The 72,089-nt window shown below is 39.7% G+C and overlaps 3 protein-coding genes across 8 annotated transcripts; all 3 read left to right on the top strand.

Annotated features, from left to right (window-relative positions):
* The first annotated feature begins 37,377 nt into the window (after window positions 1-37,377).
* LOC115133691 (globoside alpha-1,3-N-acetylgalactosaminyltransferase 1-like) lies at window positions 37,378-45,920 on the top strand. The gene is made up of 4 exons (XM_029667178.2): window positions 37,378-37,436; window positions 37,571-37,603; window positions 37,767-37,901; window positions 40,997-45,920. Exons 1-4 carry the CDS (start codon window positions 37,420-37,422, stop codon window positions 41,697-41,699), a joined length of 888 nt encoding a protein of 295 aa, XP_029523038.1. The 5' UTR covers window positions 37,378-37,419; the 3' UTR covers window positions 41,700-45,920.
* A 3,528-nt stretch (window positions 45,921-49,448) lies between these two features.
* LOC115132947 (zinc finger protein ZFMSA12A-like) lies at window positions 49,449-61,710 on the top strand. 4 transcript variants are annotated; one of them, XR_010463552.1, is made up of 10 exons: window positions 49,709-49,865; window positions 50,505-50,707; window positions 51,116-51,175; window positions 51,370-51,465; window positions 55,662-55,772; window positions 55,883-56,006; window positions 56,314-56,563; window positions 56,703-56,752; window positions 59,025-59,457; window positions 59,785-61,710. XR_010463552.1 is itself a non-coding variant. In XM_065016534.1 (9 exons), exons 2-9 carry the CDS (start codon window positions 50,558-50,560, stop codon window positions 58,226-58,228), a joined length of 2,193 nt encoding a protein of 730 aa, XP_064872606.1. In that variant the 5' UTR covers window positions 49,449-49,626; window positions 50,505-50,557; the 3' UTR covers window positions 58,229-59,001. The 4 variants fall into 4 exon arrangements, 3 of the variants coding, with proteins under 3 accessions (XP_064872606.1, XP_029521546.1, XP_029521547.1); XM_065016534.1 differs by lacking the exons at window positions 49,709-49,865; window positions 59,025-59,457; window positions 59,785-61,710 and adding exons at window positions 49,449-49,626; window positions 56,877-59,001; XM_029665686.2 differs by lacking the exons at window positions 59,025-59,457; window positions 59,785-61,710 and adding an exon at window positions 56,877-59,001 and having other exon boundaries at window positions 49,713-49,865.
* Window positions 61,711-62,675: 965 nt separating this feature from the next.
* LOC115132949 (zinc finger protein ZFMSA12A-like) lies at window positions 62,676-70,689 on the top strand. 3 transcript variants are annotated; one of them, XM_029665689.2, is made up of 9 exons: window positions 62,676-62,813; window positions 63,654-63,856; window positions 63,962-64,051; window positions 64,270-64,365; window positions 64,824-64,934; window positions 65,045-65,168; window positions 66,669-66,879; window positions 68,555-68,604; window positions 68,717-70,689. In XM_029665689.2, exons 1-9 carry the CDS (start codon window positions 62,756-62,758, stop codon window positions 69,829-69,831), a joined length of 2,058 nt encoding a protein of 685 aa, XP_029521549.1. In that variant the 5' UTR covers window positions 62,676-62,755; the 3' UTR covers window positions 69,832-70,689. The 3 variants fall into 3 exon arrangements, with proteins under 3 accessions (XP_029521549.1, XP_029521553.1, XP_029521552.1); XM_029665693.2 differs by having other exon boundaries at window positions 62,677-62,813; window positions 63,728-63,856; XM_029665692.2 differs by lacking the exon at window positions 62,676-62,813 and adding an exon at window positions 62,821-63,340.
* The last annotated feature ends 1,400 nt before the right edge of the window (window positions 70,690-72,089 follow it).

Below are 72,089 nucleotides of genomic sequence, written 5' to 3'. Positions count from 1 at the left end.
TGTGCTCTTCTATAAATAAGTGGAGTTGCATTTTTCCGTTTCCTTTCCTGAGATGAATATTCTCTCTCCCTTCCTCCCGATGAATTCTTCAACCAGGTCGCAGACAACATCTTGTCCACATTGTCAATTCCTCAAATTCATGGCCTAAAGTCAAGTCTCGATGGACATGAAGGCATGAAAGGGAGCACAGAGGGGTGGAAGATCAGTGAGGAAGGAGGAGAGTTGCATTTTGAAAATAACTTGTAGGATGATGGAAGTGAAAGAAATGAAGACCCTGAGAGAGGATTGAAGGATGAGGATGATGCAAACTGGACTTCCCATCTGAGTGAACCAGAGGACTCGGATGGTAAGGAGATTCATAATGATAGTCCATTTCCACCATGTATTTTTAAGTGGTTTTATGAAAGCCTGACTTGTTACATTACCTAAAGATATTATTTGCGGTTTTAACGCTCCTTGACATTCAGGTGAAAAATCAGGAATTACTTCACACCACTGTCCGATTTTACACTTATGATAATGAATTAGAGTATCAGTTCCTACTTATTAAACCTTCAAATATAGAGTGGCTGTGTCTATTGTTTTGGAGAAGGACATTTTTGTGCTTTTGAGAGCACCACACTGAAGGCTGTGTCCAACAATGGCTGTCACCGATAGCGGATACCATTCATTTCAATGGGATGTTGGTTGGCGAGCGACTTTAACTGTAAGATGCTGAAACTTGCTAAATAATAAGCAAATGTACTTTAAAAAAATGTCTGGCTGAATGAACAATATAGCTCTCCCTAAATCGGGCACATTCAGCATGACTGCAGCGTGCTAGCTCATTTACAACTGGCAGAAATGTCCAAGTGATTCGCATTTGCTGCATCACAATACATGCTGTTCTGGTCCAAGATCTTGGACCCGCCACTCGGGCAGGTCCAAGATTCATTTGGGTCAGGCTTTGTTTGCCCTTCGCATATGTTTTGTAACGCGGATCATGGTACCAAGAACTCCAGGAACTGGGTCATAGAAGGATATGTATAAGCGTCTGAATGATTGTATGTCTACTTTCTGCCTACAGAACTGGCTAGTGGCATGCCCTCCGAGGTCTTCTCCTGCCCCCAGTGGTGAACCTTGATGAACCTTCAGCAGCACATCAGGAAGGAACATCTAACAGAGGACAGCAGGAGCCTGGACTCTGGAGGAGCTGAGAACTCACTGCCATCCAGTCAAACTGCCAAGAGCTCATCAGCCAAGAGAATGAATAAGAACACCTGCAAACAGTGTGAGAATGGTTTGAGATGCACATCTGACCTGAAACGACACCAAAGTGTTCACACCAGTGTGCACCCGTTCTGTTGAACCAGTGTGAGACGAGATTCAAATCGGAGAGATATCTACAACTGCACAAGAAAAGTCACGACGTAGAACCGATGCACAGGCCTATTTGCCAGCACTGTGGCAAGAGTTACACTAGTGCAGCTGTCCTCAAAATACCCATAAGCACCCACCGTAGAGCGGCCTTACTCCTGCTCAGTCTGTGGGAAGAAGTTCAATCAAAAGCACACATTAGTTAGACACCTCCGGATGCACAAAGGAGAGAGACCATACCTGTGTAGCTTATGCGGGAAGGCTTTCTTTGTTTCCGGGGAACTCTTAGTGCACATGCGTTTTCACACAGGGGAACGACCTTACCGCTCTAAACCGTGTGGAAAGGCTTTCAGCACGTCATGCGCTCTCACGTCGCATAAGCGATGGCACTCAAACGAGCGCCCGTTCACCTGCTCCCTGTGTTCAAAGGGCTTTGCAGAAACTGGTGGCCTTAAAAGACACATGTTTATTCATACCGAGAAGAAGCACCATTGCTGCCACGTGTGGGAAAGGATTTAGTCAGTTGAGCAACATGAGAATACATTTGAAAACTCATAGAAAATGTAATTGGATCTTTGTAAGACTAATGGAATTTGTACGCTATTGTAGTGTACGCTATTGTAGTGAGCTCAAAGCCAAAGTAAGAAAAATATGAAATTGCATTATAGGTAGTGTACATCGCCCTGAGAAGGTTTTCACATTGACTAAGTAGCCATTCTGTTATTTTCCCCTTGGAAAGGTGATCGGTTGTTAAGGAACTTTGGGCACAAGACTTCACAATGACACTGAGGTTTTACTTAGTGCACTGCCAACTGTACTGTACTCTGTGAGCACAGTAGGGTTAACATGATGTAAGCATGTTGTGTAGGCTGTTCTGTAAATGAAGAAGAAAAACAATGTTTTGACTGCAAACTATCAAGTTGTCCTTTTAATAATCGTTCATGTGTTTTGGGGCAAGCTCCTGATGTATGTTGGAACAGAGTCCTCCCTTTTCTCCTGCATAGTCACCTGTTCACGTGTCCTTGTCTGAGGAATGTTTATTTTCATTTTCAGTCCCTCAGTCAGGCACCTGATTCCCTTCTGGTTCTTGCTGGGCTTGAAGTGCAATTGGGTACACTTTGTTTTCCATTGTAGTCAGACCTGGGTTCAAATACTATTTCAAATACCTCAACATTCCCCTACATTGTCCAAGTAAGTATTCAGATATATTTTATTTCAGAAGACAAGTAGTTGAATATTTTAATGTATTTGAAAATACTAAAATACACTGACTCAAATACACTCCCATCCATTTTACCCAGGTATTTGAAAATAGTGTTGAAAAATACTCTTACTGTTTTTTTTTATTTACAAATAGCCATTCAAATAGAAGTACTTGTTTTGTTTTTGAAAATGCTCAAATACACTGAAAAATGTATTTGAAATACCAGATATTGAAATGCATATTTGAACCCAGGTCTGATTGTAATAAAAATCACTCATTAATTGTCTGTGGTGACTCTAATTAGTAAATGAACTAATACTACAGCATGTGCATGTATATTATGTACATGATGCTACATTTATTATCCGTCATACACTTAATAAAAACTTGTAAGTGTGGGAAAGGATTTACTCGGATGAGCAACATGAGAATATGTTTGAAAACTCGTAAGACAAACTCATTTGTCAGACTGAAGTGATTTTATTTTACACTCGTGTTAGGTGTTTGTATTTCCCCTTGAGCTCATTGTATTATAGGTAATGTGCAATGAACAAAAATAGAAACTCAACAAGTGTTGGTTTCATGAGCTGAAATAAAAGATCCCAGAAATCTTCCATATCCACAAAAGCCTATTTCTCTGAAATTTGGTGCACAAATGTGGTTACATCTCTGTTAGTGAGCATTTCTCTTTTAAAAAGATAATCCATCCACATTTAATTTATTTTTTTCCATTTATTTATACCGGTTTTTCTCAGTGAGATAACATCTCTTTTCTAAGAGAGACCTGGTCCAATAGCAGCAGGGGGAACAACGTTTCAGACAAAACAACTTACATAAACTAACACATCATTAAACAAAACTATAAACACACATACAATACAACAAAACATTTTACATTAAAAACTATTCTTGACTAAAAACAACTGGCCTAAAAACAATTACACTCTTCTATGATATAATCATCGATCAAGTGTTTAAACTCCACCAATGAAACTAGATCATCACATTTTTAAATGTTCAGGAGAGAATTCCAGGACCACGGTGCTAAGTAACTCAAACTATTTCTACCATGACCTGTTCTAATTTTTGGTACTGTTAGAAGCAAATGAAAATGGGACCGTAATTGATATTTATTTACCGACCTGACTAAAAAAGAACAGATTAAATGGCATTTTACCCAATATGGCCTTATAAGTCAGTGTATACCAATGTTTAAGCCTATGATGACCAGCCAACAGCGCTGTAGAGATCACAATGATGTGTTAGATGTTTTTGATTTATAATGAACCTGAGGGCTGCATGATACACTAAATCAAGTGATAGGTGTGACATATCAAAAAGCTGATTAAACAGCGTGATCATTATACAGGTGCACCTTGTGCTGGGGACACAAAATGGCCACTCTAAAATGTTTTGTCACACAACACAAGGATCTGTACACAAATGTCCCTGTTTTTCCATGGCCTGCATGCTCACCAGAAATGTCATCCATTGAGCATGTTTGGAATACTCTGGATTAATACGATACCGTGTTCCAATATACAGAAACATCACACCGCCATTGAAGAGGAGTGGGACAACATTCCACAGGTCACAATCAACTCCTTGCACAACTTTGTGCAAAGGAGATGTGTTGCGGTGCATGAGGCAAATGGTGGTCACACCAGATACTGGCTGGTTTTCTGATCTACGCCCCTACTTCTTTTTAAGGTATCTGTGACCAACAGATGCATATCTGTATTCCCAGTCATGAAATCCCTAGATTAGGGCCTAATTTATTCATTTCAATTAACTGATTTCCTTAACTCTGCAAAATCTTTGCTCAGAATACTTAACAATGAAAAGCTGAGATGTCTTGAGTCAATAAGTATTCAACCCCTTTTTTTTATGGCAGGCCTAAATGAATTCAGGAGTAAAAATGTGCTTAACAAGTTGCATGGACTGACTCTGTGTGTAATAAAAGTATATCATGTTATTTTTTAAAGATTAGCTAATTTCTATACCCCACACATACAGTGCCTTCCGAAAGTATTCGCCCCCCTTGAACTTTGTGACCTTTTGCCACATTTCAGGCTTCAAACATAAAGATATAAAACTGTATTTTTTTGTGAAGAATCAACAACAAGTGGGACACAATCATGAAGTGGAACGACATTTATTGGATATTTCAAACTTTTTTAACAAATCAAAAACTGAAAAATTGGGTGTGCAAAATTATTCTGCCCCTTTACTTTCAGTGCAGCAAACTCTCTCCAGAAGTTCAGTGAGGATCTCTGAATGATCCAATGTTGACCTAAATGACTAATGATGATAAATACAATCCACCTGTGTGTAATCAAGTCTCCGTATAAATGCACCTGCACTGTGATAGTCTCAGAGGTCCGTTAAAAGCGCAGAGAGCATCAAGAAGAACAAGGAACACACCAGGCAGGTCCGAGATACTGTTGTGAAGAAGTTTAAAGCCGGATTTGGATACAAAAAGATTTCCCAAGCTTTAAACATCCCAAGGAGCACTGTGCAAGCGATAATATTGAAATGGAAGGAGTATCAGACCACTGCAAATCTACCAAGACCTGGCCGTCCCTCTAAACTTTCAGCTCATACAAGGTGAAGACTGATCAGAGATGCAGCCAAGGGGCCCATGATCACTCTGGATGAACTGCAGAGATCTACAGCTGAGGTGGGAGACTCTGTCCATAGGACAACAATCAGTCGTATATTGCACAAATCTGGCCTTTATGGAAGAGTGGCAAGAAGAAAGCCATTTCTTAAAGATATCCATAAAAAGTGTTGTTTAAAGTTTTCCACAAGCCACCTGGGAGACACACCAAACATGTGGAAGAAGGTGCTCTGGTCAGATGAAACCAAAATTGAACTTTTTGGCAACAATGCAAAACGTTATGTTGGGCGTAAAAGCAACACAGCTCATCACCCTGAACACACCATTCCCACTGTCAAACATGGTGGTGGCAGCATCATGGTTTGGGCCTGCTTTTCTTCAGCAGGGACAGGGAAGATGGTTAAAATTGATGGGAAGATGGATGGAGCCAAATACAGGACCATTCTGGAAGAAAACCTGATGGAGTCTGCAAAAGACCTTGAGACTGGGACGGAGATTTGTCTTCCAACAAGACAATGATCCAAAACATAAAGCAAAATCTACAATGGAATGGTTCAAAAATAAACATATCCAGGTGTTAGAATGGCCAAGTCAAAGTCCAGACCTGAATCCAATCGAGAATCTGTGGAAAGAACTGAAAACTGCTGTTCACAAATGCTCTCCATCCAACCTCACTGAGCTCGAGCTGTTTTGCAAGGAGGAATGGGAAAAAATTTCAGTCTCTCGATGTGCAAAACTGATAGAGACATACCCCAAGCGACTTACAGCTGTAATCGCAGCAAAAGGTGACGCTACAAAGTATTAACTTAAGGGGGCTGAATAATTTTGCACGCCCAATTTTTCCGTTTTTGATTTGTTAAAAAAGTTTGAAATATCCAATAAATGTCGTTCCACTTCATGATTGTGTCCCACTTGTTGTTGATTCTTCACATAAAAATACAGTTTTATATCTTTATGTTTGAAGCCTGAAATGTGGCAAAAGGTCGCAAAGTTCAAGGGGGGCGAATACTTTCGCAAGGCACTGTAAAATGATCTGGAAGGTCCCTCCGTCGAGCAGTGAATTTCAACAACAGATTCAACCTCAAAGACCAGCGAGGTTTACCGGTGCCTCCTAAAGAAGGGCACCTATATTATTAGATGGTTAAAAATTAAATTAAATGTAGACAGTGAATAGCTCTTTGAGCATGGTGAAGTTATTAATTACACTTTGGATGGTGTATCAATCACTAAAAAGATACAGGCGTCCCACTCAGTTGCCGGAGAGGAAGAAAACCTAAGGATTTCGCCCAACGAGTCCAGTGGTGACTTCAAAACAGAGTATAATGGCTATGATAAGAGAAAACAACATTGTAGTTACTCCACAAAACTCATCTACTCGACAGAGTCAAAAGAAGGAAGCCTGTGCAGAATACAAATATTCCAAAACATGCATACTGTTTGCAACAAGGCACTGAAGTAATACTGCCAAAATATAAAGTGTTATGTTTAGGACAAGTCCAATACAACACATTACTCAGTACCCATCTCCTTATTTTCAAGCATACTGGTGGCTATATCATGTTATGTGTATGCTTGTAATTGTTAAGGACTGGGGAGTTTTTCAGGATAAAAAAGAAACAGAATGTAGCGAAGCAGTCAAAATCCTAGGGGGAAGCCTGTTTCAGTCTGCTTTCCACCACACTGGGAAATGAATTCACCTTTCAACAGGACAATAGCCTAAAACACGAGACCAAATCTACACTGAGGTGATTCTACAAAGTATTGAGCCAGGGGTGTGAATACTTATGTAAATGAGATATTTCTGTATTTCATTGTCAATACATTTGCAAAAATGTCTAAAAATAATTTGAATTCAGGCTGTAACACAACAAAATGTGGAATCAGTCAAGGGGTATTATTAGTTTCTGAAGGCACTGTTTGTTGAAATATGGGTGGTATTACCCTCCGTTTCATTTTTAGTCAAAGTTGTTTAAAGACTTCCCCCAGCTACGTCATCGGCCTCGACCCTTGCTTGAGGAACAATATAGAAACAATATAGAACAAAATACGTTTTGTTAAGTAAATCAGGTGACAGATCAGGTGAAAGGGAGACTGGAATAGCACTTTAACAAACAAAAAAAGTGCAAGATCTTGTGTTATCCCTGCCATTCAACGCCCTCCAACATAAAAAATGTGCTTAACCTGTTCCATGGCGTGTTTGTTGTTCTATAGATATATGCTGCTTTTCTTACCTTACACATGAGCATCGGTCACACCCATATTTACATGATCCACTGGCACTGGGTAGGCCTACATCCTTGCTGGTGAAACAGTAAAAGGCACAGATTCTACTGGCTTTGGGATACAGTCCTGCATTACTTCAAACACTCAAAGTTTGATTTAATAGAATTGCAAACTTTGGGAGGAACAATGCGTTTTTTCACAAAAATTCGTCCTTCCATCACTCTGCCACTTTTTGGAATCGTACTTTTGGGGTATGTTGCGTTTTCTGTGTTTTATTAAGTCAAATTAGTGATATCGGATCTTTGGAGAAACTTCATCATAGAATAACATCAGAATACAAGTGTTCTCGTTCTGAATTACATCAGAACAACATCAGAATACACTTGTAATGAAACAGGCTGTATGAGTGTTGTCATATTGATGGTTTCCACGATGATGATATTATCATTCATTATGTGAATCTATGATTTTTACGAGTACCTCGTAATGCTTACACTGCCAGAAAGATTTACATCTCATCTTTCTAGTAAAAATGTTTTTATAATTTGCTGAGGTGAAGTCAATTTTGAGGACACGAGCTCAAGTACACAGTATAAAAAAGATATGAAGATATGAAAAATCATATGATTTCTTTTCTATTCAACAAAAGTGTGGGAATTGGGCTTGAAATTATTGAAATGCTTTCTAAATATAGTAACAATCAGATTTAAATGACTTACTATAATATTAAACATTTCTTATACCTGTAAAATACATATAATCATACTTAAGTGTTTTATTTTCGTCTGGCATTAAGGCGGCGCTAGTGTCAAATGGCGTTTAAACTAGCGCTCTGCTATTTTCCATCGCTGGCGCCTAGGTTAGTAGTTTACCAGTTTTAGATCAACTGGTTTGCTTGGAAATATTTGAGGTGTGGGCTTAACAAGGTTCGCCAACGTGCGAGTTTCAAGCAGCGATATTGGTGATATTTAAGACTCATAAAGATGGTTTTAGTGGTAACGTAATTGGTTATGGCATTGATTTAAGTAGGTTAATGAGTAGGTTAATGAGTAGTGTAAGGAATTGCTATTTCGTATGCAGGTGACTAACTTACTGCTAATTACATGGCTACAACTCACAGTAAAGCCTGTGGGGTCCCCTACAGGATAGCTCCCACATTACACACAATCTCCTTTTAATTTTAACCGAACACTGTGTGCCCGAAGAAGATCCTACGATGATGGACAGACAACTGAGCCAATGGCAGAAGACTACAGACTACAACCAGCTGAACCAATCCGGAGATCCGATCTTCCTAGGGTCAACCTACTTTCTGTGACGTATATAAGAGCTGTGCGGACTGTTTACGCTCTCTGCCTGCCGTTCCACACGAACTAACGGAAGAGCCGTAATTACGTTGTAATACATATTTTCACTCTGAATAAACTGTTTACTTGTCATAAAATTTACCACTTAGTCTGAATCGATCCTTGACCGGCTCACCCATCTACATATCCAATTGCTAACAGAAATGGTACGCAGAGGATGGTTAACTAACGGTCCAGTCGAAGCGGGCAGATTGGATGTGAGAGAGGGTTGAGCGCGTGGAGAGGGAGATTCGAGAAGGACGGGTGATTTGATTCTCGGGGGGGTGGACAACAATTCTACTCAACTCGGGAAACTGATCTAAAGGTGCACCATAAATAAGGTAAGCAAAACCTGTTAAATCAAACTTTGCATATTGTCGTATAGTCTGCCTAAATTTTGATCAGTATTTCCGAGTAAGTATGAATTCTTGTGTAAATTTATAATTTGCTGACGAGTCGAAAAGAACAGTGTAAGTGAAGATATGTAGAAACAAGCCAGCGACGGCTGGTGTGATATGAATCAATGATGAGATATCAGTCACAGTCTGATAGCTTTCAATGATGAAAGATCAATTAAAGGCCTAAAAAGTTCCAATAGGGATCGGACATATATATAAATTCAGTTCCGATAGGGGTTGGACATGCGCATCAATGCTGATAGGGGTTAGTGCGATAGGGATCGGGAATAGAGAGATTCGCCGATAGGGATTCGGCTTTCAGGGGTCAGAGAGATCGTGTATTAACGTGTATTAATTCTGATAGGGGTTAAATTCGATAGGGATCAGTAGGGGATAGAATTGGATTCTAGAGTTGAATTCTATCCAGTAAATCCGCTTAGCTCGGTCTGGTAGGGGTCGAATTAATAGAGGTCAGAGAACTGGAAGGGGTCTTCTATGGTCCCCAAGCCTCTGGGACTGGATTGAGTGACTTCACCTGTAGTTCACCTGTAATGCATACAATCCTGGACATACAGGCTTGGTTAACAAACAATTTCTCATATGTTTTATCTGATTATATCTTTAACTTCTATTCCCAATTGTTAGCTTACACATTTTTTTTAATTTTTTTTTTTAGTTTCCTATCCAATAAGCCCCATCCTATCCTAGACCACAATTTACCCATCCCCCTTTTGATACCTGACTCTGCCCAGGTATCAACCTTACCTACTCTAAATACTGACTTAGGTAAGATTAGTATATTATCCTTATGTCTGACATCATGAAGGAGCCCCTTTTAGTTTTCCACATGTCCAATTCTCCCTTGGGCGTCAATCCAGTACCAATTCCTGTCAAGTTTCTTATCTACTTAAGAACTATCTGCGCTACTTATATATTTTCTTAAATATATATTTACCAATTAAACCTTTTCTCTCATATTTCTCAAATACCACTAAGCTTCTAACTGTTTCACTTTATCCAAAATCATGTCTATGAGTGTCAATCTCTAAAGTCCTTACATTTCCTTTATCAACCTAACAATAATCCTAAATCATCACAGATGTCCTATATACCTGTTAAATTTAATACTATTTTTATTTTTTTTAAACCCTAATGGTAAAAAAATAATTCAAAACAAATGCTTATCATATCAAAATCCTTCCTTCAAGGACTCTCAGTATTCTATCTGACAATAACATGAATTTAATATATGTTGCAGAGTGCAGAATTCCTTGTCTACAGTGATTTATCACCCCTAAGAACTGAAACTTATTTTTCTATGTAATTCCCTGCCCTATTGGCTTAATATATATCCTATCCTAACCTCATAACCTAAACTCCTTTATAATGAATTTACCTTAAAACTAGTACTCAATATGCCCACATTCATTATACCAATGACTCTCCCCAAGGCTGATCAGACCTTAGAAGACAGTCATGATAAGGTCCATGAGTCAACCCACCCTTTTATAGTCAAGTTCTATACTACACTAGACATATTAAAGAACCCTTTATCCTTAAAATCCAAATTCACTTGTGTAATTTAAAACTCATAAAATAAAAACTCATAAAGTTCCATATTTGAGCGTCTCTTTAAAATACCTTTGCACCAAAACAAATAGTCCTAACAAATGTTTTATGTGTATATATTTGCAAACCTTAATGATTAATCAAAACTTCCAGGCCTTTCCAATTTGGTCGTTTATGGCCTCATTCTCCCCAATATTATAATCCCTGATATTTAATACAAATAACGTATTTTCCCTTGGCTCCTTCAACTCACATTTACATCTCAATAAAACAAAAACACCATCTGCGTGTTCCTCAAGGAAAAACAACTTGCCCCTGTTACGTATGTCTACGTATCAAGGAAATATTCAAATAACCAAATTCAACCTCGCTAGTTTACCGAAACATGTACAATGTTTTACCATAGAGGTTGCTTTTCACCATTAATACCCTGACACCGTTCCACATAATGGAAACAGTGCTCAAATTCACTGGTGCTATTCAAGCGATCAAACCAAGAATCAACAACCATCAGAATCCACCATCACGATGTTTTATGACTCAGACATCCAATCCCTCTCTCTCACGGCCCAATTACAGTCCAAATAAACGTTTACAAATCAATGATACCCACCCAGCGAATCAGCTGCTAGTTTTAGCATCTTTCCTGACGATTTACATACTCCTTTTAAAGGACACTAACCATTTCTCTGTCACCCCAGTCAAGACATCATTTCCGTGGCGACGGAAACCTCATGAGTGATGTCATGAACAAGCGCTCAATCTTGACTTATTTCTAGCGATTTTCAACTCATTGTAAATAATGGTTGGCCTTCTGCAACAACAGTATTTCGGGTTCGATAAACCAAACCTAATTTATCACATCTGTTGAATCCTGATTTAGAGTTTACAACATCAATCAACATCTCTCAATTAAGCTAATCTTATAAAAACATTTCGATGGACACAAATCTATCGTAATTGTTCCTCGTTATTATTCAGAATTAATTTGATTCAAGTCACTGTCTTCTCTATTGATACAGTTTTAAATACGACCCAATTCTCAATACATTATTCCAGCAGATCATCTAGTGAACAGATATCGTCTTGCATCAAATTCTCCGTTATTATTTTAATTGAAATAGTCTATCAATTTAACCTAAACAATCTATTGAAAATGTTCAATTTATCTCTTATACAACACTAGCGACCATAACTTTCCAGGCAATCATTCAAATAGATTATTTACAATCATGGCGCTGGCTGAATTCAGAGTTTTTGATTGTAAATAATCTATTTGAATGATTGCCTGGAAAGTTATGGTCGCTAGTGTTGTATAAGAGATAAATTGAACATTTTCAATAGATTGTTTAGGTTAAATTGATAGACTATTTCAATTTAAAATAATAACGAAGCGAATTCCGATGCAAGACGATATCTGTTCACTAGATGATCTGCTGGAATAATGTATTGAGAATTGGGTCGTATTTAAATTACTGTATCAATAGAGAAGACAGTGACTTGAATCAAATTAATTCTGAATAATAACGAGGAACAATTACGATAGATTTGTGTCCATCGAAATGTTTTTATAAGATTAGCGAATTGAGAGATGTTGATTGATGTTGTAAACTCTAATTCAGGATTCAACAGATGTGATAAATTAGGTTTGGTTTATCGAACCCGAAATACTGTTGTTGCAGAAGGCCAACCATTATTTACAATGAGTTGAAAATCGCTGCGAAATAAGTCAAGATTGAGCGCTTGTTCATGACATCAGCGAGGTTTCCGTCGCCACGGAAATGATGTCTTGACTGGGGGTGACAGAGAAAATGGTTAGTGTCCTTTAAAAGGAGTATGTAAATCGTCAGGAAAGATGCTAAAAACTAGCAGCTGATTCGCTGGGTGGGTATCATTGATTTGTGGCGTTTATTTGGACTGTAATTGGGCCGTGAGAGAGAGGGATTGGATGTCTGAGTCATAAAACATCGTGATGGTGGATTCTGATGGTTGTTGATTCTTGGTTTGATCGCTTGAATAGCACCAGTGAATTTGAGCACTGTTTCCATTATGTGGAACGGTGTCAGGGTATTAATGTGAAAAGCAACCTCTATGGTAAAACATTGTACATGTTTCGGTAAACTAGCGAGGTTGAATTTGGTTATTTGAATATTTCCCTTGATACGTAGACATACGTAACAGGGGCAAGTTGTTTTTCCTTGAGGAACACGCAGATGGTGTTTTGTTTTATTGAGATGTAAATGTGAGTTGAAGGAGCCAAGGGAAAATACGTTATTTGTATTAAATATCAGGGATTATAATATTGGGGAGAATGAGGCCATAAACGACCAAATTGGAAAGGCCTGGAAGTTTTGATTAATCATTAAGGTTTGCAAATATATACACATAAAACATTTGTTAGACTATTTGTTTTGGTGCAAAGGTATTTTAAAGAGACGCTCAAATATGGAACTTTATGAGTTTTTATTTTATGAGTTTTAAATTACACAAGTGAATTTGGATTTTAAGGATAAAGGGTTCTTTAATATGTCTAGTGTAGTATAGAACTTGACTATAAAAGGGTGGGTTGACTCATGGACCTTATCATGACTGTCTTCTAAGGTCTGATCAGCCTTGGGGGAGAGTCATTGGTATAATGAATGTGGGCATATTGAGTACTAGTTTTAAGGTAAATTCATTATAAAGGAGTTTAGGTTATGAGGTTAGGATAGGATATATATTAAGCCAATAGGGCAGGGAATTACATAGAAAAATAAGTTTCAGTTCTTAGGGGTGATAAATCACTGTAGACAAGGAATTCTGCACTCTGCAACATATATTAAATTCATGTTATTGTCAGATAGAATACTGAGAGTCCTTGAAGGAAGGATTTTGATATGATAAGCATTTGTTTTGAATTATTTTTTTTACCATTAGGGGTTTAAAAAAAAAATAAAAATAGTATTAAATTTAACAGGTATATAGGACATCTGTGATGATTTAGGATTATTGTTAGGTTGATAAAGGAAATGTAAGGACTTTAGAGATTGACACTCATAGACATGATTTTGGATAAAGTGAAACAGTTAGAAGCTTAGTGGTATTTGAGAAATATGAGAGAAAAGGTTTAAATTGGTAAATATATATTTAAGAAAATATATAAGTAGCGCAGATAGTTCTTAAGTAGATAAGAAACTTGACAGGGAATTGGTACTGGATTGACGCCCAAGGGAGAATTGGACATGTGGAAAACTAAAAGGGGCTCCTTCATGATGTCAGACATAAGGATAATATACTAATCTTACCTAAGTCAGTATTTAGAGTAGGTAAGGTTGATACCTGGGCAGAGTCAGGTATCAAAAGGGGGATGGGTAAATTGTGGTCTAGGATAGGATGGGGCTTATTGGATAGGAAACTAAAAAAAAAAAAAAAAAATGTGTAAGCTAACAATTGGGAATAGAAGTTAAAGATATAATCAGATAAAACATATGAGAAATTGTTTGTTAACCAAGCCTGTATGTCCAGGATTGTATGCATTACAGGTGAACTACAGGTGAAGTCACTCAATCCAGTCCCAGAGGCTTGGGGACCATAGAAGACCCCTGGTGACAGCTAGCTGAAAGAGCTACCCAGATTCATATCGCACGGCGGAAGGGTAAGACATTTTTTCACTGTCGGACAATAAACAGAGTTCGGGAGAAGAACTGGAATTAACAGAATTCCGGGGGCCAACTCTCGAATGAAGTAACCCTACCTGTCCTATCACCCCTGTTTTTGTTCATAGAAGTGAAGATGTGTCTGACTCTGGCTAAGTGATGTGTATTTTGTTCCAAAATAAGCATAAGAATCCCTAGATCTGGGTAGACAAGAAGTTAGAGTAGAGATTACATGATAACCGACTTCGGACAGTTCTAGGATTGGAGAAGAGGGTATCCTTATAGCATGGAGGATCCCACAAGGGTGGATAGGTTTTCCATGATATGGGGAAACCTGGGAGCAATGTTGAACTTTGTAAAGGTGATGAAATCCTACTAACCATCAAAACTATTAAGCTCTCTGATGCAGGCACTCACACCCTCGGACTACAAAGGACGAGGACAGACATGATGGGTGTGTTTTCTATCAAGGTACTGCCAAGACCAGAGGTAACCGGACACACTCCTCTACCACCACTGTGTTAAAAAATACCATTCAGGTAATTAATGTTAGAGTCTATTCGGCTATTGATCAATTAGAAACTGAGACTGGTTTTGATAGTAGGGACAATTTGTGGCTGTCTTATATGAGGTACACAGCTAAAACCCTGAGAGGAAAGGACTGTATTATTTGAAGTTATGCTAGACCTGTTCTGGCTACACCCATTTGCTGTAGGAGAAGGAGAGGGGTGGTTGTGTATTTTGAGAAGTTTTTACCAGGTTAAGCCCAATTCAACCCTCTGTTCCTCTTTGAGCCTTGTGTTTCCTGCAGTACCTCCTCATCGGGCCTCTTGGGGTGTTGAGGCATATGGGGGCAATTACGAGTGCATCACGGGTACAGGTAATGGCATTGATTATGGGAGATTGCCTGAAGCTGATTGCAGGAGTAACATAACCATTAATTCCACTTGGCCAGTTACAGGCCTAAACCAAACTAGTGGTCTGGCTGATGTATGTTGGACCAGTGGAGCCAAAAGAGGGCTGAGACCCATTCTTAGAGGAGAATGGCAAGGTACGTGTGGTCTGACCAGTTTGATAATTCCACTGACCATTGTTGATGTTGTTGCTGAACAGCTGCTGAGTTCTGTAACCAGGGGACCTGAAAACATTCCATCCCATGGGAGACAGATGTAGTAGTGCTCCATGAACAGAGGATGTAGTTGACATACACACTAACCTGTTGGGAGTGTCAGTGGGGATTCCTCATGAGTTTCAGGCCTTGGGTAGGAATGATGGACTCTGGCACTTACTACCTACTATGGGTCCAGCCATGGTGGATGCTGGACAGACTGCATGGATTAATTATATCTACTATGATCAACAGCGTTTTGTGAATTACTCCCGTGATGCACTCACTAGTATGTCTGAACAGCTTGAGGCCACATTTGGGGTTTCCAGACAGAATAGACTTGCCTTGGATATGCTTCTTGCCAGTCAGGGGGACGTCTGCAAGATGTTCGGTAAACAATGTTGCACGTATATATTCCTAATACCAGTCCAGATGATAGTTTTTAAACTTCACAATCTAAGGCGGGGTTGATGCACTATCTGCTAAGATGAGGTCCACGGGGGGGGTGGAGGAGTCTGTTCTCTTGGCCTGGTTTGGTAAGTGCACTGGTAGGATGGTTACTGGATTTCTGACCCTAATTCTTGTATTATTTGTTATTGATGTGATGTGCTGTTTGCATCATACTGTGTTTTGACAAGTCTGTTACAGATGTGGTGAGGGCTTCAGGCATGATGCCTTTGCTTGATGCTCCAGTTGGCGATGCCGATACGGAAGCATGCTTTCAGGGGAGGATGGGACTGACTGATGATGACACATGGTTTGGAGTCCCTGGGTGGCAAGGTGCCCACTTGGTACAGGATAGAAGTAGCTGAGAGGACCAGATGGTTTCTAATAATTCTTTACTCTGTTTTCCATGACCAAAGTTTTATCCTACATCTTACATGTCAATAACAATAAAGTTTTATCCTGTTTTTGATAAGTGACACCCTTGGGGGGAACAAAGGCATACAACAAAGGCATATATAACTTGTTATTAGTAATAAACTTTTTATTATTTTCATGAAATGCTATGACTGCTGGAATAAAGGATAATTGAGTGACACCCTAGCAGGAGTAAAAAGGGGGATCCAGTTGCTTTTATTGATTAAGCTTCTCCATTGTATGTCGTGTCCCATCTGGGATGGGAAGAGGGGGAAATTATTTTTCTTTGTGGGCCATTTCCGGATAGACATACCTAGTTTAGGATATTTTTCCTTTTTGGATTATGTCTTCGTTTTTGCTTGGAGTAATGTATCTGGACTATATCACATCTCTTAGGAGATGTGAAGAGAGGGTATCAGAAACTTTTTTCCTGCTGGAAAAAGTTGGCTAATGTGGACAATAATTTTTACTTTTATTTTGAGCTGTTCTCCGCTCTGTTAAATGAGGGTTATAAAGCCAATTTAGTACATAGTGGGATTGAATGGAGAACATGATGGTAATACATAAATATCTATTTCTGTTTAATACCGTGCCTTATTTCATAGTCCTTATGGGAGAAGTTTCTCTTTGTGTCTGGATCCAGTTAGGTTGTGTCACGTCTCTGGTGAGACGTGAAGAGAGGGTTTTGTAAGGAATTGCTATTTCGTATGCAGGTGACTAACTTACTGCTAATTACATGGCTACAACTCACAGTAAAGCCTGTGGGGTCCCCTACAGGATAGCTCCCACATTACACACAATCTCCTTTTAATTTTAACCGAACACTGTGTGCCCGAAGAAGATCCTACGATGATGGACAGACAACTGAGCCAATGGCAGAAGACTACAGACTACAACCAGCTGAACCAATCCGGAGATCCGATCTTCCTAGGGTCAACCTACTTTCTGTGACGTATATAAGAGCTGTGCGGACTGTTTACGCTCTCTGCCTGCCGTTCCACACGAACTAACGGAAGAGCCGTAATTACGTTGTAATACATATTTTCACTCTGAATAAACTGTTTACTTGTCATAAAATTTACCACTTAGTCTGAATCGATCCTTGACCGGCTCACCCATCTACATATCCAATTGCTAACAGTAGCCTATAACCAATGTTTTAGTAAAATAACACGAGCAGTCAACAGACTTTCACATTTTTTAAAATTAGTTTTGTCCATGTGACCTCTGTGAAGATGTTGGACTCATTAGGTCTATGTGCAATGCACATTGAATATAAGGTGTCAGTAACTGTATGAAGTCAGTTTAGGGACGTCAAGTTATTACTATAGACCGGCCATATCAACGGCGATGGTGGGCACATTTTATTATAACGTTTGGGTCGAACATGCAGTGCATTTTCGAAATGCAAATTGCTCCTATCTATATCAGTGCGAATTCCATAGCCAATGGAGCCATGCATTTCCGTATTGTAGCAATGCAGTTTGAAAAATGTGGACTGCAAACATGTTCAACATATTTAGCAAATATGGAGCAGGCTATTTAACAATCTAGGTTATAACGGACTAACATTCGAGTCACTTCCTAATGTTTAACATCCTTAATGTTGGAAACGAACATCATTATTGTGTCATCCAGAGTCACATGTATTTATTTTCCAAGCCATAGCACACACTATTTTAGATAGCCGACAGCAGGTTTTTAAAGGACCAAAGCGTTCGATCTGATCCGTGTTTACCATGGAAAACTGACTAAAATGCAGGTATCATCACAGCCCCAGCTAACTTCCTGCTTTCCAACACATTTTACCATGGGGCAGAGAGAAAAATGTCCAGTTTTATAATGCTATTCTACACATCTTGTCATGAGCCTTGGAGATAATTTTGTCACAACCTGTTTATTCATCAAAACCCAAACACCCCCCCGAACCTTTAGTGTTACCGCCAGTGCTAAGATTGGGTTATGTTTGTTCAAATAGAGCCCTTAGTAACAATACAAAATTGGCACAATTTCATATAACAAAAATACAACATCATTTCATAGAATTTAAACAAGATAACCTTCACTAGGTCACGGAGGGGGTAGCCTGCATCATTATTCGGGGGTGGAACCTAAACAAGTTTTACTGCTCTAGAACAGGAATTACAGTGCTTTCAGAAAGTATTCACACCCCTTGACCGTTTCCACACTTTGTTGTGTTACAGCCTGAGTTGAAAATGTATAACATTTAGTTTTTCTATCACTGGCCGACATACAATACCCCGTAATGTCAAAATGGAATTATGTTGTTTTTTTTTGTTAATTACACTCAACTAAAATATAAACTCAACATGTAAACTGTTGGGCCCATGTTTCATGAGCTGAAATAAAAGATCCCAGAAATGTTCCATATGCACAAAATGTTTTATTTCTCTCAAATCTTGTGCACAAATTTGTTTACATCCCTGTTAGTGAGTACACACGAAAGTGTGTTCCAGTTCCCGACGATATCCAGCAACTTCACACAGCCATTGAAAGGAGTGGGACATCATTCCACAGGTCACAATCAACAGCCTGATCAACTCTATGCAAAGGAGATTTCACGCTGCATCAGGCAAATGATGGTCACACCAGATACTGACTGGATTTCGAATCCAAGCCCCTACATTATTTTAAGGTATCTGTGACCAACAGGTGCATATCTGTATTCCCAGTCATGTGAAATCCCTAGATTAGTGCCTAAGTTATTTATTTAAATTGACTGATTTCCTTACATGAACTGTAACTCAGTAAAATCTTAGAAATTGTTTCTTCCTGCATTTAAATTTTTGTTCAGTATAATTAACAATGAAAAGCTGAAATGTCTTGAGTCAATAAGTATTCAACCCTGTTATTTAAAAAAAAATATTTAACTAGGCAAGTCAGTTAAAAGAACAAATTCTTATTTACAATGACGGCCTAGTAACAGTGCCTTGTTCAGGGGCAGAACGACAGATTGTCAGCTTGGGGATTTGACCTAGCAACCTTTCAGTTACTGGCCCAACACTCTAACCACTAGGCTACCTGCTGCCCCAAAATTATTATGGAAGCCTAAATAAGTTCAGTAGTAAAATGTGCTTTACAAATGACATAAATTGCATGGAATCTGTGTGCAATAATAGTGTTTAACATGGTTTTGAAAGACTACCTTATCTCTATACCATACACATGAAATGATCTGTAAGGTCCCTCAGTCGAGCAGTGAATTTCAACAACAGATTCAACCACAAAGACCAGGGAGGTTTTCTAATGCCTTGCAAAGAAGGGCACTTATTGGTTGATGGGTAAAATGAAATAAAAACAGACAGTGAATAGCCCTTTGAGCATGGGGAAGTTTTTAATTACACTTTGGATGGTGTATCAATACACCCAGTCACTGCAAAGTTACAGGCATCCCACTCAGGTGCCGGAGAGGAAGGAAACCGCTCAGGGATTTCACCATGAGGCCAATGGTTACTTCAAAACAGAGTTTAATGACTATGATAAGAGAAAACAACATTGTAATTACGCCACAAAACTCATCTAATGGACAGAGTCAAAAGAAGGAAGCCTGTACAGAATACGAATATTCCAAAAACGTGCATACTGTTTGCACCAAGGCACTGACAAAAGTGTTATATTTGGGGCAAGTCCAATATAACACATTACTCAGTACCCCTCTCCTTGTTTTCAAGCATACTGGTGGCTGCATCATGTTATGTATGCTTGTAATCGTTAAGGACTGACAAGTTTTTCAGGATAAAGAAACAGAATGGAGCTAAGCACAGTCAAAATCCTAGAGAAAAACCTGTTTGTCTGCTTTCCACCAGATACTAGGAGATGAATATACCTTTCAGCAGGACAATAGTCTAAAACACAAGGCCAAAGCAACACTGGAGTTGCTTACCAAGAAACCATGAATGTTCCTGAGTGGCTGAGTTACAGTTTTGACTGAAATCTATTTGAAAATCTATGACAAGATCCGAAAATGGTTGTCCAGCAATGATCAGAAACGAACTTGACAGAGCTTGAAGAATTTTGAAAAACAATTATCTTAAGAGACTTACCCAGAAAGACTCAAAGCTGTAATCGCTGCCAAAGGTGCTTCTACAAAGTTTTGAATCAGGGTGTGAATACTTGTGTAAATTGATATTTATGTATTTCCGTTTCAATAAATGTACAAAAATGTTTTTAAAAACATATTTTCACTTCGTCATTATGGTGTTGTGTAGATGTGAGATTTTTTATTTATTTAAAACAATTTGAATTCAGGCTGTAACACAACAAAATGTGGAATAATCAAGGGGTATTAATAGTTTCTGAAGGCACTGTTTGTTGAAATATGGGTAGTATTACCCTCCAGTTCATTCCTTTAAGTCAAAGTTGTTTAAAGACTTCCCCCAGCTACGTCATCGGCCTCGACCCTTGCTTGAGGAACAATATAGAAGCAACATGTTTTTTTTTAAAGTAAATCAGGTGACAGTTCAGGTGAAAAGGTGACGGGAGTAGCACTTTAACAAAAAAAGTGGAACAGCTTATGGTATCCCTGCCATTCAACGCCCTCCAACATACAACAAAAAGGTGCTTAACCTGTTCCATGGTGTGTTTGTTGTTCTATAGATATATGCTGCTTTTCTTACCTTACACATGAGCATCGGTCACACCCATATTTACATGGTCCACGGGCACTGGGTAGGCCTACATTCTTGCTGGTGAAACAGTAAAAGGCACAGATTCTACTGGCTTTGGGATACAGTCCTGCATTACTTCAAACACTCAAAGTTTGATTTAATAGAATTGCAAACTTTGGGAGGAACAATGCGTTTTTTCACAAAAATCCGTCCTTCCATCACTCTGCCACTTTTTGGAATCGTACTTTGGGGTATGTTGCGTTTTCTGTGTTTTATTAAGTCAAATTAGTGATATCGGATCTTTGGAGAAACTTCATCATAGAATAACATCAGAATACAAGTGTTCTCGTTCTGAATTACATCAGAACAACATCAGAATACACTTGTAATGAAACAGGCTGTATGAGTGTTGTCATATTGATGGTTTCCACGATGATGATATTATCATTCATTATGTGAATCTATGATTTTTACGAGTACCTCGTAATGCTTACACTGCCAGAAAGATTTACATCTCATCTTTCTAGTAAAAATGTTTTTATAATTTGCTGAGGTGAAGTCAATTTTGAGGACACGAGCTCAAGTACACAGTATAAAAAAGATATGAAGATATGAAAAATCATATGATTTCTTTTCTATTCAACAAAAGTGTGGGAATTGGGCTTGAAATTATTGAAATGCTTTCTAAATATAGTAACAATCAGATTTAAATGACTTACTATAATATTAAACATTTCTTATACCTGTAAAATACATATAATCATACTTAAGTGTTTTATTTTCGTCTGGCATTAAGGCGGCGCTAGTGTCAAATGGCGTTTAAACTAGCGCTCTGCTATTTTCCATCGCTGGCGCCTAGGTTAGTAGTTTACCAGTTTTAGATCAACTGGTTTGCTTGGAAATATTTGAGGTGTGGGCTTAACAAGGTTCGCCAACGTGCGAGTTTCAAGCAGCGATATTGGTGATATTTAAGACTCATAAAGATGGTTTTAGTGGTAACGTAATTGGTTATGGCATTGATTTAAGTAGGTTAATGAGTAGGTTAATGAGTAGCCTATAACCAATGTTTTAGTAAAATAACACGAGCAGTCAACAGACTTTCACATTTTTTAAAATTAGTTTTGTCCATGTGACCTCTGTGAAGATGTTGGACTCATTAGGTCTATGTGCAATGCACATTGAATATAAGGTGTCAGTAACTGTATGAAGTCAGTTTAGGGACGTCAAGTTATTACTATAGACCGGCCATATCAACGGCGATGGTGGGCACATTTTATTATAACGTTTGGGTCGAACATGCAGTGCATTTTCGAAATGCAAATTGCTCCTATCTATATCAGTGCGAATTCCATAGCCAATGGAGCCATGCATTTCCGTATTGTAGCAATGCAGTTTGAAAATGTGGACTGCAAACATGTTCAACATATTTAGCAAATATGGAGCAGGCTATTTAACAATCTAGGTTATAACGGACTAACATTCGAGTCACTTCCTAATGTTTAACATCCTTAATGTTGGAAACGAACATCATTATTGTGTCATCCAGAGTCACATGTATTTATTTTCCAAGCCATAGCACACACTATTTTAGATAGCCGACAGCAGGTTTTTAAAGGACCAAAGCGTTCGATCTGATCCGTGTTTACCATGGAAAACTGACTAAAATGCAGGTATCATCACAGCCCCAGCTAACTTCCTGCTTTCCAACACATTTTACCATGGGGCAGAGAGAAAAATGTCCAGTTTTATAATGCTATTCTACACATCTTGTCATGAGCCTTGGAGATAATTTTGTCACAACCTGTTTATTCATCAAAACCCAAACACCCCCGAACCTTTAGTGTTACCGCCAGTGCTAAGATTGGGTTATGTTTGTTCAAATAGAGCCCTTAGTAACAATACAAAATTGGCACAATTTCATATAACAAAAATACAACATCATTTCATAGAATTTAAACAAGATAACCTTCACTAGGTCACGGAGGGGTAGCCTGCATCATTATTCGGGGGTGGAACCTAAACAAGTTTTACTGCTCTAGAACAGGAATTACAGTGCTTTCAGAAAGTATTCACACCCCTTGACCGTTTCCACACTTTGTTGTGTTACAGCCTGAGTTGAAAATGTATAACATTTAGTTTTTCTATCACTGGCCGACATACAATACCCCGTAATGTCAAAATGGAATTATGTTGTTTTTTTTTGTTAATTACACTCAACTAAAATATAAACTCAACATGTAAACTGTTGGGCCCATGTTTCATGAGCTGAAATAAAAGATCCCAGAAATGTTCCATATGCACAAAATGTTTTATTTCTCTCAAATCTTGTGCACAAATTTGTTTACATCCCTGTTAGTGAGTACACACGAAAGTGTGTTCCAGTTCCCGACGATATCCAGCAACTTCACACAGCCATTGAAAGGGAGTGGGACATCATTCCACAGGTCACAATCAACAGCCTGATCAACTCTATGCAAAGGAGATTTCACGCTGCATCAGGCAAATGATGGTCACACCAGATACTGACTGGATTTCGAATCCAAGCCCCTACATTATTTTAAGGTATCTGTGACCAACAGGTGCATATCTGTATTCCCAGTCATGTGAAATCCCTAGATTAGTGCCTAAGTTATTTATTTAAATTGACTGATTTCCTTACATGAACTGTAACTCAGTAAAATCTTAGAAATTGTTTCTTCCTGCATTTAAATTTTTGTTCAGTATAATTAACAATGAAAAGCTGAAATGTCTTGAGTCAATAAGTATTCAACCCTGTTATTTAAAAAAAAAATATTTAACTAGGCAAGTCAGTTAAAAGAACAAATTCTTATTTACAATGACGGCCTAGTAACAGTGCCTTGTTCAGGGGCAGAACGACAGATTGTCAGCTTGGGGATTTGACCTAGCAACCTTTCAGTTACTGGCCCAACACTCTAACCACTAGGCTACCTGCTGCCCCAAAATTATTATGGAAGCCTAAATAAGTTCAGTAGTAAAATGTGCTTTACAAATGACATAAATTGCATGGAATCTGTGTGCAATAATAGTGTTTAACATGGTTTTTGAAAGACTACCTTATCTCTATACCATACACATGAAATGATCTGTAAGGTCCCTCAGTCGAGCAGTGAATTTCAACAACAGATTCAACCACAAAGACCAGGGAGGTTTTCTAATGCCTTGCAAAGAAGGGCACTTATTGGTTGATGGGTAAAATGAAATAAAAAACAGACAGTGAATAGCCCTTTGAGCATGGGGAAGTTTTTAATTACACTTTGGATGGTGTATCAATACACCCAGTCACTGCAAAGTTACAGGCATCCCACTCAGGTGCCGGAGAGGAAGGAAACCGCTCAGGATTTCACCATGAGGCCAATGGTTACTTCAAAACAGAGTTTAATGACTATGATAAGAGAAAACAACATTGTAATTACGCCACAAAACTCATCTAATGGACAGAGTCAAAAGAAGGAAGCCTGTACAGAATACGAATATTCCAAAACGTGCATACTGTTTGCACCAAGGCACTGACAAAAGTGTTATATTTGGGGCAAGTCCAATATAACACATTACTCAGTACCCCTCTCCTTGTTTTCAAGCATACTGGTGGCTGCATCATGTTATGTGTATGCTTGTAATCGTTAAGGACTGACAAGTTTTTCAGGATAAAGAAACAGAATGGAGCTAAGCACAGTCAAAATCCTAGAGAAAAACCTGTTTGTCTGCTTTCCACCAGATACTAGGAGATGAATATACCTTTCAGCAGGACAATAGTCTAAAACACAAGGCCAAAGCAACACTGGAGTTGCTTACCAAGAAACCATGAATGTTCCTGAGTGGCTGAGTTACAGTTTTGACTGAAATCTATTTGAAAATCTATGACAAGATCCGAAAATGGTTGTCCAGCAATGATCAGAAACGAACTTGACAGAGCTTGAAGAATTTTGAAAAACAATTATCTTAAGAGACTTACCCAGAAAGACTCAAAGCTGTAATCGCTGCCAAAGGTGCTTCTACAAAGTTTTGAATCAGGGGTGTGAATACTTGTGTAAATTGATATTTATGTATTTCCGTTTCAATAAATGTACAAAAATGTTTTTAAAAAAACATATTTTCACTTCGTCATTATGGTGTTGTGTAGATGTGAGATTTTTTATTTATTTAAAACAATTTGAATTCAGGCTGTAACACAACAAAATGTGGAATAATCAAGGGGTATTAATAGTTTCTGAAGGCACTGTTTGTTGAAATATGGGTAGTATTACCCTCCAGTTCATTCCTTTAAGTCAAAGTTGTTTAAAGACTTCCCCCAGCTACGTCATCGGCCTCGACCCTTGCTTGAGGAACAATATAGAAGCAACATGTTTTTTTTAAAAGTAAATCAGGTGACAGTTCAGGTGAAAAGGTGACGGGAGTAGCACTTTAACAAAAAAAGTGGAACAGCTTATGGTATCCCTGCCATTCAACGCCCTCCAACATACAACAAAAAGGTGCTTAACCTGTTCCATGGTGTGTTTGTTGTTCTATAGATATATGCTGCTTTTCTTACCTTACACATGAGCATCGGTCACACCCATATTTACATGGTCCACGGGCACTGGGTAGGCCTACATTCTTGCTGGTGAAACAGTAAAAGGCACAGATTCTACTGGCTTTGGGATACAGTCCTGCATTACTTCAAACACTCAAAGTTTGATTTAATAGAATTGCAAACTTTGGGAGGAACAATGCGTTTTTTCACAAAAATCCGTCCTTCCATCACTCTGCCACTTTTTGGAATCGTACTTTTGGGGTATGTTGCGTTTTCTGTGTTTTATTAAGTCAAATTAGTGATATCGGATCTTTGGAGAAACTTCATCATAGAATAACATCAGAATACAAGTGTTCTCGTTCTGAATTACATCAGAACAACATCAGAATACACTTGTAATGAAACAGGCTGTATGAGTGTTGTCATATTGATGGTTTCCACGATGATGATATTATCATTCATTATGTGAATCTATGATTTTTACGAGTACCTCGTAATGCTTACACTGCCAGAAAGATTTACATCTCATCTTTCTAGTAAAAATGTTTTTATAATTTGCTGAGGTGAAGTCAATTTTGAGGACACGAGCTCAAGTACACAGTATAAAAAAGATATGAAGATATGAAAAATCATATGATTTCTTTTCTATTCAACAAAAGTGTGGGAATTGGGCTTGAAATTATTGAAATGCTTTCTAAATATAGTAACAATCAGATTTAAATGACTTACTATAATATTAAACATTTCTTATACCTGTAAAATACATATAATCATACTTAAGTGTTTTATTTTCGTCTGGCATTAAGGCGGCGCTAGTGTCAAATGGCGTTTAAACTAGCGCTCTGCTATTTTCCATCGCTGGCGCCTAGGTTAGTAGTTTACCAGTTTTAGATCAACTGGTTTGCTTGGAAATATTTGAGGTGTGGGCTTAACAAGGTTCGCCAACGTGCGAGTTTCAAGCAGCGATATTGGTGATATTTAAGACTCATAAAGATGGTTTTAGTGGTAACGTAATTGGTTATGGCATTGATTTAAGTAGGTTAATGAGTAGGTTAATGAGTAGCCTATAACCAATGTTTTAGTAAAATAACACGAGCAGTCAACAGACTTTCACATTTTTTAAAATTAGTTTTGTCCATGTGACCTCTGTGAAGATGTTGGACTCATTAGGTCTATGTGCAATGCACATTGAATATAAGGTGTCAGTAACTGTATGAAGTCAGTTTAGGGACGTCAAGTTATTACTATAGACCGGCCATATCAACGGCGATGGTGGGCACATTTTATTATAACGTTTGGGTCGAACATGCAGTGCATTTTCGAAATGCAAATTGCTCCTATCTATATCAGTGCGAATTCCATAGCCAATGGAGCCATGCATTTCCGTATTGTAGCAATGCAGTTTGAAAAATGTGGACTGCAAACATGTTCAACATATTTAGCAAATATGGAGCAGGCTATTTAACAATCTAGGTTATAACGGACTAACATTCGAGTCACTTCCTAATGTTTAACATCCTTAATGTTGAAACGAACATCATTATTGTGTCATCCAGAGTCACATGTATTTATTTTCCAAGCCATAGCACACACTATTTTAGATAGCCGACAGCAGGTTTTTAAAGGACCAAAGCGTTCGATCTGATCCGTGTTTACCATGGAAAACTGACTAAAATGCAGGTATCATCACAGCCCCAGCTAACTTCCTGCTTTCCAACACATTTTACCATGGGGCAGAGAAAAATGTCCAGTTTTATAATGCTATTCTACACATCTTGTCATGAGCCTTGGAGATAATTTTGTCACAACCTGTTTATTCATCAAAACCCAAACACCCCCGAACCTTTAGTGTTACCGCCAGTGCTAAGATTGGGTTATGTTTGTTCAAATAGAGCCCTTAGTAACAATACAAAATTGGCACAATTTCATATAACAAAAATACAACATCATTTCATAGAATTTAAACAAGATAACCTTCACTAGGTCACGGAGGGGTAGCCTGCATCATTATTCGGGGGTGGAACCTAAACAAGTTTTACTGCTCTAGAACAGGAATTACAGTGCTTTCAGAAAGTATTCACACCCCTTGACCGTTTCCACACTTTGTTGTGTTACAGCCTGAGTTGAAAATGTATAACATTTAGTTTTTCTATCACTGGCCGACATACAATACCCCGTAATGTCAAAATGGAATTATGTTTTTTTTTTTTGTTAATTACACTCAACTAAAATATAAACTCAACATGTAAACTGTTGGGCCCATGTTTCATGAGCTGAAATAAAAGATCCCAGAAATGTTCTATATGCACAAAATGTTTTATTTCTCTCAAATCTTGTGCACAAATTTGTTTACATCCCTGTTAGTGAGTACACACGAAAGTGTGTTCCAGTTCCCGACGATATCCAGCAACTTCACACAGCCATTGAAAGGGAGTGGGACATCATTCCACAGGTCACAATCAACAGCCTGATCAACTCTATGCAAAGGAGATTTCATTTACATTACATTTAAGTCATTTAGCACACGCTGCATCAGGCAAATGATGGTCACACCAGATACTGACTGGATTTCGAATCCAAGCCCCTACATTATTTTAAGGTATCTGTGACCAACAGGTGCATATCTGTATTCCCAGTCATGTGAAATCCCTAGATTAGTGCCTAAGTTATTTATTTAAATTGACTGATTTCCTTACATGAACTGTAACTCAGTAAAATCTTAGAAATTGTTTCTTCCTGCATTTACATTTTTGTTCAGTATAATTAACAATGAAAAGCTGAAATGTCTTGAGTCAATAAGTATTCAACCCTGTTATTTAAAAAAAAAATATTTAACTAGGCAAGTCAGTTAAAAGAACAAATTCTTATTTACAATGACGGCCTAGTAACAGTGCCTTGTTCAGGGGCAGAACGACAGATTGTCAGCTTGGGGATTTGACCTAGCAACCTTTCAGTTACTGGCCCAACACTCTAACCACTAGGCTACATGCTGCCCCAAAATTATTATGGAAGCCTAAATAAGTTCAGTAGTAAAATGTGCTTTACAAATGACATAAATTGCATGGAATCTGTGCGCAATAATAGTGTTTAACATGGTTTTTGAAAGACTACCTTATCTCTATACCATACACATGAAATGATCTGTAAGGTCCCTCAGTCGAGCAGTGAATTTCAACAACAGATTCAACCACAAAGACCAGGGAGGTTTTCTAATGCCTTGCAAAGAAGGGCACTTATTGGTTGATGGGTAAAATGAAATAAAAAACAGACAGTGAATAGCCCTTTGAGCATGGGGAAGTTTTTAATTACACTTTGGATGGTGTATCAATACACCCAGTCACTGCAAAGTTACAGGCATCCCACTCAGGTGCCGGAGAGGAAGGAAACCGCTCAGGGATTTCACCATGAGGCCAATGGTTACTTCAAAACAGAGTTTAATGACTATGATAAGAGAAAACAACATTGTAATTACGCCACAAAACTCATCTAATGGACAGAGTCAAAAGAAGGAAGCCTGTACAGAATACGAATATTCCAAAACGTGCATACTGTTTGCACCAAGGCACTGACAAAAGTGTTATATTTGGGGCAAGTCCAATATAACACATTACTCAGTACCCCTCTCCTTGTTTTCAAGCATACTGGTGGCTGCATCATGTTATGTGTATGCTTGTAATCGTTAAGGACTGACAAGTTTTTCAGGATAAAGAAACAGAATGGAGCTAAGCACAGTCAAAATCCTAGAGAAAAACCTGTTTGTCTGCTTTCCACCAGATACTAGGAGATGAATATACCTTTCAGCAGGACAATAGTCTAAAACACAAGGCCAAAGCAACACTGGAGTTGCTTACCAAGAAACCATGAATGTTCCTGAGTGGCTGAGTTACAGTTTTGACTGAAATCTATTTGAAAATCTATGACAAGATCCGAAAATGGTTGTCCAGCAATGATCAGAAACGAACTTGACAGAGCTTGAAGAATTTTGAAAAACAATTATCTTAAGAGACTTACCCAGAAAGACTCAAAGCTGTAATCGCTGCCAAAGGTGCTTCTACAAAGTTTTGAATCAGGGTGTGAATACTTGTGTAAATTGATATTTATGTATTTCCGTTTCAATAAATGTACAAAAATGTTTTTTAAAAAACATATTTTCACTTCGTCATTATGGTGTTGTGTAGATGTGAGATTTTTTATTTATTTAAAACAATTTGAATTCAGGCTGTAACACAACAAAATGTGGAATAATCAAGGGGTATTAATAGTTTCTGAAGGCACTGTTTGTTGAAATATGGGTAGTATTACCCTCCAGTTCATTCCTTTAAGTCAAAGTTGTTTAAAGACTTCCCCCAGCTACGTCATCGGCCTCGACCCTTGCTTGAGGAACAATATAGAAGCAACATGTTTTTTTTTAAAGTAAATCAGGTGACAGTTCAGGTGAAAAGGTGACGGGAGTAGCACTTTAACAAAAAAAGTGGAACAGCTTATGGTATCCCTGCCATTCAACGCCCTCCAACATACAACAAAAAGGTGCTTAACCTGTTCCATGGTGTGTTTGTTGTTCTATAGATATATGCTGCTTTTCTTACCTTACACATGAGCATCGGTCACACCCATATTTACATGGTCCACGGGCACTGGGTAGGCCTACATTCTTGCTGGTGAAACAGTAAAAGGCACAGATTCTACTGGCTTTGGGATACAGTCCTGCATTACTTCAAACACTCAAAGTTTGATTTAATAGAATTGCAAACTTTGGGAGGAACAATGCGTTTTTTCACAAAAATCCGTCCTTCCATCACTCTGCCACTTTTTGGAATCGTACTTTTGGGGTATGTTGCGTTTTCTGTGTTTTATTAAGTCAAATTAGTGATATCGGATCTTTGGAGAAACTTCATCATAGAATAACATCAGAATACAAGTGTTCTCGTTCTGAATTACATCAGAACAACATCAGAATACACTTGTAATGAAACAGGCTGTATGAGTGTTGTCATATTGATGGTTTCCACGATGATGATATTATCATTCATTATGTGAATCTATGATTTTTACGAGTACCTCGTAATGCTTACACTGCCAGAAAGATTTACATCTCATCTTTCTAGTAAAAATGTTTTTATAATTTGCTGAGGTGAAGTCAATTTTGAGGACACGAGCTCAAGTACACAGTATAAAAAAGATATGAAGATATGAAAAATCATATGATTTCTTTTCTATTCAACAAAAGTGTGGGAATTGGGCTTGAAATTATTGAAATGCTTTCTAAATATAGTAACAATCAGATTTAAATGACTTACTATAATATTAAACATTTCTTATACCTGTAAAATACATATAATCATACTTAAGTGTTTTATTTTCGTCTGGCATTAAGGCGGCGCTAGTGTCAAATGGCGTTTAAACTAGCGCTCTGCTATTTTCCATCGCTGGCGCCTAGGTTAGTAGTTTACCAGTTTTAGATCAACTGGTTTGCTTGGAAATATTTGAGGTGTGGGCTTAACAAGGTTCGCCAACGTGCGAGTTTCAAGCAGCGATATTGGTGATATTTAAGACTCATAAAGATGGTTTTAGTGGTAACGTAATTGGTTATGGCATTGATTTAAGTAGGTTAATGAGTAGGTTAATGAGTAGCCTATAACCAATGTTTTAGTAAAATAACACGAGCAGTCAACAGACTTTCACATTTTTAAAATTAGTTTTGTCCATGTGACCTCTGTGAAGATGTTGGACTCATTAGGTCTATGTGCAATGCACATTGAATATAAGGTGTCAGTAACTGTATGAAGTCAGTTTAGGGACGTCAAGTTATTACTATAGACCGGCCATATCAACGGCGATGGTGGGCACATTTTATTATAACGTTTGGGTCGAACATGCAGTGCATTTTCGAAATGCAAATTGCTCCTATCTATATCAGTGCGAATTCCATAGCCAATGGAGCCATGCATTTCCGTATTGTAGCAATGCAGTTTGAAAAATGTGGACTGCAAACATGTTCAACATATTTAGCAAATATGGAGCAGGCTATTTAACAATCTAGGTTATAACGGACTAACATTCGAGTCACTTCCTAATGTTTAACATCCTTAATGTTGAAACGAACATCATTATTGTGTCATCCAGAGTCACATGTATTTATTTTCCAAGCCATAGCACACACTATTTTAGATAGCCGACAGCAGGTTTTTAAAGGACCAAAGCGTTCGATCTGATCCGTGTTTACCATGGAAAACTGACTAAAATGCAGGTATCATCACAGCCCCAGCTAACTTCCTGCTTTCCAACACATTTTACCATGGGGCAGAGAGAAAATGTCCAGTTTTATAATGCTATTCTACACATCTTGTCATGAGCCTTGGAGATAATTTTGTCACAACCTGTTTATTCATCAAAACCCAAACACCCCCCCGAACCTTTAGTGTTACCGCCAGTGCTAAGATTGGGTTATGTTTGTTCAAATAGAGCCCTTAGTAACAATACAAAATTGGCACAATTTCATATAACAAAAATACAACATCATTTCATAGAATTTAAACAAGATAACCTTCACTAGGTCACGGAGGGGGTAGCCTGCATCATTATTCGGGGGTGGAACCTAAACAAGTTTTACTGCTCTAGAACAGGAATTACAGTGCTTTCAGAAAGTATTCACACCCCTTGACCGTTTCCACACTTTGTTGTGTTACAGCCTGAGTTGAAAATGTATAACATTTAGTTTTTCTATCACTGGCCGACATACAATACCCCGTAATGTCAAAATGGAATTATGTTTTTTTTTTTTGTTAATTACACTCAACTAAAATATAAACTCAACATGTAAACTGTTGGGCCCATGTTTCATGAGCTGAAATAAAAGATCCCAGAAATGTTCCATATGCACAAAATGTTTTATTTCTCTCAAATCTTGTGCACAAATTTGTTTACATCCCTGTTAGTGAGTACACACGAAAGTGTGTTCCAGTTCCCGACGATATCCAGCAACTTCACACAGCCATTGAAAGGGAGTGGGACATCATTCCACAGGTCACAATCAACAGCCTGATCAACTCTATGCAAAGGAGATTTCACGCTGCATCAGGCAAATGATGGTCACACCAGATACTGACTGGATTTCGAATCCAAGCCCCTACATTATTTTAAGGTATCTGTGACCAACAGGTGCATATCTGTATTCCCAGTCATGTGAAATCCCTAGATTAGTGCCTAAGTTATTTATTTAAATTGACTGATTTCCTTACATGAACTGTAACTCAGTAAAATCTTAGAAATTGTTTCTTCCTGCATTTAAATTTTTGTTCAGTATAATTAACAATGAAAAGCTGAAATGTCTTGAGTCAATAAGTATTCAACCCTGTTATTTAAAAAAATATTTAACTAGGCAAGTCAGTTAAAAGAACAAATTCTTATTTACAATGACAGCCTAGTAACAGTGCCTTGTTCAGGGGCAGAACGACAGATTGTCAGCTTGGGGATTTGACCTAGCAACCTTTCAGTTACTGGCCCAACACTCTAACCACTAGGCTACCTGCTGCCCCAAAATTATTATGGAAGCCTAAATAAGTTCAGTAGTAAAATGTGCTTTACAAATGACATAAATTGCATGGAATCTGTGTGCAATAATAGTGTTTAACATGGTTTTTGAAAGACTACCTTATCTCTATACCATACACATGAAATGATCTGTAAGGTCCCTCAGTCGAGCAGTGAATTTCAACAACAGATTCAACCACAAAGACCAGGGAGGTTTTCTAATGCCTTGCAAAGAAGGGCACTTATTGGTTGATGGGTAAAATGAAATAAAAAACAGACAGTGAATAGCCCTTTGAGCATGGGGAAGTTTTTAATTACACTTTGGATGGTGTATCAATACACCCAGTCACTGCAAAGTTACAGGCATCCCACTCAGGTGCCGGAGAGGAAGGAAACCGCTCAGGGATTTCACCATGAGGCCAATGGTTACTTCAAAACAGAGTTTAATGACTATGATAAGAGAAAACAACATTGTAATTACGCCACAAAACTCATCTAATGGACAGAGTCAAAAGAAGGAAGCCTGTACAGAATACGAATATTCCAAAACGTGCATACTGTTTGCACCAAGGCACTGACAAAAGTGTTATATTTGGGGCAAGTCCAATATAACACATTACTCAGTACCCTCTCCTTGTTTTCAAGCATACTGGTGGCTGCATCATGTTATGTGTATGCTTGTAATCGTTAAGGACTGACAAGTTTTTCAGGATAAAGAAACAGAATGGAGCTAAGCACAGTCAAAATCCTAGAGAAAAACCTGTTTGTCTGCTTTCCACCAGATACTAGGAGATGAATATACCTTTCAGCAGGACAATAGTCTAAAACACAAGGCCAAAGCAACACTGGAGTTGCTTACCAAGAAACCATGAATGTTCCTGAGTGGCTGAGTTACAGTTTTGACTGAAATCTATTTGAAAATCTATGACAAGATCCGAAAATGGTTGTCCAGCAATGATCAGAAACGAACTTGACAGAGCTTGAAGAATTTTGAAAAACAATTATCTTAAGAGACTTACCCAGAAAGACTCAAAGCTGTAATCGCTGCCAAAGGTGCTTCTACAAAGTTTTGACTCAGGGGTGTGAATACTTGTGTAAATTGATATTTATGTATTTCCGTTTCAATAAATGTACAAAAATGTTTTTAAAAAAACATATTTTCACTTCGTCATTATGGTGTTGTGTAGATGTGAGATTTTTTATTTATTTAAAACAATTTGAATTCAGGCTGTAACACAACAAAATGTGGAATAATCAAGGGGTATTAATAGTTTCTGAAGGCACTGTTTGTTGAAATATGGGTAGTATTACCCTCCAGTTCATTCCTTTAAGTCAAAGTTGTTTAAAGACTTCCCCCAGCTACGTCATCGGCCTCGACCCTTGCTTGAGGAACAATATAGAAGCAACATGTTTTTTTTTAAAGTAAATCAGGTGACAGTTCAGGTGAAAAGGTGACGGGAGTAGCACTTTAACAAAAAAAGTGGAACAGCTTATGGTATCCCTGCCATTCAACGCCCTCCAACATACAACAAAAAGGTGCTTAACCTGTTCCATGGTGTGTTTGTTGTTCTATAGACATATGCTGCTTTTCTTACCTTACACCCATATTTACATGGTCCACGGGCACTGGGTAGGCCTACATTCTTGCTGGTGAAACAGTAAAAGGCACAGATTCTACTGGCTTTGGGATACAGTCCTGCATTACTTCAAACACTCAAAGTTTAATTGAATAGAATTACAAACTTTGGAAGAAACAATGCGTTTTTGCATGAATATCCGTCCTTCCACGGCTCTGCCAGTTCTTTGAATCATACTTTTTTATTAAGTCAAATTAGTGATATCTGATCTTTGGGGAAACTTCATCGGAGTCTTAGAATAACATCAGAATACAAGTGTTCTCATTCTGAATACATTAGAACAACATCAGAATACAATGTATGAGTGTTGTCATACTGATGGTTTCCACGATTAAGATATAATTCATTTTGTAAATCTATGAATTTTGTGATGTCCACTTTTGATAATCATGATATTTACTTATAATATACTTCTGTTATTAGCTCTGCTCACATTGTTGAATTACGTCCACTTGTTGTGTATGTACTCTGATTACACACCATTGTTCTTCTCTATGTGTGTCAACACTTGTGTTGATAATGGCATTTAACCAAAATGTATGCTTCTCTGCATATCACATCTTTTTACATATATGTTTTTGGGCATTGTCGATATCATAGCTGATGTACATGGTGTTAATCAATCCTCTTTCTATCTCCTTTTTAGAGTCCTGGTTTTAACATATTGTTACTCATCATTTGGGTAAGATCGGAACTTGTTTAGTGTTCATTTGTTTGTATCTTTGTCAATTCTATAATCCAATCTTGATAGAAATCCCATCCCGTATATAATCCCATCAGAAAGACACTATGCTGTCATTGCGGAAATGTGGCCTTCTAAAAAAAGTCCAGGGGGCTCATGACAATGAGAGTCAGGACCACAGATTAAGATCTAATTTGAGATCACATTTTCTGACTACATTACCATTGTAAATATGGAAATAATTACATTTTGTACTTCTTTTCTGTTTGATTTGACATACTAGTTAAGTCACCTAAAATGTTCATTTTTTCTTCAACAGTGAGGTGAAAAATAAGGATGTCAGAATTCTAGAAGTTTTGGGGTAAGACCATTTGTGTTACTGACATAATAAACAAACAACTTATTTTTGTATACTTTTTTGTGAACCTCTAACCCTCCACAACCTCTCCTGATGCTATCATTCAGTATTAACACAGTATTAACATTGAACCCCCCTAACCCTCAGTATTAACATTGAACCCCAACCTCCACAACCTCTCCTGATGCTATCATTCAGTATTAACACAGTATTAACATTGAACCCCTAACCCTCCACAACCTCTCCTGATGCTATCATTCAGTATTAACACAGTATTAACATTGAACCCCTAACCCTCCACAACCTCTCCTGATGCTATCATTCAGTATTAACACAGTATTAACATTGAACCCCTAACCCTCCACAACCTCTCCTGATGCTATCATTCAGTATTATTAACATTGAACCCCTAACCCTCCACAACCTCTCCTGATGCTTCATTCATTGAACATTGAACCCCTAACCCTCCACAACCTCTCCTGATGCTATCATTCAGTATTAACACAGTATTAACATTGAACCCCATTAACCCTCCACAACCTCTCCTGATGCTATCATTCAGTATTAACACAGTATTAACATTGAACCCCTAACCCTCCACAACCTCTCCTGATGCTATCATTCAGTATTAACACAGTATTAACATTGAACCCTAACCCTCCACAACCTCTCCTGATGCTATCATTCAGTATTAACACAGTATTAACATTGAACCCCTAACCCTCCACAACCTCTCCTGATGCTATCATTCAGTATTAACACAGTATTAACATTGAACCTAACCCTACCTCTCCTGATGCTATCATTCAGTATTCAGTATTAACATTGAACCCCTAACCTCCACAACCTCTCCTGATGCTATCATTCTGTATTAACACAGTATTAACATTGAACCCTAACCCTCCACAACCTCTCCTGATGCTATCATTCAGTATTAACACAGTATTAACATTGAACCCCTAACCCTCCACAACCTCTCCTGATGCTATCATTCAGTATTAACACAGTATTAACATTGAACCTCTCCCCATTCTAACCCTGAACCCCTAACCCTCCAACCTCTCCTGATGCTATCATTCAGTATTAACACAGTATTAACATTGAACCCCTAACCCTCCACAACCTCTCCTGATGCTATCATTCAGTATTAACACAGTATTAACATTGAACCCTAACCCTCCACAACCTCTCCTGATGCTATCATTCAGTATTAACACAGTATTAACATTGAACCCCTAACCCTCCACAACCTCTCCTGATGCTATCATTCAGTATTAACACAGTATTAACATTGAACCCTAACCCTCCACAACCTCTCCTGATGCTATCATTCAGTATTAACACAGTATTAACATTGAACCCCTAACCCTCCACAACCTCTCCTGATGCTATCATTCAGTATTAACACAGTATTAACATTGAACCCTAACCCTCCACAACCTCTCCTGATGCTATCATTCAGTATTAACACAGTATTAACATTGAACCCCTAACCCTCCACAACCTCTCCTGATGCTATCATTCAGTATTAACACAGTATTAACATTGAACCCCTAACCCTCCACAACCTCTCCTGATGCTATCATTCAGTATTAACACAGTATTAACATTGAACCCCTAACCCTCCACAACCTCTCCTGATGCTATCATTCTGTATTAACACAGTATTAACATTGAACCCTGTCAACCCTTTCAATTTCAGGCGGGAAAACTGTAGTTGTAGGACCCGGGACATGCTGTCCCCACAGGGGTGAGACTCTTCTTTGGTCTACTCTAATATAATAATCTCACCCGATACCACCTCTTTGCAAAACTCACCAACTGCAGCCATTTTGAAAGCAGTATGCTATTTTACAATGTCATTTTTTTGCATGGTCTTTTCAGACTCCTGTATAAGCAGCCCAGTGTGTTAAAGGGGTAAGTTATTATGAATGTATTATTGTTAGTAGTAGACATAGTATCCGTAGGAGAAGGTGCATTTGGAAGTACAGGAAATGTAGTCACTATGAAAGAGTTGCTTATGATGCATTGAATATCTCTGGGCGTTCACAAGCTTTTAACATATCTTTTGTTTTTTCAGGCGCACCAATGTGGTAACTGTTACCCCTTGGTTGGCACCAATTGTCTGGGAAGGCACCTTTAATCCCTTGGTTGTTGACAGCATTTACAAGCCTATGCACCTCAGCATTGCCACAACTGTCTTTGCGGTTGGCAAGTAAGTAGTCTCACACACGTCAGCCGTCCCTACCAGGATGTCTGGTAGCACTGAGCCTCAAATGTAGAATAACATTCGTAGTCGATCATCAAACATTTCTGTAAAAAAAAACAATGATAAAGCCTTGCATTCCTATTTTTTTTCTCGTTGTGTTCCCATTTTGAACCATTTCATGTGTCTGAAGGTAGAACTCTGCATATCCGGCAGGCCCAGAGAGAAAATCAAGTGCACGTATAGGTCTACCGCTGGCCAATCAGATACCTCATATCACAGTGTCTTTATGGTTTCCTCGAGCCTTAGGCTGTATAAAGAAGCCTCAAGCACACAGCAAAGTTGATACTGTGAAATTTCGAAACCTGTAAAGTCATGACTAGAGAGAGACTCAAGGGCACATCGACATATTTTCCACCCAGTCTGTTCAGGGATTTGAACATGCAACCTTTAACCACTAGGCTACCATGAGTAACAACATGAATTGGTGCATGAGGCAGAAATAATGCAGTGCAACTTGAGTTTCGCCATCAGCTGGAAGAATGTCGGATGAGAGACAGCTTCACTGCTGCTCTCTCCCTCCCTCCCTCCCCTCAGAATGGCCCCATCAGATGCAGACTATCAATCCAGTAAAATAAACTAAAAAACAAATGATTATGCTCACTCAGCTGTGCCTCAAGTAATATAACAAATTATATATTACCAGTGTGATCATGTTCTTACAGTTTTGAAATATAATTTCAAAATGGTCTGAGAAGAACAGCATTGGAATGGCAATTCAAGCATAGCCCATATGCAGTGATGATAATGTATTGGGCCTATAGCCTATTGCACAAACCACATTGCTACAGAACTGTTTTTCTATGTTAATGTTGTTTAGGCATAGTCACGGGCAGAAGGGGTGCTGAGGGTGCTGCAAACACCCCCTGATAAATTGAAAAACATCTTCCTGCGGCCATATTTTTTAAGTCATCTGAGTGGTAGAGCTTGGCCTGATGCTGTCAAAACGGGTACTACGTAATCATATTGGATGATAAATAACCTAGCTATGGCAGCTATTAGTCTACTATAGCGCCTGTTGGCTTGGTTGGTTGCTGTCTTCGTCTCTCCCTCCCTCCTCCCTGTTCCCTGTGTCACTCACTCACACTCACAGTAGCCTACACATAGAGCATGGCCCCTGCTAGACCATCGCTTCTCTTTACCTTTCTCTACCTCCTGGGTACATAAAAATACATGTCACCTGGACATGTACAAGAGTGACCGGTAAAAATAGGTTTAAACTTAGTTTGCACTTGCTCTGGTTACCTGAGAAGAAATGTTTAAAAAATGTACAACCCACACATTTTGTTCTTAAATGTTCCTCGCTGTTAAGTTCCACACTTTGACTGCCAACCGTTGAGTGCCTTAGTCTCCACTACACCCTTTTCCCAAACTAGTGAGTCTCAGTCTCAGCAGGCCTACCTCAAAGTTGGAAAATATCTTGATTTAGATTATACAGTCGTGGCCAAAAGAATGACACAAATATTTATTTCCACAAAGTTTGCTGCTTCAGTTTCTTTAGATATTTTTGGCAGATGTTACTATGGAATACTGAAGTATAATTACAAGCATTTCATAAGTGTTAAAGGCTTTTATTGACAATTACATGAAGTTAATGCAAAGAGTCAATATTTGCAGTGTTGACCCTTCTTTTTCAAGACCTCTGCAATCCGCCCTGGCATGCTGTCAATTAACTTCTGGGCCACATCCTGACTGATGGCAGCCCATTCTTGCATAATCAATGCTTTTAAGTTTGTCAGAATTTGTGTGGTTTTGTTTGTCCATCCACCTCTTGAGGATTGACCACAAATTCTCAATGGGATTAAGGTCTGGGGAGTTTCCTGGCCATGGACCCAAAATATTGATGTTTTGTTCCCCAAGCCACTTAGTTATCACTTTTGCCTTATGGCAAGGTGCTCCATCATGCTGGAAAAGGCATTGTCCGTCACCAAACTGTTCCTGGATGGTTGGGAGAAGTTCTCGGAGGATGTGCTGGTACCATTCTTTATTCATGGCTGTGTTCTTAGGCAAAACTGTGAGTGAGCCCACTCCCTTGGCTGAGAAGCAACCCCACACATGAATGGTCCCAGGATGCTTTACTGTTGGCATGACACAGGACTGATGGTAGCGCTCACCTTGTCTTCTCCACACAAGCTTTTTTCCAGATGGCCCAAACAAGGGGATTCATCAGAGAAAATGACTTTACCCCAGTCCTCAGCAGTCCAATCCCTGTACTTTTTGCAGAATATCAGTCTGTCCCTGATGTTTTTCCTGGAGAGAAGTGGCTTCTTTGCTGCCCTTCTTGACACCAGGCCATCCTCCAAAAGTCTTTGCCTCACTGTGCGTGCAGATGCACTCACACCTGCCTGCTGCCATTCCTGAGCAAGCTCTGTACTGGTGGTGCCCCGATCCCGCAGCTGAATCAACTTTAGGAGACGGTCCTGGCGCTTGCTGGATTTTCTTGGGCACCCTGAAGCCTTCTTCACAACAATTGAACTGCTCTCCTTGAAGTTCTTGATGATCCGATAAATGGTTGATTTAGGTGCAATCTTACTGGCAGCAATATCCTTGCCTGTGAAGCCCTTTTTGTGCAAAGCAATGATGATGGCACGTGTTTCTTTTCAGGTAGCCATGATTGACAGAGGAAGAACAATGATTCCAAGCACCACCCTCCTTTTGAAGCTTCCAGCCTGTTATTCAAACTCAATCAGCATGACAGAGTGATCTCCAGCCTTGTCCTCGTCAACACTCACACCTGTTTTAACGGGAGAATCATTGACATGATGTCAGCTGGTCCTTTTGTGGCAGGGCTGAAATGCAGTGGAAATGTTTTTGGTGGATTCAGTTCATTTGCATGGCAAAGAGGGACTCTTCATAACATTCTGGAGTATATGCACATTGCCATCATACAAACTGAGGCAGCAGACTATGTGAAAATGAATATTTGTGTCATTCTCAAAACTTTTGGCCACGACTGTACATTGTCATAATTACAGAAAATTGAGTTATCCTCTTGCCATATGAGACGGGCAACTGAAACCTACTTGGTTCTCCTTGTATTTTAGGTATGTGCGCTTCCTGCGTGACTTCCTAGAGACTGCCGAGAAGCATTTCATGGTGGATTTCAAAGTGCACTACTACATCTTCACTGACCAGAGGGAAGATGTGCCAGCGGTGGTCCTCGCTCCCGGTAGAAATGTAACCATCATCCCAGTCCCTGGCTCCAACCGCTGGCAGGAGATCTCCTCCAGGAGGATGGAGATGATCCAGACCGCCATCGAGAACCAGATAGGCAAGGAGGCGGACTACATCTTTTGCTTGGATGTGGACACAAAGTTCCACGGACGGTGGGGGGCAGAAACATTGAGCAGGCTGGTGGCCACTATTCACCCAGGTTACTATGAGCACACCCATGAGCACTACCCTTACGAACGCCGTCCTGCCTCGCGGGCCTACATCCCCGCGGGGGAAGGAGACTACTACTATGGAGGCGCCACCATCGCTGGCTATGTGAGGGACGTGCACAAGCTGACAAAGTACTGCCGCGAGCAGCTGGAGGCCGATGCCGCCAACTCCATCGAGGCGGCATGGCAGGAGGAAAGCCACCTGAACAGATATCTTCTTTACAACAAGCCCACTAAGATTCTGTCTCCGGAATACCTGTGGCAGGACTTCAAGGCCAAGAACAACGAGGTGCAAATAATCCGCTTCTCTCAGGTCAACAAGAACTATGCAGAGGTTCGGCCCAACGTGAAGAAAAGAAAGTAATGCTGTGGCCACTGTCGCACCAAGATTCAGGATCTAGGCCAGGGAGGAGGATGCTGCTATTTGTATACATTCAAGGTGGCTGGATCAGTAAACAAGCTTATGTTGTTCCGTTTTTCTCTCAATTAGTTTATATCCTTTACCGCTAAAGATATATTATAGACATGAAGGGCTGTTTCCATGTAGAAATGTTTGTCATAGGAGCAGAAGTGTGGATAGAGGGTGAGTTTGTGCAATGAATGTGCAATTAATACTTATAATACATGATATTTGTGATATTTGTGTTATTTGTGTCATTCTTCGTTTTATATATATATATATATATATATGGCCTAGCCAGTCTCCAGACCTGAACCCAATAGAAAATCTTTGGAGGGAGCTGAAAGTCCGTATTGCCCAGCAACAGCCCCGAAACCTGAAGGATCTGGAGAAGGTCTGTATGGAGGAGTGGGCCAAAATTCCTGCTGCAGTGTTTGCAAACCTGGTCAAGAACTACAGGAAACGTATGATCTCTGTAAATGCAAACAAAGGTTTCTGTACCAAATATAAAATGCTAATGAATTACTTAAAAATCCTACAATGTGATTTTCTGGATTTTTGTTTTAGATTCAGTCTCTCACAGTTGACGTGTACCTATGATAAAAATGACAGACCTCTACATGCTTTGTAAGTAGGAAAACCTGCAAAATCGGCAGTGTATCAAATACTTGTTCTTGAAAAGGGGGAATATGTGATTGGTGCATACATTTTTTGACTTTTTAATTAATGATATATAGCCATTGCTTCTTGCAGAATAAAACTTACAGTATAAATGCCTCATGACCTTAGTTCAGGGGTCTCCAACCCTGTTCCTGGAGAGCTATCGTCCTGTATGTTTTCACTCCAACCCTAATCTAGCACACCTGATTCTAATAATTAGCTGGTTGATAAGCTGAATCAGGTTAGTTACAACTGGGGTTGGAGCGAAAACCTACAGGAGGGTAGCTCTCCGGAAATAGGGTTGGAGAGCCTTGCCTTAATTCAAGGTCTGTACCGCATCAGAATCCAAAATATAAGCTTGTTGTTATCTATCTTTTGTAAACAATGTAATCGTAAAAACAACCGCACTGTATTGTCTCAAAACATGGTTAAAACTATCATTATGATCTCATCGATGGTCAATGTATGAATTTGAGAGCATGTATTGATTTATATGATCCTTTGCCCTCTGTATTACTTGTGACCCGCACAAACACTTGCTGTGGCGTCTCCCTTGGGTCCATTCACCATTTGTTTCTTCTCACAGCCGTAACAATGGAGATTGGCAGGAGCTTATGGTCGTTAAACACATTTATCTGGACCAGTATAACTGGTCCATAACTGGTCTTTTCACAGTGTCTCCACCACTGTGAAAAGTAACTAATGGTGACTCAATGTTCATTTCAACCAGCTTATGGTGAGTTGCCATAAGCTCCTGCCAGTCTTCATTGTCTCACATTGAGACAGAACAGGTTGTCCATCTGGGAGTGGTCATATATATGTATGTTCTCTTTTTCTGGGTTATTGGCTGCTCTTAAGACAGGGGTTTATGAAAACATTCACCCTCTTCCAGTTCCATAGAATTGTTGTTAAAAATCTGAATTTACTTACAGTGAATGAAAAGGATAATTCATTCATTTAAATTAGTGTGACTGCAGTGCTCTATATTGGCACAAAGTGATTGGAAATGAAGGACATGGAGAAATTTACATCAGACTTGTTTTAATATGAATATCAAAGGCATCATTATGACCAACACAGGTGCACGCAGGTACACACAGTTGCATACAGTTGTGGATAACTTACATACGCACAAATATCATACCCCCCCAAAAAGACACTAACCTCCCTTGTTATTGTAATGTTGAGAGGTTAGTATGTCTTGGGGTATGATATTTGTGCATCTGTAACTTTCTCACTTATCATTATTCACGATTCACTCAGGATCATCCGTAAACATGGTGCCATCCCCATTAATGTAGAAGTGTTTAGAAACATTTTCTATTCTTATTCTTATTTACAATAAAGTGAAACCCGAAATGACACAATACATTATTTACCATTCATTTCTATTGGGCACAAAACTATCTCAAACACAACCAAAACAAAGAGCAAATGTGTCCAACAGAGTCACAAGCTTGATGTAGTCATTGTGTGCTATGAATATGGGAACAAATACTTAACATTTTAATAATTTAACATACATTTAAGTGAATTTGTCCCAATACTTTTGTCCCAATACTCCCCTAAAATGGGGGGACTATGTAGAAAAAGTGCTGTAATTTGCAAACGATTCACCCGATATGAATGGAAATACCAAATTAAAGCTGACAGTCTGCACAGTATTTTTTAAATTTCAAATCCAACCTTTTGGAGTATAGAGCCAAAAGAAGAAAAAATATTCACTGTCCCAATAATTACGGAAGGGCACTGTGCATAAGGTTTACATAACATATTTCATGGCCCCATGTCCATCAGGTCAGTGTTTATAGACCTGGTGTGGTATGGTGACATCTAGTGGTGTAGCGTGGCCACCGTTGAATACAGCAACTAATCATTCTCTAATTCAATAGAGGTTAATTCATTGTGTATATATACCAAATCTGGAGTCAATCTGATTTATGGTTCATAAGAAGAAGATTTTTAAAAGTATTTTTAGCATTAGCATATGTGCTAACATGCATCTATAAGTACAGTGTGGCCATATTTGAAATGAGCAACAACAATTTTTTTATTGATACCATAAAAATTGGATTTAATGAGTCTAAATACAAAATCTGGACTGAATCTGTAAGGCCTTACAATCTTATCTGTCCAATTTGTACTATCTGGCCGCTCGGCCAAACTTATCTTATCTGGCCTCCTGGCTAAACTTATCCTATCTGGGCAGGCGGCCAAACTTATACTATCTGGCGAGGTGGCCGAACTTGTCCTATCTTTCCGGCCAGACGGACTAATCCTATCTGTCCTTCCGGCGAACTTGTCCTATCTGGCCGACATGTCCTATCTGGCCACCCAGGCTGAATTTGTCCTATCTGACTGGCCATCCAAACTTATCCTATCTGGCCAAACTTGTCTTAACTGACCAATTTGTCCTGTCTGTCCGGCCGTCCGAACTTGTCCTATCTGACTGACTTGTCCTATCGAACTTATGCTATCTGGCCGACTTGTCCCATCTGGCCCGGCCGAACTTATCCTATTTGGGCAGCCGAACAAATGTATCCCATCGTTCCGTCCGTGTCGGACTTGTCCTATCTGGCTGATGGGCCAACTAATTCAAACATTTTCCTTAAAGTACACTACTGGTCAAAAGTTTTAGAACACCTACTCATTCAAGGGATTTTCTTTATTTTGACTATTTTCGACATTATAGAGTAATAGTGAAGACATCTAAACTATGAAATAACACATATGGAATCATGTAGCTAGCAAAAAGTGTTAAACAAATATTTGAGATTCTTCAAATAGCCACCCTTTGCCTTGATGACAGCTTTGTACACTTGGCATTCTCTCAACCACCGGTAGTGTATATATATCTTTATTTATTCCAATGTTAACGTCCCCACTACAACAACAAAATACAAAATGTAATTTTGTCCTTGAAACATTTCATTTAAATATTGTAGAATTCCATTCATTCCTATGGAGGAATGCAGAAGCTTCAAAGCCTCATTGGCCAATACATAGAGGCAGCAATCCAGGGTTAATATTCACTGAGTGTACAAAACATTATGAACACCTGCTCTTTCAATGACATAGACTGACCTTGTGAATCCAGGTGAACGCTATGATCCGTTATTGATGTTAAAGATGCACTATGCAGAAATCGCTTCACCATTTCCAAGTTGCAAAAATGATAAAAGTTTGCCTAATTTCAGTTTATGTGTCACGTCCTGACCTTAGTTCTTTCGTTATGTCTTTGTTTTAGTATGGTCAGGGTGTGAGTTGGGTGAGTTGTCTATGTTAGTTTTTCTATGATTTACTATTTCGGTGTTTGGCCTGGTATGGTTCTCAATCAGAGGCAGCTTTCAATCGTTGTCCCTGATTGAGAACCATATTTAGGTAGCCTGTTTTCTATTGTGTTTCGTGGGCGATTGTTTTCTGCTGTGTGTCTGCACCAGCCAAAACTGGTTTTCAGGCATTTCTCTTTGTTATTTTTTGTTCTTGCCGTGTTCATTTGAATAAATATGGACACATACGACGCTGCACCTTGGTCCTCGCCTTCTCCGTCATACGACAACCGTTACATTATGTGACAAAACAAGCAAGTATAGTGTAGAGAATAATTGTACCATGTTAATCGCTGTGAAATGTATTTTCCATAATCAAAATACAATATTTTTGATTATGTAAAAAAATATATATATATATATACAGTGCCTTGCGAAAGTATTCGGCCCCCTTGAACTTTGCGACCTTTTGCCACATTTCAGGCTTCAAACATAAAGATATAGAACTATTTTTTTGTGAAGAATCAACAAGTGGGACACAATCATGAAGTGGAACGACATTTATTGGATATTTCAAACTTTTTTAACAAATCAAAAACTGAAAAATTGGGCTTGCAAAATGATTCAGCCCCTTTACTTTCAGTGCAGCAAACTCTCTCCAGAAGTTCAGTGAGGATCTCTGAATGATCCAATGTTGACCTAAATGACTAATGATGATAAATACAATCCACCTGTGTGTAATCAAGTCTCCGTATAAATGCACCTGCACTGTGATAGTCTCAGAGGTCCGTTAAAAGCGCAGAGAGCATCATGAAGAACAAGGAACACACCAGGCAGGTCCGAGATACTGTTGTGAAGAAGTTAAAAGCCGGATTTGGATACAAAAAGATTTCCCAAGCTTTAAACATCCAATCAATTTTGTAACCACTCCCTCTTCTAATTAGGGCTAATTGGAAAAGCTGTTCAAAAGAGGACATTGTATTATTTCTTTGTACTCCCTGGCCATGCAGCTGAAACGCGTCGGATCTTTAAAACTTTGTTTCTATTGAACATGCCATACCAATAAAGGCATTTTAATTAATTATATGAAGAGTGCCTTGGTCCTTATTTCTTTTTGATGACTTAATATAGTACACTTATCATAATTTGGTTGTAATCCAGAGAGGTTAGAAAAAGTATCTAGATCCTCTATGAGGCTGTGAAGGTATCCAAATTGTGGATTTAAAAGAAAACATGAATCATCAGCGTACAATGACACCTTTGTTTTTTAAGCACCTTGTTTTGTAACACCTTGATACTTTGTAACACCTTGATATTATTGTTGGATCTGATTTTAACAGTTAACATTTCGGTGGCAATAATAAATAGATATGCCGATAGTGGACAACCTTGTTTTACTCCTTGACAGTTAAAATCTTTCTGAGAAGTAGCCATTAACTATTTTACACCTAGGATTACTATGCTTAACTTCAACCCATTTTACAAGAGATTCTACAAAAATTGAAATATTCCAGGAATGTATATATAAACTCCAGTCGTACATTATCAAAAGCCTTTTCAAAGTCAGCTATGAATACCAGGCCTGGTTTCCCAGATGTTTCATAGTGTTCTATTGTTTCCAGTCTTATATTATCTCCAATGTGTCGTCCATGTAAAAAATGTGTCTTCTTAGGATGAATAATATTCGACAATAGCTTCGGAATTCTATGTGCTATGCATTTTGCTAGAATTTTTGCATCACAAGACGGAAGTGTAAGAGGCCTCCAATTATTTAAATGGTCTGGATCTTTATACAGTATTTACCACTTGGATCCTTTATCAGTAATAATGAAATCAGACCCTCTTGTTGAGTATCTGATAATCTACCATTTATATAGGAGTGGTTAAAACATGCTAATAATGGCCCTCTGAGTATATATATATTTTTTTGGTATACCTCCACTGGTATGCCATCCAGCTTTGGAGTTTTCCCTGAATTAAAGTCATAAATTGCATAAAGAAGTTCCTCCTCTGTAATTTGACCTTCCAATGAGTCTCTCTGTACAGCTGTTAATTTTACATTATTAATAGATAAAACAACCATACAATTAGCTTAGTTTAGTGCAGATGGAGGAGACTGAAACAAAAACATATGCTTAAAGTACTTTGCTTCTTCTTTCAAAATATTGTTTGGTGAATCATGGGTGACTCCATCATTTGTAACAAATTTCAGTAAATTCTTTCTGGTAGCATTTCTATGTTGAAGATGAAAAAATAATTTGGTGCATTTTTCCCCGTATTTCCTCCAGTTCGCTTTATTGTTATAATATATTACACTTGGTCTTTCTTGAATAAGTTCCTCCATTTCCTTTTGTTTTTCCTCTAACTTACTCTGAGCCTCTACGGTACAGTTTTTATTGCTATCTATCTGTACTGTTAGTCATTCCTTTTCCTTTGTTAATATGGACTCTCTTGACCTAAATTGCTTTTGTTTTAGAGATGAGTACTGAAATGCATGGCCTCTAAAGGCACATTTAAAAGTGTCCTATACAATAAGGGGATCTGCTGAACCTATATCATGAAGGAAAAAGTCAGTTAAAAATTATTCTGTCCTTGTTAAAAACAAGTTATCATCCAATAGGCTTTGATTAAATTTCCAATATTCTTGCCCACATGGAAATGATGTAAGTGTAATATACAGTGCATTCGGGAAATATTCATACCCCTTCCCTTTTTCCACATTTTGTTATATTACAGCCTTATTCTAAAATGTATTGAATTACTTTTTTCCCTCATCAATCTACACACAATACCCCATAATGACAAAGAGAAAACAACCAAAAAGTTCTACAGCTGCACCATCGAGACCATCCTGACCGGTTGCATCACCGCCTGGTATGGCAACTGCTCGGCATCTGACCGTAAGGCGCTACAGAGGGTAGTGCGTACGGCCCAGTACATCACTGGGGCCAAGCTTCCTGACATCCAGGACCTACTGTATATACTAGGCGGTGTCAGAGGAAGGCCCATAGAATTGTCAAAGAATCCAGTCACCCAAGTCAAAGACTGTTCTCTCTGCTACCGCACGGCAAGCGGTTCCGGAGCGCCAAGTCTAGGACCAAAAGGCTCCTTAACAGCTTCTACTCTCAAGCCATAAGATTTCTGGACAATTAATCAAATGGCCACCCGGACTATTTACATTGCCCAGCCCCTACTATGTTTTTACACCGCTGCTACTCGCTGTTCACTATCTATGCACAGTCACTTTACAAATGACCTCGATTAACGTGTACCCCCCCCCCCCCTCGGTGTATTCGGCGCATGTGACAAATAACAATTGATTAGATTTATTTTGTGCCACCAGGGCCACAATAATATCCCTCCTCTCTGATTATCCGAGTGCGACCCCCCTCCCCATAGGTTACTAAAGCTAGTGTTGCTAGTGTCACTCACTTAAATCCACACTTTTCCAAACACAAAAACACACACCCCACCTTCCATCACAATACACCCGTACATACCCACATATGGCTTCTTAGACTTTCAATGAGAATGACAGATCTATAACTCACATTTCTATGTAAATTTGGTTGCATAAAAATATTACATATTGCAGCATTAAATCCACTTCAATCAGTTTATATGAATGGAAGGATCCAGGTTAAATAATGATTTTTAGGTGTTGAGATAATTGAGACATGGATTGTGTATGTGTGCCGTTCAGTGGGTGAATGGGCAAGACACAATATTTGCGTGCCTTTGAACGGGGTATAGTAGTAGGTGCCAGGCGCACCGGTTTGTGTTATGAACTGCAACTCTGCTGGGTTTTTCACGCTCAACAGTTTCCCGTGTGTATAAAGAATGGTATACCACCCAAAGGACATCCAGCCGACTTGACACAACTGTGGGAAGATTTGTTGAGTCCATGCCCCGACGAATGGTTACTGTTCTGAGGACAGGGGGTGCAACTCAATATTAGGAAGGTACTCTTAACGTTTTGTAGACTGTGTACAGTATATCATTGCTGTGAACCAGTAATTAGGACTTTTATTTTGAAGACAATTTTGGACGCTGGAGTAATAGGCCTACTGGTGGCAAAGGTTTCACATCCTCTTTGTTCGTTGGCAATAACGTTGGCTAGCTAGGTTTACTTTCTACCGTCTCATGCGGCGCTCACTAGCAAAGGTAGCTAAGATACTGATTGGCACATGGGCCATAATGGGTATGTATTCGTGGTAACTTATTATATAAAACAATATTGTGGGTTTTTTCCTGTTAATCTGGCTAGGTTGTGTTTTCTAGCTAGGTGGCCAACTAGCCATGATCGGGCAGGGTTGTCCTCATTCGTGTACACTTTACTAACCGTTTTGCAATGCAAAACGACAACGAGCTTTTCTTATTGGATAAGTTCAGGCTGTCCCTGTCCGTTTTTTTTTCTCCTTCGGTGCCTAATGAACACGACCCTGATCTCGAGGAAGTAGCTGGGAAGCTAGCTAGGCCTACTTTGCCGTTTTTTAGCGAAACCCCTTGATCTATCTAGCAGTGCCGCTACGGCGATCTGTTATATTATTGACTAACGTTCAGTTTTGGATTATGTTATTGTGCCCATTTGCGCACGTTCTGTGCAAGCTAGCCATATAGCTAATACGTAAGTGCAAGCTAAGCTATTAACGTTAAGTTAGCTATCTGCTGGCAATGTTATATCAACCGTAACATTTCTTATCACTCAATGAATAACTACCTGTAGTTAAGATATGCAAAACTAGCTAATTTAGTTAGTTCTGCTATGCTAATGTTTTTACAAAATGGAATTGATTTAGCTAGCCATCTAACACACTTCACTGTACTTTTCACATTATAGATTCACCCATCCCTCTCTCCTCCCTGCGCCTTTTGGTTCCACCTCTACGGCTGATGTCTGCATTTATGTGGCAGGTAGCACAACAGAGGGCCATCAAGCACTATGGAAAATTAGAGGAGTTTGTGACCGTGGTAACACAAACTGTCCCAGAACTTATGACTGACAGACAAAGGACCCTCCTTATTTTGGGTCTGAGAGCAAGGGTAAGAAATGCCACATATTATGCCATACAGAATCCCTTCAATATGCTGGGACAATCCAACCTGAAATCCTGTCACATACTGTTTCTGAATGGGCTTTAAAAAATAATGAAAACATGGGCATTTAAGATATTACATTCTAGTTATATTCGTGGATTAATTTACTTCTACCTGATGCCTTTTATGGACGTTTTCAATTGTTTTGGTAATCGAAAAAACCCATTAGGCATCAGGTAGAATATCACATATCTCAAATTACTGTGTTTTCTTGAATTTGTTAATATAATCTTGAAGCCCATTAAAAAACAGTATGCAATTTTATCCAGGAAGCAGGGGGACTTTCTTATTGTATAGGTAAAATGTAGAAAATAGTTTTATGCAAAGTATCAAACTTGATCACTTTTCTTGCAGGTAAACCCTGTCAGCCTCCGGACCCTCCTTTATAGAATAAAGTCGTCTCAACATGCACAGGTTGGTGAATCAAAGTATGAATACAATGCCAAGATTGGAGATTTTGTTCTGCTGAACACTTATGAGATAATTAACACCCTCATAATTCAGAAACATTTAAAAACAAGAGATTTAAGATTGTTGGTATGGATGGTTGTGCACCATTTGTCTGAAATTCTAAAAAATGATAAATTTTTTAAAACTTTGTTTTACAGTCCAATGATGCAGGCATGGAGTCACCTGAAGCTAACTTTGCCAAGCTCACCCAAAGCTTGCTTATAGACCCGGTTGAGCGTGAACACTTCGTCCAAGTAAGTAGCTGTTAATGCCAAGCTTGTCTTGAATCTACAAGGCCTTCCCACACTACATCAGATTCAGTCTTTTACGATTATAACATGTCACACTGTGCAACGTGACCAAATTACAATCTTGACATCAACCTGGCTGGGTTGTAAGGTTTACCTCAGTTCTGGCGTCATATGCTGCGATTAGCTTGCGAGGCTACGTCAGTCGACTTAGGCTACGTCAACTGGGCGTATCAAGCATTGGCGCCAAAAGAAAAACAACAAGCTGTTGCTATGTTGATTGACAGACACTGCTCCTCCTACCTCTGTGACTGAGCGGTCCTTGTAATAAAAAGCTAAACTCTCGATTTGAAGAGGCTCATCACAACATGGAAACGCTAATGCCGAATATAAGCCCTGTAGCATAATCATTGGCATTACTCAATAAAAGCATTGCAATTTTGACATTCAAGCTGTGATGGTTATTTATAACTACAGAGCCAATTACTTGCACCAAGCTTTCATTCTACAAAGTGTGATTTAAAAAAAATATCAAAATAAATGTTATGAATGGCATCATTGCTGGTCTTATTGATTTTCTTTTTCGGGAACTTAGGAAAAGTAGCGGTATTTAAAGGAAAATTCCACCCAAAAACTATCTTTTGGTATTTGTTTTATTAGTCCATTGTAGAGCTGGGCGATATTTCAAGTAACTGTATCGCAAGAATCAAGTGTTTTTAAAAATTTTATGAGTGTTTATGTCCACTTGTTCTCATGTCTTTTTGGTCTCGGCTCCTTCTGTGATGTGTGTGCCTTCCCATTTTACACCAGAGATCTGTATGTAATGATGATATGCATGTCTTCGCACTAACAATTGGGGTTGTTGTCCCGAAGGCAAGCTTAGGTCCAAAATAAGCCCATTTGAAACGCATTGGGCTTATTTTGGATAGATTTTAGCGTGCGTGAAACTGCTCGCTTCACCTCTTCCTCCGGTTTACACACACCAAGCCACTCTCCCTGTCACTCACAACAACAAAGATGAGAGATCACGTCTTCCTCCTTGACAAGCGGTTTCAACTTGCTATTTGCAGTTGAGAGAGGAAACTAATAAATTAAAGAGAAATTGCAGAAAGGAGAAGCGTAAGTAGAAAAAGTAAAAGTTACAGGTCCATTGTGATATTCTGAGAGAGCATCTTGTGCATCTAAGTGCTGCATTCAACACTGTTGACCATGATGTCCTTCTGGAGAGGTGGGTTGGCCTCGCTGGTGGTTTAGTACCTGTTTAACCAGTCAGAGTTTTGTCACCCTTGGTGAATGCATCACGTGGCGTTTGGCAAAGTTTGATTTTGGGTCCGGTTCAGTTTATAAATGTTACAGCGTTGTCAGAAAGCACAGCATTGATTTTCACGGCTACGCAGACGATACAACTTTTCACATTAGTGTCACCAGAGGATTTTAGCTCCACTGATAAATTATTAGACTGTATTAGTGATTTAAATACTTGGATGGCTCACAACTTCCTCCAACTAAATCAAGTCAAGACCGAGGAACATCTTGTTGGAGCCAAAGCACAGAGAGAATCTGTCCACACCTATTAATTCACGGACAATAGAGATAAAACACCAGGTAAAAAACCTAGGTGGTGTTTTAGATTCTGAACTCCATTTTGAAATACACATTAGGAATGTGACATCTTTTTACCACCTGAGGAACATTGCCAAGGTGTGGCCATTTCTCTTTTAGGCTGATACAGAGAGACTCATCCATGCTTTTATTACAAGCAGGCTTGACGACTTTAATGCTCTTCTGTCTGGTCTACCCAAGAAAGCCATTGGTCAACTGCAAAACATACAGAATACTGCAGCACGGGTACTGACCAAGACCAGACGGACAGCACACATTACACCAATTTTAAGGTCTCGGTACTGGCTGTCTGTGCGTTTTTTTTTGTTTGTTTTTTGAATTAATTTTAAATCAATCCAAGATTGTGCACCCCAATACATGTCAGGCATGCTTTTAAGTTATGTGTCCAGTACAGTAGATCCCACAGGTCCTCTGGCGCACTGGCCAATTAACTATCCCAAAGCCTAGGACCAGGAGTCATGGAGAGGCAGCCTTTAGTTACAATGCCCCCAGCCTCTGGAATAGCATGCCAGAGAACCTGAGGACCAAAACTGTGATTTAAAAAAATATATATCTTAAAACACACCTTTTTAGCTTTGCTTTTCCTTAGGGTACTTTTTAGTTGTTCAGATTGTTATTCATCCTCTTGTTGTGTAGTAAATATAGCATTTAAACACCATTTTTTTCCTGTGAAGAACATTGTTGCATTCCATGGCTGAAATGTGCTGTATAAATAAAGCTTGATTTAACCTGTTCATTTTCTGTATCCTAATGCCTGCTATGTTAAGTTAGTCATTATTAGTGAATGTGCATTATGCAAGGTTCTGCTAATGTGTCCCTTTCCAACAATGCAGAGAAAATAGAAATAATATAAATTAGAAATAAATACAATGAGTAACAATAACTTGGCTATATACACGGGGTATTGTCGGGAAGAGTGGGTTGTGCCCGACTACACAAGCGGCAATGAGTGTAAACACGAGTTCAAGTTTCAGATGCTTTTACATTAGGTGTTTGTCTCTGGCATTGTAGTCCACAAACCGTTCAGGCCAGAGGGTGTTTGAAGACAGCGGCCACCTGTAGTCTCTTGCGGTGGTGTGGCCTCACTGGCAGAGTGGTTAACTCCCCTTCCAGGGAGTCTGTGGAAGGAGAGAGAAACAGTGTAAGTGGGAGAGTAGGCACAGTGTGGCTGTGCCTTCCTAACTGCTGCAGGATAGATAATAAACAGTAAATGCAGCATGCTGTGATGATTTAAGAGTTCAATGCAGATACTCTATGGAGCTATTGATTAACTACTTAACAGTCTTATGGCTTGGGGGTAAAAACTGTTCAGGGTCCTGTTGGTTACAGACTTGGTGCGTCAGTACCGCTTGCCGTGCGGAAGCAGAGACGACAGTCCATGACTTGGGTGGTTGGTGTCTTTGACCATTTTTATGGCCTTCCTCTGACACTGCCTGGTATAGAGGTCCTGCATGGCAGGGAGTTCTGCCGTATGCACTGCTCTCTGTAGCGCCCTGTAGGCTGTCTCATCATCTTCAGTGATCAGGCCTACCACCGCTATGTTATCGGCAAACTTAATGATGCTGTTGGAGTTGTGAGTGGCCACACAGTCGTGGGTGAACAGGGAGTACAGGTGGGGACTAAGCACGCACCCCTGAGGGGCCCCCGTGTCGAGGGTCAGCATGGCGGATGTGTTGTTGCCTACCCTCACCACCTGGGGGGTGGCCCGTCAGGAGGTCCAGGATCCAGTTGCAGAGGGAGATGTTTAATCCCAGGGTCCTTAGCTTAGTGGTGAGCTTGGAGGGCACATGTCAGCAATAGCGTTTTCAAGATATAGAACTTTCTAAATAAACAAATACCAAAACGCAGCATCGTATGATTGTGCAAAAAGCAGCTGTATTTTAAAAGTTTTACATCTTAACTCGATTGCTGACATATAAAACATTTTGGGGCTACATCAACAATGGACTAATGAAACAAATACTAAAAGAGTGGAGTTTTCCTTTAATAGGCAGACCCTGTCACATTGAACAAGCCAAGACGTCCGACAATCGTTTACGACCTAAGAATTTACACACAACGTGGACATTTTGCCTGGATGACAAAATCGTGTCATAAGGAGGCTAAAATCATGCAGTCTCTGCGGGCCTTTACTTGAACATTTTCTCTGGCCTGACTCAAGTTAGTTATGATGTTTGTGGAAAATATAGTTGAGTTGAGATTCAGATTGTTAGTCAACAAGATAGTATTTGAATAGTGAATAGGCCTACGCTACTATAAATCATAACTAGTCATTCACTAACATGAATTTGTCTGTGCTGTGTTTACACAGACAGCCCAATTCAGATTTTTTTTTCAGTAATTGGTATTTTGACCAATCAGATCTGGTATGATTGGTCAAAAGTGCCACAACATGTAGCCTTACATGCCACAACACTGATTCCTATTCTTTGGGTACTGGATTATGCTAGCCTGGGTGCCAAGACCGCAGAAACAGGCTTGGCACCCAGGCTAGGATCGTGCAGGGTCTCTCAAACAATACTTCATTGATCTAATTATTTTCCTATTTGCATTATCTCACTGACTCTCCATCTTTTCAGGTGGTGTTTCCTGAAGAATTCAGACCTGATTTTGACCAAGTGCTTCAGGAACTGGTCTGTGACTTTCTCACTCGGCTGGAAGAGCTGCTTACACTACCAGACTTTAAGCAGGTGCAGAATCACTTTCGTAAGAGAGTCTTGAGACAACAGCATTCAAATGAACAACTGTAGTTGGCCTGGAATCTATTTTGGCATTTTATTTGTGTCCCTCTTTTCCCTAGACTGCATTGTTGCTGAGTGCTGGCTCCTCTGGCCTGGATGAATGCCTGCAGTCTTTCTCTCACTCAGAAGATCTCCAGTTTCTGCTCCAGAATTACAAACAATGCAGAACATTGTACACAAACAGTAAGTTCATAGAAAATTATCATTTTTTTATGCATCATTTTAGCACAACATGGTCAGATAAGGTTTATTGATGTAACAACTGCATCTGAGGAGAATAATATGATTTATGTGCAGGAAGTTCCTCTCACCATGTTCCTTACCTACCTTGTTCATTTGAAAGGGATTTAAAGTAGGAAGGAGAGTCAAATAAAGTGACGAATTAAAATGTAATTTATGGATTTGAGAAGTTTTGCCTCTAGGTGTTTCGAACAGTCACCTAGATAAAAAAAAAAGTGTGTTTTTAATGTATTTGTTTTTGTCTGTGCAGTTTCCTCCTCTGACATTCCTCAGGAATCAGATATTGAATCCGATGCCTTCCCTGACCAGTTAAACCGTACCAATCTGGACACTGTTGTGGGGATGAGGACTGGGATACAAAGCAGAGACTGCCAAAGGATGGAGTTGGCATCACATTTAGTGGAAATGGGGAGCACAAGAGATATTATAGGCTGCGATGAAACCTGTGATGAAGGGAATGAAGATGACATTGATGTAGAGGACGACCCAAAACAGAAAAGGTATGAGAATAAATGTATTTTTGTTATTTCAAATGGTACAGTTCGTTAATATCCATTTGCATTTGGACAGTCTATCAAACAAACTTACCACTTAACCCAATAGTCAACAATTTGCATTTCTGTTTTGTGCTTTTCACAGGGCTGGTTCTGGTCTTTCTCCTACCAGTGTCATGCAAGGTGGTGATACAGGTGAGACCTCACAAACTTTTAGTTGAGTACATTTACCCTTTGGAAAGCCTCAGTTGACCATTGTGGGGCAATGGTAGGGGAAAATTCCTCCATGAGTTCAATATTTGTATTCATTTTTTCGCAGACCCAGTTGCAGGGGTATCGTTTCAGGTGTTGACTCCTCTTTCTTCAGCTTCAAATGAGTGTGCCCCATCTACTTCCAGTTCATCACACATGAACATTTTCCACCAGTGTCCCCAGTGTGGGAAGTGCTTTAATTATCAGTCTCAACTTGTCCAACACCAGCAAATTCACTGTGGGGATAATCCATACAAGTGTTCCAACTGCGGGAATAGATTCAAATTCTTTACAAGTCTGTCAAACCATAAGAGGATGCAATGTGTGGGCACTGCCTTTAGCTGTTCAAAGTGCTGGAGAGAGTTTGGTTCTCTGCGTGAGAAATTGAGACACCAGTGTCCACACAACGAAGTCATGTACATCTGTCCACAGAGCGGGAAGAGTTTTAAGACGCCACAGCAACAACCATTCCAGTGCCGTCATTGCGCAATGGCCTTTTCCGAAATGGATCAACTGCATGCTCACGAAAAAATTCACGGAATCCCCCAAACTCTTGACTGTCACACATGTGGAATTACCTTCAGCAACTTGCCCAGCCTCGTGCACCACGTGGAAGCCCACAAGAGGTCGGATCTGAGGCCATCGTCGCACCTTCCAAAGAAGAAGAAAGGATTGCAGCTTCCGAAAACTCACCACTGTCACCAATGTGGAAAGTCCTTTGTAACAAACCGTCGCCTCAAGGATCACGTTCGTACTCATTTGAATTATCGTCCCTTCCCCTGCTCCTACTGTGGGAAATGTTTCACTCAGAAAGGTAATCTTAATGTGCACATAAGGATCCACACAGGGGAGAGACCCTACATGTGCTCTGTGTGTGGGAAGACCTTTCAGTCAGCAGGGAATCTGCAGGTACACCAGCGCTTTCACACTGGGGAGAAACCCTACCAATGCAAAGAGTGTGACAAACGTTTTACTAAGTCGAGCCATTTAGTGGTCCACATGCGTGGGCATACTGGAGAGCGTCCCTTCACTTGTAATGAATGTGGAAGGAGTTTTATCCGGAAAACTTGCTTAAAGAAACATTTGCTAGTTCATTCAGGGCAGAAGCCTTATTCACGTCCTCGTTGCCCGAATAATTCCAAGCGCAGTTCACAACCAAGCTATCATATGAAGGAGAATCCTACTAATGCGACTGCCATGACTGGACATATGACTGGACATGCGACTGCCATGACTGGACATGTGGCCGCCATGACTGGACATGCGGCCGCCATGGCTGGTCATGTGGCCGCCGTGGCTGGACATGTGGCCGTACCAGCAATCTATCATGACAGCCTTAACATAAAAATGTTGGCACATGTTGGCATGTCCCGAGGCTATGCCATGGAGAGACTAGGAGGCGGTCCTTCAAATTGTTGAACGCTGCCCTGCGCACAGAAAAATGTCCCAATACTTCCCCTCCGGCCCTACCTCTCACTTTTGAGTAACCCTCTTAGTGGGTAGTTGGGAGTGCAATTCGCTAGCGAAGCAACAGGTTATGGGGTGAAATCAATACTAGTCCAGAGAGATTAATGGGTGTTCTAATAATTGTTAACATGGAAACAACTGCATTTTTCATTGTAGGTTTCAAACAAACCCTCTGCAATGGCTTCATGCGCGGAATTTAATTGGAACAACTAAGAATTTATCATTAACACAGAAACAAAGGAATTGTCCGGTGTAGGTTTTCCAAAAACGTGCAGCGTCATTCACTGATGGGGGAGGGGCCTTGGAAGGTGAAGGGGGTGTGGACTCTAGTCTCTCTATACATCATGTCTCAGAACCTCATCAAGTAGCTGATTTGGTTGCCAATCTACTGGACCAGTTAAGAAGCTACTTTATAGTTTCATATGATGTTCTGTTTTTCTCATTACAAATAGTATTCCTTTACAGATGTATTAGACATGTAGAGCTGTTTGCATGTAGACATGTTTATGTAATAGCAGCGGTAGTCATGGATAGAGGGTGAGCTGGTGAAATGCATGTGCAATTGTAATATAAGTATTTACTCTAACAGTGATAATGATAATGTGTTATTTGATAAGCGTATTTCTAGACTTTCAAGGAATCTAGAAAAGTGTATTTCCTTGTGTTATATTTGGAGGGTTGTGATATTCTTTGTAATACCTATTATTAAAGGTTTTAATACTTAAGCTTCTATTTATTTATTTTTTAGGGGCACTCAGCACTGTGCTCTCTCTGTGTTACATGTGACCAACCTGCACAATCACATGCTATCGCAACACCATCAGGTTGTATATTCTGTTTTCTGGGTTATAGGCTGATCACAACTAGCATTGCAAAGGGTCAGAAATGTTCCTGAAATTTTTAATGGGAAGTTAAGCCTGGAATTTGGGGAATTTTGCTTAAATTTGTCAATGTTGGCTCATAAAAGTTAACCTTTTTTTGTGGGATACACATAAGGCAATTATAGGTCTTGTGGCATATTTTGGTTAAACTATCCCCAATTCAATAGAATTGCAACCCTCTGCATGCACAGTGCAATCTTCAATCACATGTACAGCTGATTCTCAAGGTCTTGCACACTAATGAGATGCTATTGAACCCACACTACAACACTGTCTGAGCCAAGGACTACATGCTTTCTGGTAAGTTTTCATTACAATACTGAGTGGGGTGAATATATTTGACATGACATACAATATTTTTTGCTAACAGTAGCCTACAGCAAAGTGTTTAAATAATTTCTAACTTGTTAACAATTTATGCTAGTTAGTTTTTGCTACCATGTGGGTGTTCGCTTATTTGAGCCTGCTAACTGAGGAGTGTTAATTAACCTGTTTCCATACATGTTTCATTTTAAAACATGTATCTTACAAAGGAGTAGTTTAATCTAACTGCTTATCTATATCTGTACATGGAATTGTATTTGAAGCTTTTTTTTTACTCTTTTTTTTTTCTTCTAATCTTTACAGGAAAATGTCACTGTCTGATGTGTGGAGACATTTCACTGCAGCTAATGTAGAAGGAAAAGCTGTGTACATTTGCAAATACTATGCCAAATCATATGTGAAGAATGCAACAAAGATGTAGAATAATCTGTCCCAAGTGCATAAAGTTCCCTCAACACTCACTACAAGCAACCTCTGACAAAAGTCCCTCTACTTCTATTTGAGGTGAAAATGATGAATCAGACACCTTATCAATAGCAACAGCTCATGGGCCTCCTGGATTCAAGTTTTTTTTGACTCAATGGAGGAGCTGTGTATGCAACTGGTTCACCTCTGATGCTCACAGGCCATGTGTATTGGAAGAGATTTCTGAATATTCTTTGCCCAGTAAACACCCGTCCAACCAGACATGCTTTATCTACTCATTTGCTGGATGCAGAGTTCAAGTGAAGGTCAAGCAAATCATAGAGAAAGCAGACTGTATTGCAATCATCTCAGATGGGTGATCAAATGTTTGTGGGCAAGGAATAATTAACTACATAATCTCCACCCCTCAACCAGTATTCTACAAGAGCACAGACACTAGGGACAACACACACCGGTCTCTACATTGCAGATGAGCTGAAGGCAGTCATCACTGACCTTGGACCACAAAGTATTTGCACTGGTGACAGACAATGCTGCGAACATGAAGGCTGTTTGGTCTAAAGTGGAGGAATCCTACCCTCACATCACACCCATTGGCTGTGCTGCTCATGCATTGAATCTGCTCCTCAAGGACATCATGGCACTGAAAACAATGGATACACTCTACCAGAGAGCCAAGGAAATGGTTAGGTATGTGAAGGGTCATCAAGTTATAACAGCAATCTACCTCACCAAGCAAAATGAGAAGAATAAGAGCACCACATTGTAGCTGCCCAGCAACACCCGTTGGGGTGGTGTTGTCATCATGTTTGACAGTCTCCTGGATGGGAAGGAGTCTCCAAGAAATAGCCATATCACAGTCTGCCGATATGGACAGCCCCATCAAGAGGATCCTCCTGGATGATGTAGTTTGGGAGAGAGTGGTAAGCAGCCTGAAATGCCTGAAACCTATAGCAGTAGCCATGGCACGGATTAAGGGAGACAATGCCATCCTGTCTGATGTTCAGACTCTGCTTGCAGATGCAAGAGAAGACATCCGTACTGCCCAGCCTACTTCACTGTTGCTCCAAGCAGAGGAAACTGCAGGTCTGAAATGCATCTAAAAGCGTGAAGACTTCTGCCTGAAGCCCATACACGCCACAGCTTACATGTTGAACCCGAAGTATGCTGGCAAGAGCATCCTGTCTGGTGCAGAGATCAACAAGGCCTATGGTGTCATCACTACCATGTCTCGCCACCTTGGCCTGGATGAGGGCAAGGTTTTTGGCAGTCTGGCAAAGTATACTTCCAAGCAAGGGCTTTGGGATGGAGATGCAATATGGCAGTCGTGCCAACATATCTCATCAGCCACCTGGTGGAAAGGACTTTGTGTTTCTGAGGCTCTTTCCCCTGTTGCCTCCATCATCCTCCAAATCCCACCAACATCAGCCGGCCTCAGCACAAGTGGTCCTTGTTTGGGAACACACACCAAATCACACAACAGGCTGACCAATACAAGGGTTGAAAAATTTGTGGCCATCTGGGCAAATTTGTTTTGGCTTTTTGAGCCTAATAAACGAGCCATCTAGGTTGGAAAGTGACAGTGAAGATGAGGCGTGAGTCTGATTGAGGAGGAAGCCTGAGAGGAAGACAACCAAATATTTAGTTTCTAGACTATAATTTTACAGATGTATGTTGAAAACATTTTTGGGAGATGTGATGGATCATTGGGGATCATTCAATATTCCCTTTCTTTTGATGTTCGGTGAAATCATCCCATGTGAAGAGTCAACTCATTTAATTAAAGTTCAATTGGTAACTAAATTGTTTTTGTTTTTTCTATTGGAAGGATTTAATCATTTGCAATTATGTCTACTTATGATAAGGTAAAAGGTTTATGTTTCTGTCTCCTTATATATGGTAAATATATCCATTGCAAAAAACATCTACATTTAAGTGGTATTAATATTACTTTGCATATATTTCCGTTAACTCCCACATATTCCGTTAATTCCCACGGAAAGTTTCCACCTCTGAATATTCCCCAAAATGTGCAACCCTACTCACAACACTGTTTCTGAAAACACTCACCCTCTTCCATACAGTTTCATAGAATTGTGGGTGCAATCAGCATTTACTCCCTGAATAGTGTACAGTGAATTATATGAACAGGGTTTAGTGTGTGTGACTGCCGTACTCTATTTTGGCACAAAGTGACTCAATGGAGAGGCATCATGAACAACACAGGTATACACATTTGTGGATACCTTATCAACTATCAGAAATGACCAAATTCCCTATGGTCCCTCGGTCTGAAACGTCACAGAGAATTATGACTCCACTCCCATGAAGCTCCAGTAGGTCAAGTGGCTCGCATAATAAAAAATGTAAGTATATAACAGATGTAAGCCCTACCCTTACATAGTTTTCCTTGATGGGGACACATCTTAGACTGCCATTGATTATGACTATTCAATTCACAATCACAGCATGAGGAAGTGATTAGTAGGCATACTATTTTAGACAGATATGGTCTATAATGGTATGATGATGTAGATGTCTCATGTTAGTCTACAATGCCCTTGTTACAGATGTCTTAGACCTGTTATTATACTAATGATGAAGTTAATGGTTACATGTAAATATAGTTAGTAATAACTAAAATGCAGATTGTATTGGCAATAATCAAGTTCATAAATACATATATTGAATAACTTGATAGTTAAATATTACACATTTAGCATAATTGATGACTTTTATTTTGAAGACATTTTGGACACTGACGTTAAAATAGTACTTGGTGGCAAAGGTTTCACATCCTCTTCTATGGTGGTAACATTAGCTAGCTAGATTTACTTTCTACTGTCTCATGCGGCGCTCACTAGCTAAGGTAGCTAAGATATTGATTGGCACATGGGCCATAATGGGTATGTATACGGTATTGGTGGTAACTTGCAAGATTAGAAAACAATATTGTGTGTTTGCTAGCTAGCTTTCTAACCTAGGTGGGCGTAAAAACCAGGTCGCTAGCTAGCTATGACCAGGGTCGTAGAAGAACAAACCGTAGCTAAACGTTTTGCAACGGAACATCTAAACGAGCGTTTCTAATTGGACAAATTCGGGTCGTCGCTCCACGTTTCGGTCAGTTTTCTAGCACTTGGTGTCTAGCGAAAACGACTCGGACATCAAGGAAGTAGCTGGATATCTCGCTAGCTATTGTGCCGTTTCTAGCAAAACCTCTTGTATATCTAACGTTGGCTAGCTGTGCCTTTCGATATTTTTTATTAAGCAGTAAGACCGAAAGGTTGTGGTATATGGCCAATATACCACGGCTAAGGGCTGTTTCACACGACGCAACGCGGAGTGCCTGGATACAGCCCTTAGCCATTGTATATTGGCAATATACCACAAAACCCCCGAGGTGCCTTATTGCAATTATAAGCTGGTTTCCAAGGTAATTAGAGTAGTAAAAATATATATTTTATAATACTGTGGTATACGGTCTGATATACCACGGCTGTCAGCCAATCAGCATTCAGGGTTCCATCCACCAAGTTTATAATATGTTATTGACTAGCTAGCCAGCTATTATTATGTTATTGAGTGTCCACATGCGCATTTGGCGCAAGCTATTGTCTGCTGGGATTGTTATGAAATTTGTTATGACAATGTTATTATGACATAACGGTAGCTAAGATGTGCATAGCTAAACGCAATTGATTTAACTAGCCATCTAACAGTAACACACTGTGCTTTTCACATTATAGATTCCCCTATCCCTCTCTCCTCCCTGCGCCTTTTGGTCCCACCTCTACGACTGATGTCTGCATTTATGTGGCAGGTATCACAACAGAGGGCCATTAAGCACTATGGAAAATTAGAGGAGTTTGTGACCGTGGTAACACAAACTGTCCCAGAACTTATGACTGACAGACAGAGGACCCTCCTTATTTTGGGGCTGAGAGCAAGGGTAAGACAATTCTTTCTAATCTTTCATACAGGATCACTTCATTTGGTGAAGTGCAGAGAATAGTTTTATGCAAAGTATCAGACTCCATCACCACTTTTCTTGCAGGTAACTTTGGGGCGATTTTCTGCTGAACACCCTGTCAGCCTCCAAACCCTCCTTTATTCTATAAAGTCTTCTCAACTTGCACAGGTTCAGGTTGGTAAATCAAATGTCATAGTGCAATGTCAGGATTTGAACTTTTTTCCCCCTGCTGGACACTTAAATGAAAATTAACACCCTGATAATTCAGCCACATTTAAATCAAGACCTTAAGTGTGTTGGTATGGACAGTTGTGTGCCATTTGTCACCCCCTTTAACACCAAGTCTAAAAATGACAGTCCGGTTTCAGTGTGTTTTCCACATTGTTTTACAGTCCTATGATGCAGGCATGGAATCACCTGAAGCTAACTTCGCCAAGCTCACCCAAAGCTTGATTACAGACCCAGTTGAGCGTGAACACTTCGTTCAAGTAAGTAGCAGTTCATGTCAAGCTTGTCTTGAACCTGTTTTAGTTTAACATTTTCTTTAGCCTGACTCAACCTAATAATAATTTATTTAGCTTATATAGCGCTTCTCATTACAAAATGGAATCTCAAAACGCTTCAAAAGCAAAACAAACCGGCACAGCAAATAATCAAAATGGAAAGTGAATGGTGTCTAGTCCGCCTCAGATAGTTGAGGCAGTTTGGAAAGGCAGTCTTTGCCATATGGCTTGACTGGATTGATGGTACAGCCAGAGAGAACCTAGTAATAATGTCATTGAAAAATTGCATTTTATTGTATGATAAGTCATAACTAGTAGACTCTGGCAAGAGAGAAGAAAAGACTTGGCACCAAAAGTAGGATCATGCAGGGTCTCCCAACCAATCATTAAGTAGGCTAACCGTTTTCCTTTTGCATTATCTCACTGACTCTCCATCTTTTCAGGTGGTGTTCCTTGAGGAATTCAGACCTGATTTTGACAAAGCACTTCAGGAACTGGTCTGTGACTTCCTCACTAGGTTGGAAGAGCTGCTTACACTACCAGACTTTAAGCAGGTGCAGAATCACTTTCGTAAGATTGTCTTGAGACAACAGCATTCAAATGAACAACTGTAGTTGGCCTGGAATCTATTTTGTCATTTTATTTGTGTCCTTCTTTTCCCTAGACTGCATTGTTGCTGAGTGCTGGCTCCTCTGGCCTGGATGAATGCCTGCAGTCTTTCTCTCACTCAGAAGATCTCCAGTTTCTGCTCCAGAATTACAAACAATGCAGAACATTGTACACAAACAGTAAGTTCATAGAAAATTATCCATTTTTTATGCATCATTTTAGCACAACATGGTCAGATAAGGTTTATTGATGTAACAACTGCATCTGAGGATCAATCCATCAAATGTATTTATAAAGCCCTTCTTACATCAGCTGATGTCACAAAGTGCTGTACAGAAACCCAGCCTAAAACCCCAAACAGCAAGCAATGCAGGTGTAGAAGCACGATGGCTACAAAAAACTCCCTAGAAAGGCCAGAACCTAGGAAGAAACCTAGAGAGGAACCAGGCTATGAGGGGTGGCCAGTCCTCTTCTGTCTATGCTGGTTGGAGATTATAGCAGAACATGGCCAAGTTGTTCAAATGTTCATAGATGACCAGCAGGGTCAAATAATAATAATCACAGTGGTTGTAGAGGGTGCAACAGGTCAGCCTCAGGAGTAAATGTCAGTTGGCTTTTCATAGCCGATCATTCAAAGTATCTCTGCCGCTCCTGCTGTGTCTAGAGAGTTGAAAGCAGCAGGTCTGGGACAGGTAGCACGTCCTGTGAACAGGTCAGGGTTCCATAGCCGCAGGCAGAACAGTTGAAACTGAAGCAGCAGCACGACCAGATGGACTGGGGACAGCAAGGAGTAATCAGGCCAGGTTGCCCTAGGACTCAGGTCCTCAGAGAGAGAGAGAGAAAGAAAGAAGGAAAAGAGAGAATTAGAGAGAGCATACTTAAATTCACACAGGACACCGGATAAGACCGTAGAAATACTCCAGATATAACAGACTGACCCTAGCCCCCCGACACAAACTTTTGCAGCATAAATACTGGAGGCTGAGACCGGAGGGGTCGGGAGACACTGACAATACCCCCAGACAGAGCCAAACAGGCAGGATATAACCCCACCCACTTTGCCAAAGCACAGCCCCCACACCACTAAAGGGATACCTTCAACCACCAACTTACCATCCTGAGACAAGGCCGGGTATTGCCCACAAAGATCTCCCCCACAGCACAAACCCAAGGGGGGGGCGCCAACCCGGACAGGAAGATCATGTCAGTGACTCAACCCACTCAAGTGACGCACCCCTCCTAGGGACGGAATGGAAGAGCACCAGTAAGCCAGTGACACAGCCCCTGTAATAGGGTTAGAGGCAGAGAATCCCAGTGGAGAGAGGGGAACCGGCCAGGCAGAGACCGCATTGGCGGTTCGTTGCTCCAGTGCCTTTCCGCTCACCTTCACACTCCTGGGCCAGACTACACTCAGTCATAGGACCTACTGAAGAGATGAGTCTTCAATAAAGACTTAAAGGTCGAGACTGAGTCGGCATCTCTCACATGGATTCCATAAAAAAATTATCTGATTTATGTGCAGGAACTTCCTCTCACCATGTTCCTTACCTTTCTTGTTCATTTTGAATGGATTAGCCAAATAATAAACAATTTGACAGAATAAAATGTAAATTAGGGATATTCAGAACAGCCTAGCAGATATTTAATTTATTTTTAACGTATTTGTTTTGTCTGTGCAGTTTCCTCCTCTGACATTCCTCAGGAATCAGATATTGAATCCGATGCCTTCCCTGACCAGTTAAACCGTACCAATCTGGACACTGGTGTGGCTATGAGGACAGCACATTTAGTGGCAATGGGGAGCACAAGAGATATTATAGGCTGCGATGAAACCTGTGATGAAGCGAATGAAGATGACATAGATGTAGAGGACGAGTCAGCACAGAAAAGGTACAGTGCCTTCAGAAAGTATTCACACCCCTTGACTTTTTCCAAATGTTGTTGTGTTACAGCCTGAATTTAAAATGGATTAAATTAAGATGTTTTGTCACTGGCCTACACACAATACCCCACAATGTCAATGTTAAATTATGTTTTTAGACATTTTTACAAATGAAAAGCTGAAATGTCTTCAGTCAATAAGTATTTAACCCCTTTGTTATGGTAAGCCTAAATAAGTTCAGGAGTAAATGTTTGCTTAACAAGTCACATAATAAGTTGCATGGACTCACTCTATGTGCAATAAGTGTTGAACATTATTTTTCATCTCTGTACCCCACACTTACAATTATTTGTTAGGTCCCTCAGTTAATTTCAAACACAGATTCAACCACCAAGACCAGGGAGGTTTTCTAATGCTTCGCAAAGAAAGGCAACTATTGGTAGATGGGTCCAAAGAAATTTTAAAAAGCAGACATTGAATAGCCCTTTTGAGCATGGTGAAGTTACTAATTATACTTTGGGTCGTGTATCAATGCACCCAGTCAGTACAAAGATACTGGTGTCTACTTAGTTGCTGGAGAGGAAGAAAACCACCAATGGTGAATATAAAACAGTTGCCGAGTTTAATGGCTGTGATAGGAGAAAACTGGGGATGGACAACAACATTGTAGTTACTCTACAATACTAACCTTGACAGAGTGAAAAGAAGGAAGCCTGTACAGAATAACAAATATTCCAAAACATGCATTATGCTTGGCCTACCGAATGGCGCAGCTGCCTAAGGCAATGCATCGCAGTGCTAGAGGCGTCACTAGAGACCCGGGTTCGATACCCGGCTGTATCACAATCGGCCGTGATCAGGGGAGTCCCGTAGGGCGGCGCACAATTGGCCCAGCGTCATCCGGGTTAGGGAAGGGTTTGGCCAGGCGTGCTTTACAAGTAGGCCGTCATTGTAAATGAGAATTTGTTCTTTACTGACTTGCCTAGTTAAATAAAGGTTAAATAAACAATTAAAATACAAGGCACTAAAATAATACTTACTCAGTACCACTCTCCATATTTTCAAGCATACTGTTAGCTGCATCATGTTATAGGTATGCTTGTAATCATTGGGGACTGGGGAGTTTTTCAAGATAAAAAGTAAACGGAATGGAGCTAAGCACAGGCAACATTATAGAGGAAAACCAGGTTCAGTCTGCTTTCCACCAGACACTGGGAGATGCAGGACAATACCCTAAAACACAAGACAAAATCCACACTGAAGTTGCTTACCAAGAAGACGGTGAATGTTCGGAAGTGGCCGAGTTACAGTTTTGACTTACAGCTGTAATTGCTGCTAAAGGTGCTTCTACAAAGTATTGACTCAGGGGTGTGAATACGTATGTAAATGAATTATTTCTGTATATAATTTAATACATTTGCAAACATTTCGAAAAACATGTTTTCACTTTGTCATTATGGAGTATTGTGTGTAGATGGGCGAGAATATTTTTTATTTAATCCATTTTAAATTCAGGCTGTAACAACAAAATGTGGAATAAGTCAAGTGGTGTGAATATTTTGAGACCCTGTATGTGAGAATTAATTTATACATTTTTGTTGTTTTAAACAGTGCATCAAACAACTTTACCACTTGACTTAGTAATGGTCATCAATTTGCATGTCTGTTTTGTGCCTTTCACAGGGCTGGTTCTGGTCTTTCTCCTACCAGTGTCATGCAAGGTGGTGATACAGGTGAGACCTCACAAACTTTTAGCCAAGTACATTTACCCTTTGGAAAGCTGCAGCTGACCATTGTGGGGCAATGGAAGGGGAAACGTCAATGTTTTTATTCATTTTTCCACAGACCCAGTTGCAGGGGTGTCGTTTCAGGTGTTGACTCCCCTTTCTTCAGCTTCAAATGAGTGTGCCCCATCTACTTCCAGTTCATCACACATGAACATTTTCCACCAGTGTCCCCAGTGTGGGAAGTGCTTTAATTATCAGTCTCAACTTGTCCAACACCAGCAAATTCACTGTGGGGATAATCCATACAAGTGTTCCAACTGCGGGAATAGATTCAAATTCTTTACAAGTCTGTCAAACCATAAGAGGATGCAATGTGTGGGCACTGCCTTTAGCTGTCCCAAGTGCTGGAGAGAGTTTGGTTCTCTGCGTGAGAAATTGAGACACCAGTGTCCACACAACGAATCCATGTCCATCTGTCCACAGAGCGGGAAGAGTTTTAAGACATCACCACAATATCCATTCCAGTGTCGTCACTGTGCAAGGAGCTTTCCCGAATCGAATCAACTGGACGCCCACGAAAAAAGTCACAGTGTCGTCCAAACGCTTGACTGTCACAAATGTGGAATGACCTTCAGCAACTTGCCCAGTCTAGTGCACCACGTGGAAGCCCACAAGAGGTCGGATCTGAGGCCATCGTCACACCTTCCAAAGAAGAAAGGATTGCAGCTTCCGAGAACTCACCACTGTCACCAATGTGGAAAGTCCTTTGTAACAAACCGTCGTCTCAAGGATCACATGCGCACTCATATGAATTATCGTCCCTTCCCCTGCTCCTACTGTGGGAAATGTTTCACTCAGAAAGGTAATCTCACTGTGCACATAAGGCTCCACACAGGGGAGAGACCCTACATGTGCTCTGTGTGTGGGAAGGCGTTTCCATCAGGAGGGGATCTGCAGGTACACCAGCGCTTTCACACTGGGGAGAGACCTTACCAATGCAAAGAGTGTGACAAACGTTTTTTTAAGTCGAGCCATTTAGTGGTCCACATGCGTGGGCATAGGGGAGAGCGTCCCTACACTTGTAATGAATGTGGGAGGGGTTTTATCCGGAGAACTTGCTTAAAAAAACATTTGCTAGTTCATTCAGGGGAAAGGCCATATTCATGTCTTCGTTGCCCGAATACTTACAAACGCAGTTCACACCTGAACTATCACATGAAGAAAAATCATTGAAAGATGTAGTGTATTTACAATATGGTTTTCTTGGTAGAGCTTTTGTAATAGTGGCATTAGTGGAGATGCAGGAAGTACACCCAGTACCAAACTAATTTATCATGTCCTCAACACTTTAAAGCCTTGTTTCCCAGTTCAAGGGGAAGTTCAGTCATTTACAGCTTGACGATTCCTCATCCTTTAAGTAGTCTATGGGCCAGGAGACACTGTAATCTGTGCTTCAGTTTTCTTTAAACAGACTACAAACTAACAAGCTAACGTGAGCCTCCACTAGCTGATAATCAATGGAAGTGATATGGGGCATCCATGAAATGTTTTTTTAAAAAAATAGTTTTTTTAAATTGCTAAATTACCTTTTGCTAATGTAAAACCAAATATTGGATTTATCTCAGTTGATTTGGCTTTTACATTTAGAACAATTGCATAATTGACCCTATCACTCCCTTTGATTTATAGTTATAGGTGTTTAAAATTAGCTTAAGTTTGTAGTGGCTGCTTAAAGAAAACTGAACCATAGATTACAGGTTTTCCTGGCCCATAGACTACTTTCAAGGTGATGAACCATCTAACAATAAGTTGTTAAATAGTGAACTTGCCCTTTTTAAAAATCACTGCATAATAGCTGAGGATGCAAATATGTACATAAGCCACTGGTTGAGGCTGTTCCATCTGTTTGTTTACGTAATGTTATATGGAGTTTTGGTGAAACTGTTTAAATGTTCAGCACCTGGATTTATTTCCATGGTGATATAGTGATTTATTGTTCTGTTGAATGCAGTATAAATCGCCAGAATCTACTCTTCTGTAATTTAGTTATGCATTAATATATCAATAAACATATCCATCTAAAAATGCCAACCGTTTAGCCTTTGTGTAAACGTTGTGTCATTCCAAAACATTAAAGTAGATGAATGATTGAGTCAAGCATTTTTATAATCATTACATGCTGGTGTGCTCCCATCTGGCACTGGCTTACAGGGTTATCGTACAGGTGACTGTTCAGAACTGGGACGCGACTGCCCTAGATGTCCTGGGTGGACCAGAGGGCCCCCGACTTGGCCTCGTGCAATCAAACAAGCCAAAGCTCAGAAGGCCGGGTAAACTGCCAACATACAGGAAACACTTGAGTAAATGAGGGATACAAAGTCAATTGAAAGCTGTTGCTTCCACACAGGTGTGGTTCCCGAATTAATTAAGCAATTCACATCCCATCATGCTTAGCGTCATGTATAAAAATTCCCAGTTGCCCATTATTTTGGCTACAATGGCTAGAAGAGATCTGTGACTTTGAAACAAGGATTTCAAAGAAGCAAAGGGGGTTTAAAGGGTGTGTCTCACCAGATCTCAACACAATTGAACACTGAGACAGGGTTTATCACCACCAGCAACAAAAACCCAAATTGTGGAATTTCTTGAGCAAGAATGGTGTCACATTCTTCCAATAGAGTTCCAGACACTTGTAGAATCTATGGCAAGGGGCATTGAAGCTGTGCTGGCAGGCCCAAAGCCCTATTAAGACATGTTCGTTTTAGGAAGTTCCCTCTATCTTCCTTTGCTTCTATCAGTAACATGTTCTCACTTTGCAGTGGGTAAAACATGAGCTGAAACAGATATCTTTATCACCCCATCCAGAAACATGATTCCATCAGCACAGTTCACATAGGCTGTGTAGACACAGGCAGCCCAATTCTGATCTTTTTTCCCACTAATTGGTCTTTTGACCAATCTTTTTCAGAGCTGATCTGATTGGTCAAAAGACTCATTAGTGAAAAAATATTAATTTGTCTGCCTGTGTAAATGCAGACATACAGGTTTCACAGGGTTCTTCCAAGTTGTTTACTACAGCGGAAGTGTTTTTTTGACAGTTTACCCACCTTTGAGGAAAAAGTCATTGAAATTATAGGGTGTGTTACTTTTTTCACCGTGACCGGCGATCAAGGTTTACCCATCTATTTGTTTTACCACTACATTACATGCAGATGAGCTTCAAGTTGGGACTGAGTCCTCCAGCTGGGGGGTAATGTCTCATCCAGACCTGACACTATGGACCTCAGGACAAGTTTCCTAGAAGGGTGATATCTTCTGTGTGGATAAAATAAATACAATTCTTCTTCACGATGTTAAAGTAATACTGGTGATTGTATTGAACACCCAGAAAGGTAAAGGTATGAGATACATCGCTACTCTGCTACAGAATGTTTGTCATTTGTTATTCCTGATGTTCTTCACTGTGTGTCAATCTTGCAAATGGTCTCATT

Source organism: Oncorhynchus nerka, unplaced genomic scaffold, assembly GCF_034236695.1.
Source record: "Oncorhynchus nerka isolate Pitt River unplaced genomic scaffold, Oner_Uvic_2.0 unplaced_scaffold_21___fragment_8___debris, whole genome shotgun sequence".
Lineage (NCBI taxonomy): Eukaryota > Metazoa > Chordata > Actinopteri > Salmoniformes > Salmonidae > Oncorhynchus > Oncorhynchus nerka.
This window is presented reverse-complemented; position numbering and strand designations above follow the sequence as displayed.

What these genes read in the sequence shown, in the direction of transcription:
- LOC115133691 (XM_029667178.2), top strand. An exon ending in CAGCCCAGTGTGTTAAAGGG is followed by an intron (nt 37,604 to 37,766) that starts GTAAGTTATTAT and finishes TTGTTTTTTCAG; the next exon opens with GCGCACCAATGTGGTAACTG. An exon ending in ACTGTCTTTGCGGTTGGCAA is followed by an intron (nt 37,902 to 40,996) that starts GTAAGTAGTCTC and finishes CTTGTATTTTAG; the next exon opens with GTATGTGCGCTTCCTGCGTG.
- LOC115132947 (XM_029665686.2), top strand. Translation starts at nt 49,808, where the DNA reads ATGCGGCGCTCACTAGCAAAGGTAGCTAAGATACTGATTGGCACATGG. An exon ending in AGTCGTCTCAACATGCACAG is followed by an intron (nt 51,176 to 51,369) that starts GTTGGTGAATCA and finishes TTTGTTTTACAG; the next exon opens with TCCAATGATGCAGGCATGGA. An exon ending in CATGCAAGGTGGTGATACAG is followed by an intron (nt 56,753 to 56,876) that starts GTGAGACCTCAC and finishes ATTTTTTCGCAG; the next exon opens with ACCCAGTTGCAGGGGTATCG.
- LOC115132949 (XM_029665689.2), top strand. Translation starts at nt 62,756, where the DNA reads ATGCGGCGCTCACTAGCTAAGGTAGCTAAGATATTGATTGGCACATGG. An exon ending in TGGCACATGGGCCATAATGG is followed by an intron (nt 62,814 to 63,653) that starts GTATGTATACGG and finishes TTCACATTATAG; the next exon opens with ATTCCCCTATCCCTCTCTCC. An exon ending in AGCGTGAACACTTCGTTCAA is followed by an intron (nt 64,366 to 64,823) that starts GTAAGTAGCAGT and finishes CCATCTTTTCAG; the next exon opens with GTGGTGTTCCTTGAGGAATT.